Genomic DNA, 72,089 nt, shown 5'->3' on the forward strand with positions numbered 1-72,089 from the left:
TCACAGGTGCAAATAATTATTAATAAAAATGGGCAAATCAGCACGTTAGTAGGATTTTTGGCACAATTTTTTAAAAATTCGCCGCTAAGGGTTGAACATTTCAACTTGTGGCTAATAAATAATACGATTCTCAACACTCTAAACTCGCAATAATACCTTTAATTTTCTACGAGGTTTGCACTTCGAGCTCATGGACTTTTGTGCTCTCTACTCATCACAGTACCACATCCAGACCCAGTTCCTTTATCAAACTCAGGATAGAGCTGGGTTGTACTGAGCGTATTTGCCGTTCCACTGGTTGCAGTTGGCCGAGATGTCTCAATACAATAACACCTTAACTCAACAAGCCAGATCGTGAATATCTATAACTTATGCCATGCAGATATTTCATATCTTCTGAAAACATACTTGCCTTTTCAACCACATACATATTTTTTAAAATTAAATATATATTAATTGTTTGCCCATTATCATGAAAAACTGCATTTATTTACTCAAATTAAAAGTTAATTTTTTTTCTTTGAAGTTTGGCTCTTAATTCCAAAGAAAGAAAGCAACTAAGGCAGATGGTTGTGCATATTTTTACGAGTTGAATTTTTCATTAGTTATAATGATCAAGATTTACCCACGGCCATGTCCACTCACCCCTGCTGGATTTTACAAAAATAAATAGGGAATGTTTAAAGCTGTTACAACAGCGCACAAAACTGCAAACCTTTGAAATTAAATATAGGGGATCTTTTTCTTTTTAAGTGTTTATTTTATTCTCTGAGTTTTACTACTTTTTCATAAATAAATTCCCGATTTTATTGAATTCAAAAGTAGCATACGCGCTTAGACCGAGTATACGTCAATTTCCTCATTTACTAGTGCACAAGCAGTTGCGGTGTTTGTTTAAGTGATACTCCGCAAGAGCAGTATTGTATTATATTAATACTGCAAGATCGATAAAATCATTACATTAATTAAAACAGGCTCACTCTGCATCAACTTTACTTGAATGATCTAAGTCCGTGCAAAATTTCTGCAACTGCCCAGTATTTTTACATTAAATGAAGCTCACCCAGAATGGGTGTTGTGTTGTCTACAAACAGTACTGGAACACACACTTCAAAAACCAAACGCACATGATTAAATAAAAAATGAATACAAAAAATTTCGAGTCTGCAAGAAGAAAATTATTCCGTAGAATTTTCATAAAATAAATACTATAACCCTACCATGAACATATATGTTTCTTAGAACAATGCGAATATTTTTTTCTTTTTTTTGTTTTTGTTGGAGTTGATATCTATCATTTTCATATTTCACATAATAATTATTTTCGAATTGCCCTAGTATGGTAAAAACTTGTTGTCTTTTGGTTATAAAATTATACGTCACAACAGAACTCTTTCGTCCTATAGGTACATATTGCATACGCCTTTGAGGGCACACTCCTACTGAGCATGTTTGCTTCAACAAATAAACATTTTATTATGAAATAAGTATTTTATCGCAAGTTCAATTTATGTTTCAATTATTTTATGTTAAGTTAGATTCCAAAAGTGGTTGAGTTTTTGGTCATGGAATTTACCATCCTGCAAGAAAACCAAATTTCGCACACTTGAATTATATTCAAAAATTAGCTTCATATACTTTGTGTATAAATACATACCAACAAGCGGCTTATGTTCCTAGTGCATATAGAGTGCTTTAGAAAATTAATGTTGGCCTTGGCCATACATGTTATAGTTCATATGTTGCTGTTGGCCCGGCTGCTGCTGCTGCTGTTGGCCCATGAAGTTCTGCATGCCATATTGCTGCGTATCACCACCCATACCCCAAGACTGATAGCCCGGGTACCCGACTCCATTATTGTTATTGTAGCCCATTGCATTGTAATATGTCTGGTTGTTCATGCCAGCCATTTGGTTGTTGTACCCACCGCCAGGATAGGCCTGCGCCGCAGGTTGCTGACCCTGCTGATAGTACGGCATATTAGGCGGTTGCAATGCCTGATGTTGCTGCTGTTGTTGTGTTTGCGACAGGCCCTTTTGAATTTTGGGCTGTACCGGTACATTAGATCTGGTAGGTATCTGTTGAATTTGTCCATCTTTTGACTGTGCAGAATTGGCATTTGGTTTTTGATTGGAATTACTTTGCTGCAATGAACCCATCAGATTGGCAATTAAGTTCTGCGTATCGCTTAGTGATAGACCTGCGCGATTGAATGTCAATGCATTTGGTGAGGATGAAACAGGGACAATGGGTTCTGGTAGTGGCTTAATTTGTGGCCGCGATGAGTGGCCCTCATTTAACAGTTTGGATTCCGATTTCGATTGGCGTGAGTTGTCACTCACCTTGCGGAATGCAGCCTTGAATACATCGTCTACGTTGTAATCATCATCTTCATCTTCATCATCTAGGCTAAATTTATTTGGATTCGAAACGCTAACACCACGATGACTATCTTCAATATCATCATCCGAATCGTGGCCAGGAGCTCTGCTATTGTTTACAGCAGGCGAATCATCAAACCGACTGTCGCGTGTATTCGATCTCTCACGTGGATTGGACTTACTTGTGCTGGCTACTGGTGATGACGAAGCAGCTCTAGCCAGGTCCGTCAAATTAACGAATTTCCTTAATTTTTCAACTCGCAAAGGATCAGCTGTCTCCAGCTTTTTTAGATGTGCTATCAAATGATGTTGTTCCTCACTGGACAAGTGCTTAAAGTTTTGCAGCAACGTTTGCAAATCGGAGTCTGTCAACGATTCTAGCATATTACCGCTAGTGTCATTCTTGGTATCCTTATCGGGTGTCTCATTCGAAGCGTCATCATCAATGTGCTGCAAACGGGTAGATGCACCGTTAGCTTCGCTTTCCATCAACTCTCCTACAAGAGCTGGTAAAGCAGCTAATGCAGACGAGGTGGTTAAACTTGGCACATATATACCCAGCTGAGACAACACATTTCCAAGTTGTATAGCTGTGCCATCCAAATCTCTTTTTTCTTTAGATATCTTTACCAATAAAACAAACAAGAAAATCAACTTATCCATATCTTCGGTAGATACGTCTTCACGTCCTTGAAATACCAATGCGGCAGCTAATTTTGTGGATACAACTTGACGGTCGAAGGGTAAATCTTTAACACTCAATTTCTCGGGTTTCTTTGCTTTCTTTGCAACTTCGCCGCTATCGTTATTATTTGCGGAATCATTGCTTATCTTATTTGTTGAGTTACCTATGTGGGCGTATAAAATCGAAAATTCAATCAATATTTACATGCTAAAATGGAGGAAAATATATATAATTAAAAAATTAGATTTTACTCGTTTTTACTTTGACATAGGCCCATATACATTTGGCTTCGTTTCAGCACAATATAGTATTTTCACTCACACTTAGAACTTTGGTACGAATACACGAAGTTGGTGCAAAGGAAGCGGATTTGAGTACGAAAAAGAGTTATAAGTACAATGTTTCTGTAAAGCCCCGATTGCTTACACCAAAAACGTAACGGTACAAATAATATTCACCGCTTTCACATCACATTAGTATACAAATACAATAGTATACATATATGCGCATACGTTTAATATTTAGATATGTCATATCAAATGAGCAATAAAGAAGTTTGCATTTTAGCAACAATGAAAAACTAGTTAGTTTTAAGATGTACCACCCCACCCATCCATACAATTTAAAGTATTCCCTAACTTCCCCACTCCTGGTTGGCAAAATTTAAGTACAAACGATAATAAATTGAAATATTTCGTTCGATTTTGAAATGTAATATCCCAACACAACGATCGACGTAGGTCGGATTCACGATTTTCACTTTATAAAAAAGTAGCATATTTATAAGATTATAAATATATATTTGGCACAATTAGCGAAACTTTTTGTTCACTCCGATTTTCTTAACACTTTATCTTACGGTTTACCGCCCACTGGGTATTTTTCTCACAAACTTTTTATTTTAATTTTTCTTATGAAGATTTTTGAAATATTCTAACTTAAATATTCTACAATACAACTACATAATGCTACGTAATGTTGAAAGCATATTTAATAACTATACATATTTTAAACTTATTTATAAGGAAAGTATTTGTACTTACTCTTTTAGAATATGGGTACCTACCTTTTGTCGTAACTTGATGAATAACAGCGGCAATATTTTTAATAGCTTTTTTAACGGCGCGAACTTTTTGATGATCATCGAGAACGTCAGCAATTAAAATACCTTTCAATTTCTCTTTTATGGTCTCAAAGAAAACCACGTGGTCATCGTTGAACAACAAATCATCTGCCGAGTTGGCCTTTACCTTCTCCAATGCTAAAGCTTTGCCAAGTAAATCAACTACTTTAGGGCCAAGGCTACCTAAGTGTTCCTCAAGTGCTGTAAGCAAACGTAGTACAGACACTACGGTCAGCGGTCCGTCATCTTCCGGTTCCTGTTCTTCTTTTGCTGTTGCAGATTTTGATGGCGATGGCGAGCGTTCGTATTTTGGATATTGGTGAGGTTCAAGTACGCGATAATGTGGAGTTGCACTATAATGGGACGACGATGGAGGGGCGGCAAATCGACCGCGTGGTGGATACGCTGAGCTAAAATAATCACTTTCTGCAGGCGGCACGTAACTGCGGACATGATGACGATGACGATGTGAATGCGTCTGCACGGGATAAGGGTTATAATCATCAGATAGAGGACTTTTTGACAATGAAGTGGAACGGTCTCGAGATCGATTACAATCACGACCGCGTGATTTCGAACGTGAACGACGCGAACGGGAACGCGAATGTGAGTGAGAACGTGAGCGAGAACGCGTACGAGTACGACGACCTCGACGCCGTACCGGAGATTCGTCATCACTGATGTTTATAACGTCACCAGCATTTTTGGACCGCTTGGATGCCGTATCCATATTCCGTTCCAAAACTTTTGGTCCCAATACATGACCACCAGATGTAATGGCGCCCGCATTACGTCCAATTTGCACTTTATACTTTTCCTTTAGTTGATCCACCTTCTCCTCGGCATCTTCAGGCAAACCAAGTTTAACCTTAATTTCTTTTTTCTTCTTTTCTATCTCTGTATTAAACAAATCTTTCATACGTTTAGTCCAAAATGCAATCCACTCTGGCTTGTAATCGTATTTATTGGGATCAGTCTTCTTTTCAACTTGCAATTCCTTATAACGTCGATTCCAGAATTTCTTCCACTCGTCGGGATACAAGGGGTGTTTTTCGGGGTTCTTATCGTAGTCTTGTTGAATTTTTTCCATTTGCTTAAGTTGTATTTCAAGCATGCACCTATATTTCTCCCATTTGTATTTTTCCTGTGCAATATGTGAAGCTTGTAACGATAGTTCCCTTGGCGTTGGTAGCTTCTTTTCAGCATTCTTTCTTTCTTCACTTCGTTCCTCTTCGAAGGGTGGAGAACGTCGAACTCTTGGTAGCACTCGGTAAGCGGGAGATTGCTCCCTTTTCTTTGACTTCTTTGCACTTGACGGGTTGTCTGAGTCGCTAGAAATTTCATCCAAGTCATCGCGATTAGATGATTTTGATGCGGTCTCTTCACTTATTATACGCGTCGGTGCTTTTATAGTTATCTGCAATGTCTGGTCCATATTTTTTATTGGATTTGGCTCCCAGAGAGAACGGTCAATCGTCTCCAGGAAGTTTGGCCCATTACGTTCATCGAAATGAAATTTATTATTAATTTCTCCAACGAATTTTGCTTTCATACGGCGGAAGTCATCGCTATTAGCTACAGCCAACTTCAAACGTCCATGATGATCTTCAATTGCTTTTGTCAATTTTTGTACGACGCTTAAAAGAATCTGATGCGAATTCGGCTTGTACTTAACCGGATTGAATTCGCGCACCGCCGTTGGAAAATGTTTCTCTAGGTACTTCAATCGGTGGTTGTAAGATGTCCAATGCTGCATAATAGTACGAGGATCACCACGCTTGTCACAAAGAACACAAAAGTAGCCCGGCTCACGACGGTCATCCTCGTGTAGCTCAAGTGCATACTCAAGTCCGACAAGAGCATTGCCCTTATACTGATTAATGGCCTTTTGAATTTCTGGCTCACGATTGACTTCATCTTCGAAACCAGGCGGCACTGGTTCACCCGCCGTGATATTCATTTTTTAGTCACAAAATAACAGAAATTGTTACTCACTTGTCAATTCCTTTTTACGCTTGACGGTCTCAAGAAAATGTAAAAAATATGGAAATTGGAAAGTACCACTTTGAATAAAGTATAATAACCCAAGTACGTGAAATAAGTCACAATAATAATTATATTTAAATAATTTTTGACCAATTTTATTTTAGAATAGATTTACTCTTAAATAATAATTCTTTATCGATTGATCCCAAGACGCCAGCGAAACGAAAATTTTCAGCTTTGTATGCAAAAAACCATAAAAACAGGGTTGCAATCCGTTGTTCACGTTTACCAATCTACTACAATTGCCTTACCATGAACCATTTACTAAATTTATTATTTCATTCGTGCCATCCCTCCACGTATTCGCTGTACGACGACCGCACACATTGAATAAATATAACGAATCTTGTCGTAAACTAAAAATCTTTAGGGAATGCTGTTGGAGTGACAGTTCTAGGCATGATATGAATCCGGTATTCCGGTAAGGTAGAGCTAGCTGTGGTGCAATTTTTAACGGCATTTGTATAGCCTCATATATGCAATTTTTAAAAAAATTTTGCTTCTCAGTTTTATACAGCTCGATAAATACTCTTCCCGAAGAGTAATCCTTATTTCCTACCATATTAAATAAATTAAGGAAAAAAATGAATGTTGCACACATATGTTTGAAGGTTTATTGAATTAAAACACAAATGATTGTAAGGTAACATAATTCTCTCACCGCCCTCAATTTACTTAATTTACGTAACTGAAGAATCAAGAATCAACTTACGGTTATTTGGCAAGATGAAAATAAACACGCCACGAAGTGAAAAAGCCAGTCTAGCCAGAACCACGTTCCTAATGGAGGGTTAAAGATTTTATTTGCAGTATCTACATAGATAAAATAAATTGGAATTGAATGAATTGTTTAATTGAATTTATTCAAAGATATCACATAATATAATGACATGCCTGGATTTTATTCACATAGAGAAAATTTTTAGCAGAAATAGTTTTTGCCCTCTAAAAAAACAAAACTGATCGGAAAACTGTCTTGGATTTCAGAAAGCTGTATAAACTAAAAATAAAATAGTAAGGAAATATAGTAAGGACACGAGAAAATTGCAAATTCATAAAAATTATATATGTAGTTACTTGCATTATAAAGTTTTTGTAATAGAATGAACTATATTTTTGTATAAAGGAAAGCGAGGTGAAAAATTTTGTATCTGATTTGAATGATGATATTTATAACTGATTTTGTTGTCTATGATAGTGTCCTAGACTTGCGAATATATGGTGAACACTTCCTTTACTACCCACCATTACGGTAAATCACTTTTTTTAGATCAACAAATTCGGTGCGCATCTGAACTACTGAAGACTTATCAAAAAAATTATGTTAAAAAAGCTCTGTTAAAACAGCAATAGGTAGAGATCGCGAATTTCACTTTCAAAACATGTCTGTTTTACCGAATTTCTGTTCAGCAATGTCTTCGCAACAGCTGCCAGTTCGAAGTTGATTTATTTTAAATTCAAAACATTATACAAACTCAGATTATTTAGTTTTAGTTTCTTTTTTTCGGTAATATTCAAAAATGTTTATGAATTTCCTTTAATAAAGGAACAAAGATATAAATATGTATACAATTTAAATACTCAAAGACAGTCAGTCAATTTTATTGTTTAAAGAAGCCGAAAACCGTGATATTAGCATACAATTCTGTTAAAATTATCTGTTCTGTTAATACGATTGTCAGGAGAGGCGCTTTATATGTCCGCGAACTGTTCCTATCAAATAATAAGGAACGTCACGGGACTGCTGCTTCTCTATTTCAAACTTCTCTATTAGAGCGCTCATTTTATTATTTTTAACAAAATTTTCAAATTACAAATTGGTGTACTGAGCGCGCTGTCAGCTGTTTGATATTCATTTTGAGAGTGAATAAATCCGAGTATAAAAATGAACAAAATTACCGTTTTGCAGAACACCAATTTGAAATTCACTCGTTTTTAGATTAATTTTCATATTCACTTTCACTCAAATGCCAGAACCTGCCAGATATTCAAATAGCATAAAATGGAAAATTTAACAACAAAAAACGGCAATTTATAATAATTATATAATATATGGTAATTTCATTGGGCAACACAAAATTTTTTAAACAATCTTAGCTAATATGATTTCAATTAATGACAAATTTTCCATTTCTTTTTCTTCTCTTTGGGAAGATATTTAGCTTAAGCTCTTGATTTGGATTGATCCGCATCGTTCTCTTTGGAATGGAACCGAGCTGGATAACCCAAGAAAACACGCTAGGTGTGTTCCACTGACTTTTATACAATGAGGATATATTCAAGGTGGCGCAAAATTAATCACTCTATCTGAGGATTTACAATTACGTAGCACACAGTATCAGTTTTTTTTAACCCTGACTGTGTTAGCCCATCGGCTGATTCCCACGGTGTACAGAAGGCAGAGCTGTGGCCAACATTGGACCGTTAACCGGCCCTCAGCGATAGCTCGCATCACGAAAATTGAAGGGAGCACACTTATTCCTCTCAAATGTAGTAGTATCCAAGATATGCAAAACAAAATATTTGGGGAAATGTTGACTATCGGAAAGTCGCACTCAAAGATATTAAATATTATATATGTATATAATTGGCGCTCATACCCTTTTTTAGGTGTTTGGCCGAGCTCCTCCTCCAATTTGTGACTTGTGTCTTGATGTTGTTCCACTAATGGAGGGACCTGCAGCTGTAAGCCAACGCTGAACGGAAAATATATTTATGAGGAACTTTTTTCACGCAGATATACCTTTGGAAGTTTATCATTGCCTGCCGAGGCACGAAAAAACTATTTCTATCCCTTTGGTGTTTCATGCACGGAGATTCGAACCTACGTACTTCCAAATGGTAGTTACTCACCAATCCCATTCGGCTACGGCAGCCACCAAAATATTAGATATTAATTTTTCGTAGAGCGAAAAGCGTCTAAGTAATTTATCTTATGCTAATTTGTGTATTGTCTTTATTTTATACAGTTGCTTACTAATACCTGTCCTAATGTACGTACTAGTAAAACAAATTAAATAAAGCGATGATTAATAAAAATTGATGCCAAAATGGTTTCTAGACAAATTTAAAACAAATTTTTTAAAAATTTATGAAGTACAATTATAAATTCTTGTGATTTGAGATTTCGGAGCTTCACTTATTTAGATACAAATAACTACATTTGTGTGCTTTTCTGAGTTAGCCATTATACAGCAATTTTTGAAGGAATCTTACACCTTCTCCAATTTTTGAACTGAAATGATATTTCAAGCACTTTGAGAAGCTCCACCAAAGCATGCTCATGCTCATGTACGTTTGTATGCGTAAACTAGATTCTAATAGTTTCAATTCCCTTAAACTTACTTATAACTATGTTCAAGTGTGTATTGGTATGTCCTTGCATCGACCGACTTATGAGCGTATCTTGGACCTTAATCGGGCATATCGATGCTGATGATTGGCACAACCGGCTTCATGCTATCGTTCTTTGCCCCTTTTTTGCTTTTTTTGTTGCCCGTATGCGCAGTGCTGGTAGACGCGTCCAACGGAACAGATTGTGCGGCAGTGGACCGATTTGCATGATACGCTATATTGGCATACTCTTGAAGGCAAGGCATAGACGAGAGGAGAAACTGACTGAACGATTTGCGTATCCCGAACCACCACTTGTTCCCACCTTTTGCACTAAAACTCAACACAATCAATGTGCAGAGAGATAGCATCAACGGACCGAATACAAAAAGATAGGTATACTTTTCTTCTCCTTCTAGCTTATCACAAATCACCACCTGTAATTGAAGGGATACGTAAGCGTTTTTGAGTATAAATATGAAAGATAACTTTTTATAAACATCATACTTGAAAACAGAGCAACGGTACCACAGTACAAAAGTTTCCCAAGGCCGCATGAATGGCATTCTTCTTTTGTATGAATGATATTTCAGGTGTACGTAACATAATACAGCAAAAGATTATATTGTAGAGAACACCTAAAATTTTACTAATTGCTGACTGTGCGTTACAAAATTTTCAATTTGTTACACTTACTAACTAAGCTCAGACAGATAACTATCCACATGGGAACAAACACGACTTCCCAGTTCCAGTACACGAATTGATCTAATTTCAATGGCAATGAAACGAACTGAAGTGCGTTAACTGCCAAAAATAGTTCTAGTTCGAAAGAACGGTCATGTTTAACTGCCCACACACAAGCGCCAACGCTTGCCACTGAGCCAAAAATCAACGGTATGAACACCAACACCCATAGGTGGCGACCGGAGCTAAGTTTGTCGCAGGCGAGTAGTTCAAACATTAACAATATGAGATGTAGCGAGAGGGAAATCAGCATAGCCTTGAATTGAGTATAGGAATCCCCCTCAAGTCTAAAATAAAAGAAATGCAAGTGATGTTTAATAAAGTATGGAACTGCACACATTTGAGTATTACCGGTAATGCGGGTACCGACACCAAACCACAGCACCGACCGCGGCACCCAATACAGCAATTCCCTTCCATATCCACAGAGGTGTGAAGATGGCCCAATATGGCCAATCTAAAGAAAAATAATCGTTTATCAGGGTGCGTTAATTTTGATTTCTTTCCGATCTTACCAATATAACCATCCAAACGAAGAGCGAACAATCCTACAAAAGCTAATAAGCTGCAGTGCACCACAAACTTGCTGCACGCGTGAAATTGAAAGAGGTAAATAATTCCGATTAGAATCCAAACATGTACGTACATAAATACACACAAGTTTGTTTACGAAGGTCGACTATTATACTACAAAAAAGTTTGCGTCCGTCAAATTGGGATCGAGCCCTCAAATTGACGTCTACGAAATTATGTGCTATACCTACAAAACCAGTCGGACAAAACCGCTTAACAAAACTTTGTTAGCGAAAACCTACTTACCTAGGATTAAAGTCCTTAAACATAGACTGAAAATCCATGTCGTAAGGAAATGCTGGCATTTCCGTACAGCACTTGCTAGCGACAGAAAGGAAGTGCCTTTTTACTAGGACGTTAAGGTCCTTTAATAATTAGCTCTTTCTTTGATTTGATTTATCATTTCAGTTGGTAAATTTTCAACAAGTTTTCCTCGATTCAAAATATTAAAAAGATATGATCTGTTAGTGTGGCGTTATTCGCACTATTTTAAAATTCCATTAAAATTTAAGAGAAAATATTATGTTTAACTTTTCAACTTCAATGCCACTAGTATACAAAGTTGTCAACACACAACATTTACGTATGTCAAGTAAAGAGAAAAGTTAGGTAATACCAAAACAAGGGTTACCTTCGCAAAGACAAAACAAACAGTAGGGGATTTCACATTCACTTAGTTGAAATTGTATCCGTTATTCGGTAAACTTTTCTCCACTTGCAGAGATTAAATATTTAAACAAAAGGTGAAGCTTAAATTTTAATCTTTGTAACATAAAAAATGTGTAAGAAAAAATGGCACATACACTTCTGTTAGATGTTTGGCCGGGCTCCTGCTCATATTTGTGGCGTGTGTCTTGATGTTGTTCCATAAATAGAGGGACCTATAATTTTAAGCCGATTCCCAACGGCAAATGATGTTTTTTTATGAGGAGCTTTTTTTTGGCAGAAGTACACTCGGGTCTTCGCCATTGCTTGCCGAGGGGTAACCGCTATAAGAAACAAACTTTCTATCACTTTGCTGTTTCATGAATGGAGATTCGAACCTAGGCACTTCCGATTGGTAGTCACGCACTAATGCATTTGGCGACGGCGGCCGTCTACATAGAAAACATGTTGTTGAACTTAAATTTGACACCAAGCTAACTGACTCGAGTATCGTAGGGATATTTCTGGCTTGAGTTGGCATCGCTGACCTGAAGCTATGCAAGTAAATCCAATTGCTGTTATTACAAAAATTTTATTATGACGGGATTTAGCACTGCGACCTGAAGATCTCTGTGTACCTTCCATTGATTAAGACTATTTCTCTTAGACCTTCTCTCTCAATAAATTTTAGTATTTACTCTATTTTATGGAGCTTTTATTTCCTCATCTAATAAAACAATTTAATCCAAGCGGTTTCATCTTCTAGTAAGATTCATGAGATTATATTCCCAGATTAATGAGATGATGAGTCAATCTACAATGCTCTGTCAGAATTCCTGTGATGATTCTTCTGCCATTCCATACAACCTTAAATCGGTTAAGGTTACAGCTACTTATTATTTTAATTGTGATAAATCCGCAGATTGTCCCAGTTTAATCTTTTTTGCCTTTCTCTACTTCCTAAATAAGACAGGAGAAGTTACCTTTTCCTAGACTACTAAACGGCTTTGGACGTATAAATAGGGAGGCCGCTCCTTTCCTGACTAATTTATCTGCCCTTTCGTTTTCAGTAACGATTATGTGTCCAGGAACCCATATCCGGCCAAGGACTGTCACTCCAGCAGCATTCACCGTATGTAAGTATGGGGTATGTTTATGCTGCTCAACAACAGGATGCGTATCTGATTGTTCTAGCCTAAGATATTCAGCCTATCAAGACGTCACAGCACCAGTTTTGATGTAACCTGGAAGGAATTGAAAGCATTAATAGTTGTCTGACTATCAGTACGGATAGCCATGCTCTGTTGTTATAGCTCCGTTCAAGATTAAAGTGAGCGTATGTTTCTATTGCGTAGACTCCCACTTGAAATATTCCTGTGTTATTGCCTAGCGCTTCCGAGTATCCGTTTTCCGGTCCAAATTAAATTATGGTAAGTAAGGAATTAAAAGGCAATTAATGCTGTATAATTATTAAATGGTATGGTTTATTTCCCCAATGATTTAGGGTAAATGTGACCAAGGGCCCAAACTTTAATCTAAAACTTAATTTTCAAATTCCAGTTCACTAATTTATTAATAAAGTTGTTTTGAAATATTCTTTGGTAAAATACTGTAAGCTTACAGTAATTACTCTTACTCTACATCTCGATGGAATCCAGAAGCCTACTTTTTCCTATGAACTGCATGCGGAGCATTCTTTTTTCTTATCACTGACAGATCATTTTATTTATTTTTAATTATGTTTATATGGCATTTGATTGATTTTCGCAGAAAGTCTTTTTCGCGCTACAAAAGACATAGAAATTCAAGTACACATGTAATTTTTACTTAATATGACATTCTTTTAGGAACTATGTTTTGTTTAGAAAAACATTATTTTTTAGATTCGTGCAAGAACTAAGAAAATTGCACGGGAAACTTGACCTTATCGCGATACTATGTTTGTACGCCCATCGGTATAAGGAAATCTTGACAATTAATTAGATTGATATTTGTTGACTTGAAGTGTGCATAATTTTATTAATAATAGAGAGGCAAAGAAGCGCAATAGCTCATGTAGTGACATAATTTTCTGGTGACAATAATCTTTTTACAGAAATATTATTTGATATAAATTTTCATATTAACATTTTGCCCCTTGCCGGCGTCTATTTACACTATTAACGTGACTTTTCAGTGCTAGTTTAAATATGCTTTTCAGTTAAACTAAGTTTAAATGCCATATCTTGTAGTCTTAAACACAGTTTAAAAAATTCATAGCAGTGTAGTCCGTACTGAAAAATTGGCTCTTGAAGGATTAAATGAAAACCACAAATTCGCCTTGATAAACACCAATGGAAAACTGGTCATCAAACTTTATAAGCATTTCACCACATATGAAATCATAAAATTGGCTCACTTTTCCTCTAGGTACTACTAAATTTTATAATAAAAAATGGAAAAGTTCTGAAAACTAAAAATTAGGTTAGATTAATTGGTTGCTCAAGGAGTGGGTACAATGAACAAAGAAAACGAATTCATCTTTTGTGATACCATTGTGAAGGAAATAAGGTGGAGGAAGACCGATGGGATGAAATAAGAGAGCGGACAGAGGTGGGGGTGGGTTGGTTAGGAGGATGGGTTTTAAACTAAAAATTAACTAAGAGAACCCAAAGAAACTATTTAAGGTTGTAAACCTTTGGGAATAATTTTGTGAGATACATATCCAATTTTGTTGTAGCATATCCAATAGTTATTTTTTGTTATTGAAGTTGTAGCTTTTTAACATTACTATTTCTGATTTTATCGCGCTTTGTGCCTTATTCTCAACTAACTGGGTTAAATTTTCGCACAAGTTTCTGGTAAATGGCAACGTTTGTGTGTTATCTGCAATAGTCCACCACGCACGTGGTGGAAATTCACCCAACTGTCAATTGTAAATGTCAATGCGCTTTTTCGTTCTTTTCATCGGAAAATTTGTGAACATTCCCTTTTTTTGTTTCGAAATTCAGGGAATATTTCATTAAAACCTGTATAAAAAGCCCTATAAATTGCAACGTAAAAGTGTTAAGGTTGCAAACCGCGTGTGTAAATAAAAATGGGGAATGTTTTGGCTGCATCGTCTAACTCCAGCTCCTCACTGGACGCTGCCAAGTTGGGGTTGCCAGAATTATCAAGTCCATCACCTAATCAGCCCTCGTCTTCAGCGACAGCTTTGACGCCGCCTAGCACTGCTGGAGCTGAATTAAAGGAACAAGCCCTTGAAAATCCCGGCACTGTTGAAGAACTGCATAAGAAATGTAAAGGTGAGAAAATACGCCAGTACAAATCGCCGGCCTTAGAAATTACAAGTGATGACATAACCCGAACTCATGTGAAAGAATGGTGTTTTGATAATGTTGGTGGTAGTGGTGATAAAAGTGCTTAGCTGCTTAGTCGCTGCATACCACTTAACATTGTGTACAAACAAATGACTGTTATTTTTGCTTAATAATTGTGAACATTTGAAATTATTGTATGTACTTTGAAATGATAAGCATAACTTTTGTTACTGCATAGACATTCAGGCAATGACCTTTGAAGGTGCGAAAATAATGCTGAATAAGGGCTTAAGTAATCACTTCCAAGTCTCGCACACTCTGAACCTCAGTACACAATCAAGCGGGTATCGCTTTGGCGCTACTTATGTAGGAACTAAACAGTTTGGCCCTTCGGAGGCTTTTCCAGTATTGCTGGGAGACATAGATCCCTCCGGAAACCTGAACGCCAACGTCATACATCAATTTACACCACGCATACGTTGCAAGTTCGCCTCGCAAGTAAGTGCAAGTCTAATTTTGGGTTTTTGGTTTTTAAAATAATCAAAAATACTTTTCTCAATTAGATCCAAGATTCCAAGCTCACAGCTGCCCAATTAACTACCGATTACCGTGGTGATGACTACACAGCTTCCTTAACCATTGGCAACCCAAACATCTTTAACAATTCAGGCGTCTTTGTCAGCCACTATCTACAGTCAGTGACTGAGAACATCGCGCTCGGTGCAGAACTAGCCTACCAATATGGTCCCAATGTGCCCGGTGGCCAAATCGCTGTGGTGTCCGCCGTTGGTCGTTACACGCAAGGTGATTCTGTGTGGTCGGGCACTTTGGGGCCTGGCGGCGTGCATGTGTGTTACTACCAAAAGGCCAGTGAACAATTGCAAATTGGTGTAGAAGTGGAAACTAGTCTAAGAATGCAGGAGTCTGTTGCAACTATTGGCTACCAAGTGGATTTGCCGAAGGCCGATCTCATTTTCAAAGGTAAATTTGTGGTTTCGTCCAAAATTTTTTTTGAAACTTTATTGCATATGTGCACTTTCTTGCAGGTTCCTTCGACTCCAATTGGAATGTTTGCGGTGTTTTGGAGAAGCGATTGCAACCATTGCCATTTTCGTTCGCTCTAAGCGGACGTTTGAATCATACTAAAAATCAGTTTAGACTTGGTTGCGGTTTGATAATTGGATAATTAGCTTTTCGGTTAATAGGTGTAAAGGAAGCGAAAGCTGCAATGGCAGTAATAGTAGCGGTAAAAAGGGCGGAGAATGGAACAACAACTATTACAGTAGTATCAAGCAACACAAACAGCAGAAGAACTAGCCGAAGAAGATATAACAGCAAAAGCAACAAATTTCAATGATTACAATTTTTATTTATTATAATAACGATTCTTTACAGTACATTTAAAATTGTTCTTCCTCAAGATTTGCACACGAATTTGTGAAAACCGAGCAATGTCAGCGCATTTATTTGTCAACTTCGAGCTCTATTTAAAAATGCATTCGTGATGATTAAAATTAAATAGAAGTTCTTTTTGCCAAATGAATTGATGGCAAATCAAAAGGAGTTACTTTGCCTTAGAATATCATTACATTAACAGTAAAATGAACGACAGGGCAAAGAAAAGGCGAACAATTTTATTTGAGCAACAGTATGAGGAGTCACGTAAAGGAAAAAATGCAGCGCATTACAGCACTTACGAACATCCATGTCGTCACAGTTAATTAAATTTGTTTCACAGATTCACTTCTGTAGTTCAACGATTTGCTTGAACCAGACATAAAATTTGCCTTTAATTATTTGAGAACAAAACTTATATTTAAAAAAAAAACCAAATTTAAATTAAAGAAATTTAAATTTATTGTTAAGAAAAATAATAAATGAAATTTAGAATTGTATATTTGTAATTACGTGCGCGTTGCGACTAGGCTGGTTTCATAAGCCGTCTAAAAATAGACAACTAGTGAAAACTTGAAGTGGAGATTTTACAAATTAGCTCACAACTTTAAATGCAGATCACAGTTAGACACAACTTAGAGCCAAACAAATTTCTTGCCTATTTGCTATTTGCTACATTATCACTTTCTTTGACTTCTTTTGTTTTTGTTGTTTGAGAGCTTCAAACCAAAAATTAGTACAAATGATTTGCATTTGTTTGATTGCTTAACTCCTGAGGAAAATAGACAAAACAAGTTCATTTAATAAATAAATTTGTGCAAATGATTGCATTTTATTAATGCTTTTAAATATTAACTTAATTTACTGTATATGCGTAAGCATACAAAACTTTTTGTATTTTGCTTTTTATTGGTTGCCTTGCTGGGAATGGAAATTGCTGGCCAATGGTAACGAGAAGTAGTGATACAATAAATTAGATAAAAAAAAAAAACAAACTATAATTGAATGAACGATTGTAGAAATAAAAACACATAATATTTGAATGTCTTCAAGTAACAAGCGCCAGGTAAATGAGAACTCACGTATTTTCACGCATTCATAAATAAAGTTGAAAGTGTTATGTTGAACTAAAAACAAAAAAAAACGTTAACGGTCTTTAAATGATAGAAGCTAAATATTGAAAAAAATGTACGACATACTTACACACATACATATGCACATGCAATGCATATGAATTTAGTAGTCGCCTTCACAAGAATCACAAATAATTTTAATGGAAAGTTTTGCGTAGATTTTGAGTGTTTGAATTGTGTCATTTGATTGTCTTTGCTGATAAATGAATCGGAAGCCTCAGCCAGACATCTCAGAGCAGTGATAATTACTGCAGTTAAGGTAGTAGTCCGGTCTAACGACCGAAATTTCGACGTTTTTTCATGATTCTTTTTTTAAAAAGAAAATAAAATGCGATCGTTTTAAAGTTCTTACATGTTTTTATTGGTGTTTTGAAGTGTATAAAAAAAAGTTAATTTTATATTAATTTGTTTAAAATTTTTGACGTCAAAGTGGAGTCCTTAAAAAAACGATGAGTTGGTTCGGGGAAACACACAGCCTTCCAAAGTCATCTGAAATAAAAAATTCAAAGAGATTATTATTCTGTAGACTTTATTTTAGGTCCCGAACCTAAAATATGCATAAAAATAAAAAAACAAAAACAAAATGGTGGACTTGCGAAAAAAGTTCTCAAAATCTAATTTTTTTTCTTCATAAATTGTTTAAATTAAATAGTTTATTATTAAAAAATTATATGTTTTAAAGGTCCGCGATCTAGATACGTGTTTCTAGAAAAACGGGTTAAATTTTTAGCCAAATCGGTTGAATAGTTTTGAGTCAGTGATTCCCCAAAATTTCGAAAACATGGTTTTGAGAAAAACGCGTTTAAAGTTTCGACAACAGAGCAGAGCAGCTGCTGCTGGCGTGTCACACGCTTTCATACACACTACGGCGCGCTCTCTTATTTTAGCTAAAGGGTTTTTCAATAAGGGCGGGTAGATGTTGAAATGGAATAAAATGGCGTTTGCTGTGTGGCACGTAGTGCCGTCCTGCTGGAACCACATGTCGTCTAGGTCCATATGGTTCAATATGGGCCATAAGAAATTGGAAGGGACACCACGTCTACCGAAAAATGGGCGCAATGCGCGCAACGTTTGCGTTAATAAACACACATTTTGATAATAAAGTTTTATCATTTGAACGTGCTGTTCAATCGTGTAACTTGCCATGATGATTTGGCATAAATAACTGAATAATAAACAAAAGATTTGACAGATGTCACCAAAACAAAATGGCTGCCATAGGGCGCCAAAATCGACCCGCGCCAATTGAAAAACCCTATATAACTTTAAAAATAATTAAAATTTCTGTCTGAAATTTGTATAGTATATTTTTAAGATGTTTTTCTTCCGAAAATTAAAAAAAAATCGAGTTTTGAACCCGTCACACCGGACTACTACCTTAATATACTCAGCAATGTGCTAATGTTGTTGTTTTTGTTGTTGTTGTTTTAGCAGCAAAAACATTCCCCATACATATACGGGGAGTGTTGCTGGAGCGACAGTCCTTGGTCGGCTATAAATGCGGATCTTTCCGCTTACGTAGAACTTGGCAGTCCTCAGGAATGCCATATACGAGTTTCGATGATAAGCAACCGCGAGTTAATGGTGCCGCAAAATGCAGAGAGAGAACCCTACGGAAAAAATCTGAATTATTGAAACAAGCGCGAGTGGTTCAGAAAGAGTACGATGGCGGCTATTGTGGACTACTTTGCGGCCAGAACAAATTCGCAGAAAAAGGGTCCGTTATTTTTGCTTTTGTTGTTGTTGTTGTTGTTGTAACAGTAACTTTGCTCTGTCAGTGTAGTCGTTTTCGTCTAGCTCATTTACTGGTAGGCCCAGGAAACTAGCTGTTTCGACAGGTTGTGTCCAGAGGGAGAGGGGTGTTAGATGAGTGGGTTTGATGGGGCATGTGAAAAGGTGGTAAGTGTCGTGCGGGGTGTCTTCACATGCCGGACATACGTTTAGTATATCGGGATCGATTTTCGATAAGTAGGAGGTTAACCTACTCTAATATCCAGAACGTAATTGTGCTAAGTTTACGCGGGAAGTTGGAGCTCTTCGTCTGCGATTGGTGGTGGTTGGACTCCGACAACGGCATTCGGGGGCCGGGAGCTTTAGAAGGTGGTAATGGTCTCCCGATGAATGTCGTTTATGGCCTGCCTGTACACTGGCATTCCCATGGCAGCCGATTCTACGTTACCGGAATGATTCGTATTTTTCCCGACCAAGGGCTGCCGCCCCTGTAAACTAGCCCTGTCTAGTGTACCGTATCCCACTCCCAATCTTTTGCTTTTGTTCGTATGCATTGCTTACTCATAAATTATACTAAGTTTCGTGGCAAATTTCGCTTGTTGACAATGGAGTGGGCAGCTAAGGAAATCGCATTGCACTGATTGCATTACAAAAGTGGGGTAAAAGTCCAAGTGAGATTTGCGAATTGCTGAAAAGAACTTTTTTTATGTTTTTGTCAGGACAACTAACAAGTACAGCACTCAAATACAATTAAGTCGATTGTACTTCACTCGAATTCCCTTTTATATTTTCTTTAAATCTACTCAACCTCCGAAGATATCTGAGTAGAGCTTGTGGTGCCAAGGAGCCGCGGTGGTCGCTTCTTAATACATCAGTGCCAAAGACTTCAAACCGGATTCGAGCGAAGGCGGGGCAGACGCACAGGAAGTGGACTGCCGTCTTATCTTCCTCTTCACAAGAAACTTAATATTCGGAGAATGTTTGTTTACCGCACGATCAACCGTTTTTCCCAAACGTCTGAAGTGGCACAGAAAAAAAGAAGTAGCCATCCTCGCGTGGTTCGAACCAGTGAAGCCATAAAAGCCGTTCGAGAGAGAATTCGTAGAAATCCTCTTAGAAAGCAGAAAATCATATCCAGGGAAATTATCTTCACATGAAAGCCTTCCGCCGCTCAATTGGTCATCTTTTTACAGCGCGCTTGAAGAAAATTAGACTCGACAGATGCAAGCAGCTTCTTCGGTGGCACGCGGTCAACGGCCATGAAAATATTATTTTCACAGATGAGGAAATTTTCACTGTTGAAGAAGTTTTTAATAAGCAAAACGACAAAATCTATGCTATAACTTAGATCTTAATCTTAAAAGGACATAACTTGTAACAGAACTTTTGGTAGGATTAAGTATGTCGCGAGTAGTGACATGTTGTTGTTGTTGAAACATAAACATTCCCCATTACAAATACGAGTTACAGTCCTTGGCTGGATATATAGTAAATCCAGGCCCTTCCGGTAACGTAGAACTGACTGTCGTGGGAACGTGTTGTGACATCTGCCTTCACTCTGTAACAGTGTTAGAGCCGAAAAGTAGGCTTCCTCGCGCTTAACGACCGTTGTTGTTGTAGCAGTTTACTAAGCCCTGTCAGTTCGAAGTAGTCACCGATCGGCATCGTTTAACGTGCCGTTTCAACAGGTTGGGTCCAGAGGGGGAAGGGTGTCAAGTGAGTGGGTTTGCGTGGGCTTGTGAAGCTCGAGGCACCTGAAGCTCTTCGTCTGCAATAGGTGGTGTAAATTTTTTTGCAGAGCCTTTTGCTGTGTTGAGGGTGTTGTAGGTGGGACATCAGGAGGCAGTAAAGGGTGATTTTTTAAGAGCTATAGGAAGTTTTTCCAACAAATCTCTCGTAAAATTCAGAAAAATGCATGACATTTTTATTTAAATCGATAGTACAGTCCATATAATTTAATGTTTGAAGATTATTTCATGCAAATGTTGACCGCGACTGCGCTTCAAATGGTCCATCCGCTTAGTCAAATTTACGCACACTCTTTTCAATGTTTCGGCCGGTATCTCACATATAAATGCTTTAATGTTGTCTTCCAATGCGGTAATTGAAGCAAACTTGTCTGAATAGACATGAGCTTTAACATAGCCCCACAAACAATAATCTAAAGGCGTTATATCGCACGATCTGGGTGGCCAATTGACAGGTCCCGAACTCGCCTCTCAACAAGTCCATTGTTACGCGTGCTGTGTGGCATGTGGCACCGTCTTGCTGAAACCACATGTCATGCAAGTCAAGCTCTTGCATTTTGGGCAAAAAAAAGTTGGATATCATTTCACGGTAGCGCTCACCATTCACAGTTACGTTACGATTCGCAGCATCTTTGAAGAAGTACGGTCCAATGATACCTCACCTCCAGCCCATAAACCGCACCAAACTGTTACCCTTTCTGGATACATTGGTAGCTCTTGCAATTCTTCTGGCTGATCTTCGCTCCAAAATCGACAATTCTGCTTATTTACGTACCCATTGATCCAAAAATGAGCTTCGTCGCTGAACACAATTTTTCGATAAAAAGTGGATCTTCGGCCAACTTTCCAAGAGTCCATTCACCAAAAATTCTGCGTTGCGGTAGGTCTTTCGGCTTAATTCTTGCACCAGCTGTATTTTGAAAGGCTTCACACCTAAATCCTTTAGCAAAATTTTCCACGTTGTTGAGTAACAGAGACCCAATTGCTGTGAACGGCGACGAATCGATAATTGATGGTCATCATTAACACTGGCCGATACAGCTGCGGTATTTTCTTCAGTTCGCACTCTACGTAAGCGTGTTCGTGGTTTGATGTCCAATAATGTAAATTTGGTTCTAAATTTAGTCACAATAGCGCGAATAGCCGCTTCAGTGGGTAGATTAAACTGACCTTAAAACGGAAGAAGCGCGCGATAAACTTTCTTAACAGACACGCATTTTTATAATAAAATGCAATGATTTGCAAGCGTTGTTCGTTTGTCAGACGATTCATGGTTAAATTATAGACCAAACTGAAGATGTTTGACAGTGAAACAAAACACGAAACGTGCGGCAACTGTTTAAACCAACTGTTTAGAAAGATAATAGAAATAAATTGTTGAACTTTTTGCTGTGCTCCTTAACCGAGACTATGGACGCCTTGTTGTGAAGGTGTTGGAGGTGGGATATTAGGAGGCATTCCGTGGCAGTCCTGATTGCACTATTTTGACAGGTCTGAAGATCTGTCCACTGCGTAGAAACGCAGAAAGTGGCGGTGGATAGGTCACACATTGAGAAAACCACCAGATAGCGTTACGAGAATGGCACTTGACTGGAGCCCGCAAGGGAGCAGAGGTCACGGTCGACCAAAAAACACTTGGAGACGGTCGGTGCTGCGCGAACTAGCAGATGCCGACATCTCATGGGACGGTGCAAACACAACAGCACAGAACCGTGTAAGACGGAAGAGTCTTGCCGAGGCCCTATGCTCCTGAGTGGAGTGAACAAGGAAAAACAAAAAAAGGTGGGTATTGGTGTGTCATTGACTTTCACCTCTAGCTCTTTTTTGACCTTCTTCGTCCAGCTGACAAAGATGATCGTGGTGGATTTGGTGGAAGATGACTAGGGTTTTGTGTGCAGTGGATTGCTGGCTTCAGTCAGACAGGTGGAACATGACGTGTTATATCTGCAAGGTAGTGCAAAATTAATCATCCAATTTGGTTTCTGATTAACTTTTTAACAAAAGAAATACAATTATTTTGGGTGATGGAAAATCTTTATTTTGACCTTTGCGCACTCAATTGCTTGTCTGTTTGTTTGCTGCAATTGCCCAGTTCACAACTTCCAATAGGGTGATTAATTTTGCGCCACCTTGCACTAAATCCGTGTTATTACAACAAAGCGAACTGGATATGCTCCCCTCTTGATAAGAAGCTCATGGAGAATGTACTATGAGTACATTAATATTAAGGGATCGGGAATCTGCGGTCTCAGGATAAGATTACTTTGTCTTGCTGTACAACTCTCCAAACATCTTTCACAGATATTAGCTTAAAGAGAAACTAATGCCACCAAAAAAAAAAAAAAAAAAATATCAGTTTCACACAGTCAGGACATGGTCGAGCGACTTATGTCGCTTTTTCTTCTTGTACCCAGAGACATTAACGCTCTTGCACCATCACATTCGATGCTATCGCTATAACAAAAGAAAATCACCTTCGTTCAGTAAGGCTAAAGTAAGGTCATATACCACCTTGATCAAACAGTTACCGGAATATAATCAGAAAATTCAAAATACAAGTTTATTCCTCAAAAGTGATATTCTCGCCCTCAAAGTACTCCCCAACAACTGCATCTAACTTATGCCAGCGTTTGATGCAGCCCTCGAAACATTTCTAGAACTCTTTTTTCGGTATAGCCATCAGAATCGTCTTCGATTTTTCCATTACTTCCTTTCGGCTGTTAAAACGAGTTTCCCGCAGTGGTTCTTTGACTCGATCAAACAAAAAAAAATTGCAGGAATCCATATCAGGTGAATTCGCTTTATAGACACGTCTAATAGAGCCCAAATAAGAGTCCTTATTAACTGTCTGATCTTCTGGGAAAAATTCGTGGTGTGCAATTCAGTTGTCCATAAAAACCGTGAGCATCGCTTTCTTTTTTGACTGAAAACGACGTGGTTTTTGTGTCTTGGTTCATTCGGAGCTCTCCGCTAACTCGGCTGATGTTTGGATTGCGTGTGGTACTCATAATACATAGATGTCACGCCTCGCCTCCAGTAATGATGCGTTTGCTGAATGTTGGGTTGGTTTCAGCCTTGAAAAACTTGTCTTTGGCGATATTAACGCGGCCCCTTTTTAGGCATGAAATTCAGGCCCTTTGGGACCAACTGTGCAGCAACATTAACTACAATGTCCTGAACAGATCTACGAGTATAAGCAATGTTCAAGTCCTCTGCCAGCTCAAAGCTCTCTGATGGTGAATGCGCGATTATTGATCAACTTTTCTTTCACTTTATTGATATTTTCATCAGTTTGCGATGTCGACGCCTGCCACTACGTTCGTCATCCTCGATGGACTCACGGTCTCTTATGAAGGGTTCGTGACACTCGTAAATGGCTGATTACTATAGAGTATCATTACCGAAACAGTTTCCCAATATTTCTGAGGTTTTTGCATCGTTGAATCCATTTTTAATCAAAATTTAATAGAAACTCGTTGTTGCAACTTCAAGTTCATTTTTAAAACTTAAAAAAATCGAAAAGACGTGCAGCGGTAGATTTACTTAAGACGGCATAACTTTTACAAATGTCAAGCAATGATGATTAAATTTTGGTAGGAATGTTAATCACAGATGCGGCAATCTAACAAAAAAACTAGAACTCAAATCAGTTGAGCGTCACTTGGCGGCTGTTCCGAGAACTTTTTGATTAAGATGATTTGTACGTTCACTGCAATCTAAAACCTTCTTGGAGTTTAAGAGCGCTTTCGGTCTGAATGAAGCACTATGAAGAGCAGAGGTCACAATTGATCTGAAGGTCGAATTGTATACCTCTTACTAATGCCTACCTGAATTTCCCAGTTGATTACATGGATTAGAGAAAAAACAGGAAGCAGTCGCACTTGAAATTCACTCGAATCCTAGCAGTTCGGTGCTGGTGGGCTTCCTTAAAGATAAGAAACTTAATATGTAAGCGAGTGTAAATATCCAGTTGTATTTATGCAAATGTGTGGTGCATCATGCCTCGTTGTGTGTGTGTGCCCATCAATAGACAACCGGTCTGAGCTAACAGTTGGGAAGCGGCTCAAGTGATGCTATTTTAATTACGCAATTCATGTCTAGTAATTTGTTGCTGTACGAGTACAAACGCACAAGCTCGTCTACACGAGTGCAATTGTGTGTTGTACACTTGAGCATCAATGTAATGGTGCAACTAATTGCTGCATCATCGATTTACTGCCGAACATCATCGACACAACAACACATCAGCAGCAGCAGCAGCTTCATCATAGATAGAAGGATAGCAGTAAAGCAGGAAGCAGCAATGCAACAAGCGCCAACAACAAGTGCAACCAAACACACACACTCAAACGCACACATACACACGCAGTGTTGACAATAATAATAACAGTGATGGGCGTATGTGTTGCAAAAAGGCAACATTCATTTTCAATTAAGCAAATAAACTTTGGTTGTTATCCTCTTTATTTCATTGCTGCGTCACAGTTGAGGTTTTCCCTCAACAATGGGAGAATGAGGCAGCTCATAAACTTACAAAGTGTGAAATTTTTTTAAATAATTTGTCGGCAAGTCAATGGTTTGGTTATTTCCGATTCTATTTAGTAGAAAATTTCAAAACTCCAGTCTGTTGCTCCAATTAAACTTTGTTCCCAGCAGAAAATTGGTTCAGTATTTATTGTTTTAAAAGAAAAAAATCAAAAACTCTTATAATAATAATATAATAATAAATACATACATACTTATTAGGCCGGGTCGATTTGTGGGGAGGCAAAAAAATCGCCCATTGCTCTGTGAAAATCATATTCTAGGGATCAAAATAAGAAACTTTGCCGAAGGAACCATACCTAAACACCTAAAACGAATTCTGATGCCCCCCAATTTGGGTCGAACTTTTTAGTTTCTTTTCTCATGTGGCCAAAAATGGGGATATTTTGAAATGATTGTAAGGGGGACCCCCCAGGGGAGTTCCAGGGGGTGTGCCACTGGCATGGGTGGATCGGCCGTCCAAAGTTAGTAGTTGGATTCGATTGGAGCACTCTAAATGGGTCAAAGTGGGATTTTTCGTTCGACCCAAATTGGGGGACATCAGAATTCGTTTTAGAGGTGTGGTTCCTTCGGCAATGAGCGATTTTTAAATCGACCCGCCCTAATACTTATATATAAGTAGTTTTGTTAAAAGTCCACGGGAATGTTGCTTCGGGCGCAACGAAAAGGGAGATTGGCTTGGACCAGGGTTTGCGCCACCGGAATGCACGGGCATCAGCTGTCTGTTAGTTGACTGAATGACAGTCCGAAGTATTGTTTACAAGCGCGCGGAAGAATTTTGCCGAGAGTAAACGCGAAAAAGAAAATCTGTGATGGATTTTAAACGTAATAGTGCGATTGCATTATATTTGGCTGCAAAATCACAACCAGCGATTGTTCGTGAGCTTGAGCGCCTTCAAGTAAATAAAGTTTCTCTTTATCGCACCATCACTCATTACAATGATACTGGTAGCATCGCGAAACGTCATGGAGGTGGTCATCAAAGGACTGCAACGTCACGTGAAATGGCTCAAAAAGTGAAGAAGTGACTTGAGCGAAATCCCTGACGAAGTGTCAATCAAATTGCGAAAGAACTGAAAATATTTGACCGTAGCATCCGCTGCATACCGAAAAATGATCTCACAGTCAAGCCTTACAAGATCCGAAAGACGTATGATCTCACACCAAAGCAGCAACAAGTCAGACTTGAGAGAGCGAAGGAGTTGCTTCGCTTAACCGTTCATACGAGAATTTGAGTTATCGATTGGCCACCAGGAGTCACCACCCACCGCAAGTAATGGTTTGGGCCGCTATAACCGCAGATGGGCACACTCCAATCGTTTTTATCGAGCCTGGCGTCAAGTTAAATGCGAAATATTATAGGGAAAGTATTCTGCAGGTTGCTTTGAAGTCGTGGGCAGACAAAAATTTCGGTGGCAGACCATGGACGTTTCAAAAGGACTCGGTACGGTCTCACAAAGCTCGAGTGAATCAAGAATGGCTAAAAAACAACGTTTCGAGCTTCATAACGTCCACACAATGGCTTTGAAATTCACCAGATGCGAATCCGATGGATTATTCTCTTTGAGCCATTTTGGAGGGCAGAGTCCGAACTAAAAGATTCAACAGTCTGGAGGCGCTGAAAAAATCCATTGGCCGCAAGTAGGCCAAAATACCTGGGAGTCACATTCGGGCAGCTTGCGATTCGTTTTTGGACCGTCTCAAGGCCATAGTCAAGGCAAAAGGTGGTCATATCGAGGAAAAGTAAATTGATTCTTAATTTTGTATTATTTTCACACATTTTTTACTTTGAATGGAATAAAAGTCAGTTTCCAAACTAAATTTATGACCTTTTCAATTGGTTAAACTTCGAGTGCTGCAATGATCGATATCTCGGAAAGTATCGAACAAACAATTTCAACTTTATGTTCGTTGTCAATGTTATGTTAATCGGTACCATATTCTGTAACAGCTAATTACGTGCTATTATGCTTTCGTCGAACCTTCAGAATGGTGGCCGAGCCGCCTCCCAAATACGCCAGGAGTCATTTCTTTGTTATTGCAGAAATACATTTGACAAACAAAGAATCCGACTGTATATCGACGGTATTTACCGATGGGCCTTTTCTTCCTCCGCTAACTCTCCTGCTCCAGTACGATTATCGTAAACTATTCACTATCTGGTAAGTTGGCTGATTTAGAGAAAACCGCTGTCCCGACTCCCGATTCCATCTTGGAGCCGTCAGTGAAAATAGTGCTAGCTACGGTGCAGATTTTCCCATTGTTCCAATCCTGCCTACTTGGAAAGATTGCCCTGGCTCGACTTTCCAACTCTTTTAACCCTTTGAGAGATTGCCTCCAGAGGCCAACCTTCTTTAACCTGATTGCTTTGAGCAGCAATGGAAATAACGTAAAAATCTATGGGAAGTAAGTGCAAAGCGACATTACGGGCAGCACTGGCACAAGTTCTACAAGCTTCGGTGACGCCAATACATGCAGTCCTTTGCACCCTTCGCGGTTTCGTGATATTATAGCCCTTCCGAAGAGATTCCCACCAAACCAGGCAACCGTAGGTTAGTCTCAAAAGAAAGTGTCAGAAAGGATACACTTAGCGCCAGTGTGTCTGTGAACACTTCTGCTCCAACCGTCCTTGTAAATGTGTGGGCACCACGCGAACTTTAAAAATTCTTTGTCCCAATCAGATCTTGACTGAAAAAGAACCTGCGAAAGTTTTGGAGTTTCAGGCCCTATGTGATCAGTGTTCTGTATCTATCTGATAGTGGCGGTAGAGGGTGTAAAGTCGCATCATACTTTTTCTTCCACAAGCGCAATTCGCAGAGCAGTATCGAAGCGGAAGGAATTCATAGGACAAGACCTTTGTGTACCATTGCACCACAGCTGTCTGTCTTGTGACCTACATTACAACCGATTTTGAGTTGTGATGCTTTAGAGATTTACAGAAGATATACAGAAGTATACAAAAAGCAAAGATAATTGTTAGATTTGGGAATAAACTTTAACATTTTGTTGTCACAGTTCAATTTAGCACAATTTCAATTGTCGGTTGTTACGTATACGCCATGGTGAGCGGCCCATTGATATGTATCGATGTACCGCATATATGTAGATATGTATTTACTTAGATACCGTAGTTGAATTGCAGCGTAGCAATTCAAATTCTAGATTTGGGCTGAAAGTTCAATTAAAAATTGTCGAGAGAAATCCAAAGAAAATATTTAGCCATTTTTGATTGTTTTGCAATTTCCAATTACTTTTATAGAGCAATTGGATTTTACCGCATCAGTTTGGGAATACCCAAAATAGCAGAGGGTGAACGAATGCAAGTGCAAAACACAGTAAAGTGTTGAACAAGTACATGATTTTTCAATTATAATGGCGAGTTCAATTACGGTCATCCCTTTTTTGAAAGCTTACGCCGCAGCGATTGGCACAAGACGGCAAGAATATCTTGTAAAATGACTTTTCAACTATTGTTATCTATCCTATATGTATGTGTGGGTATGTGCGGGTATGTATGTATTTAGTTTTGAACCTCTTAATATTACAAATTTGTATCCGCATGGTTCCCGTACATATTTCGGTTCAGTGTTTCAATGCTGTCTGCACTTTCGGATTTAGGCAACTCACTTCCGTTTCCGCTCGAAAAGCACTGAGCGTAAATACGAGTATTTATATTCATATGGATTTCAAATGACAATGGTACAACAATTTAAAATAACAATAACGCAAGAAATCAGCATTATTTACTTAGTATTTCGTATTTATATGTAAATAATGGAACTTCTAATTTGCAAAACAGGTGTACGGACTTACGCATTTATATACGTAAATAAATACACATTTGCATAAATGAACAAGTCTCACCGGCACATACGCCCGTATACACGTAAAAAACATTTGCGCTTACGATGAAAGTTAGATTTTCGTTTCTAGTTTCCGTCTACCGCCGTTCCCTTGGCTGCTTCACCATAATTTTTGCCACTTCTTTGTTTCGTTGCGGGTATAATTTCGCTAAATTATAAAGAATGAATACGAGTTATAATTCTTCACCCAAAATATTAAGTTAGCAAAGGTTAAGGTTTTATATAAATTTAAAATTGATTTCGCATCTTAGTTTTTTTTTTCCAACTGGTTAAGGTACCAAAAACTGCTTGACTTGGAAACCAACCTCGCCACTCCTGCTAACAAAGTTGCACTAATGAGTTTTTGCAAAACCCTTGCATATTCCTTCATCTTCATCTACAATTTTTCTTAAAAATCATATAAAAAAAAGTCAAAACTAAAACAACAAAACTTTGTATGCCAGCCATTGCCGCTCATCGTGTTTCTTTTTTACCCACATCACTAAGTGGCCACTAAGCGTTCTAATGAGTTTTTTTCTTTGTTCAGCGCGCACACTTCAATGCAGCCAAGAAGCGAATACACTGCGGTGAACTCATTTAAATGTTACTGTAATTACTTTACTGCTATTTGAGCCAGCTGCTATGCTGTTGAGAATAGATGCTTAACATGTTAATTAGCAGGGCTTTTGTAGTGAGAAAATCGTGAAAGAAGAGCGCCTTAGCTGTGCTCGCATTTTTGAAGGGAAGTGATTTGGTTTTTATGGCAGCAGATCAACAAGGATTTGGTGGTTTTTATTGAATTTTAGTGCAGTAAATTAGGATTTTAAAACTGAGGGTTAAGGTAATCACTAAAGAGTTTCAACATAGTATGGTTTTTGTAATGTAATTGTTTTTTAATTTCTGCACTCGCCTTAATTTTTTCGTTTGTTTGATAGCACATTCGTATTCCTGTGAAATCGGAATTTACACCTTTGCATATGTACTTAAGTAATTATCCAATTTTGTTTCTGAATAACATGTATACTAAATACAAAAATGATTTTGAGTGATGGAAACCTTTATTAGCGCGTCCCATTACTTGTCTAATTCACAAGTGTCAAATATGATTGACGCACGACATTACTTGCAGAAATCATCTTCTGATAGGGTGATCCATTTTTCGCCACTTTATATAAGGTTCAATAGGACCAGCAGAGTTCAATAGGAAAGGTTTCGTGCTTCAAACTACAATGTGTGACAAAATTTTATTTTTTCTTTAATTTTGCTTTTTTTATTTTAAATTTACATTGCGACTAGTTACAAAGAAAAATATTATTGTACTAACTAACGAGCAATTTATTTTGAATTTATAATATGAGCTACATACAACACTTAAGGTGTGATTCTATAAAGTCCATTAAGTCTTTGGGTTTTTTGCCTTTCAATTTTCTTCTCCAATTAGCTCTCTCAGGATTAACACGAACAGAGGTCTCCATACTGACGTGGTTTTTTAATCCTTCATCGTTGGCTTTTGCTGCCTTTTTTATTGTGTTTGCTACCAAGTTAAAATTTAGGTCGCGCTCAAAATCGGAGCTACGGATAAACCAAAGAGCAGCAACTGCACATTAAATAATTTTATTCTAGAACCTTTGCGCCGTAAGACAAAATGGTAACAAAAAAAAAAAAAAAACAAGAATGCGCCATTGCAATTAAGAAGCGGAACAGCTGTAAAATTGCTATGCCAGTTAACGTCAAGATTTGTTTACAGTGTAGATATTGAAGTATTCTTAATTTAGTTTCAAGTTGCTCTAAATTTTTGGAAAAAAAACTTGTATAAGACGACCCTTACCATTAATAATGTCTTTAAGTGCTTACAATAAAATTTAGTTCTAGAAATTTAATTGCACTTTAATCCAATATCTTTTACCTCTGTGAACCCTTATTTTAAAATAGGGCCGATGGAGGGTATAAATATGCCATGAAATGCGCCGGAAAATTTCTGTAGCTGTATTCTCAGTGAGATCCTATGTCCCACCGGGTATGACAGGAATTAAGAAGAAGAAGAAGGTCTTCTCAGTTGGACAAAAGTATGTAAATGGTGATCAGATTGGAAGTACTTTGCCCAATAGGGGGTTTTTGACAGATCACGCGTGACTACTGTTACACTAAATACATCCTTTTTTCATTTCATCATGGAAAGAATTATGTCTCAACAAAGCTTACAAATCGTACGAAATCGTATAACGAAAGTCGTCGTACTGTGAGAAATGTTTATCGCGCTCTCAGGCACATTTCCGGCGTAATGACTACATCAATAAGCAAAATTGCTATAATTATGCTGAAGCCATAACATCCATTGAAAAGAACCGTCTGGTGCTACCTATGGGCTGGAGGAATCATCGGCCAACATTTCTTCAAAGACGAGACTAGCACCAATGTAACAGTGAATGGCGAACGCTATCGCGTTATGATACATGACTTTTTGATGCCGAAAATTGAAGCTCGTGATCTCCATAACATTTGGTTACAACAAGATGGCACTACTTGCCATTCAGCCCGTGAAACAATGGATTTACTGCTCGTCAGCAATTTATCTCTCGACTCAGGCTAGTGGATTGACCACCACTGCCACATCTTTGGCCTTTTATTTGTGGGGTATGTAAAGTCTAAATGCTCCGTGGGTAAACCAGCTTCGATTGGGGCATTGGAAGCCAACAAATCTAAAGTTATTCATGAGATACCGACCGAAGTCTTCCAGCGAGTCATTCAAAATTGGTGTTTACGGATGGCGGATTAACGGGACAGTTTCGACCAATATTGGAAAACGATTATCTTTAAAAAATAAAATTTATGAATGGTTCTACACAAAAATAAGAAAGATTGCCCTACAATTAATAAATAAAAATAGTAATAATAAAAGAAATCGTTGTTTTATTTAAATTTAAAATCCGATGCCTCTAAATTGATCACCCGTTTTTTATAATAAATATTATTAATTGGCAACGAGAGGATTGGGGCTCCCTTGAGAACCTGTAGTCTCCTTCTGGAAAGATGGGCCTAGCGTCAATTAAGCGAGCACTGGGCTAGTGCGCAAATGTGCAAAATCGCGAGATCTTTCTTGCCCCGCTTAAACCGGGAGCACTCGCGGGACCTTCTAAGGCTAACAAAGTCGCATCCTCACCATCTTAGCACCTTTTTTTCAGCTGCCCTGCTCTCGTCAGGCATTTGGGCTCTCATTTTTCCCCATACCGGTTAATACAAACGTAATTAGCCACTGCTGGATGTTTTCTCTAATCCAAGCCCCCTCCTTCCTTTTTCCACCTTCTTGAATTTTGATTATATGCCCATGTGTAGCCATTTATCCTATCCGATTCCTGCAAAAGCTTACAAAATTTACAAGTTAGTCCCGCCTCGTGTCGATGCGAAAACTAAGAGAGGTTAACTTTTTCTTCTTCCTAATTTATATATTGCAGCTCTGACTCGGCACAAGTTCAGCATAAATTTAGCAAATTCGTGTCAGCTGTTTTCACAGTTTCCACAGTAGTCCACACACACACAGTTTTTAGAGGTGTACTCTTTAACATACCGTTATTCGGCTCTGAGCGATTTTCACAGAATCAGCTGATAGGCAGACGTCACTTGGGATGTGTTTACAAAAAAAAAAAACTGAGATTGTGTTGGTAATAAACGAAAAAATTACCCAATGAAACTTCTTTGCCGCCTGTGTGAGTTCGGCATTTGTGCAGAATTCGGCTGCCGAATCTCCCTTGTGACGTTGCAGCCCGTCACGATTTCCATTTTCGCCATAGTTAAAGCGCAAACCTTGTCTTGGGAATGTTTGTCGTTCTCGAAGGTGAATTCGGCCAAGGACTGTCACTTTAGCAACATTATCCGTAAATGTATGAGAAATGTTTATGCCGTTACAACAACAATAGAAATCCTTGTAAATGTATTATCCTTGAGTTGGAGTTATATTTCAGTTTTTATATTTATTGATGGGCACGAAAGGGGCAACTAACATACAATTGAACATGATCGGCATAAATACGAATACACATTTTGAAGAAAAGTAACGTATATTATAAACAAAAGTTGGACAAGTATCGAGTCTTGGGAAACACCCTTAGTTATAAGCCAATGAATGGTACATACAGCTTTCGTGCGATCACTGAAGTATGATTTTATTAGACTTGTTGCTGGCGCTCAAAAGTTGAATAATTTTTTAATGTTCAAGTTAAGTAGTCCGTGAACAACAGTTTCGAATGGTCTAGAACCGTTAAAAGGGTGATATAATCTGAAACCTTAATAAACTCTGTGGCCCATCGAAAACGGAGTGTTGCGCATCAGAAAAGGGTTTGTCTCCATTGGATTTCTTAATTGGAATAACCTCAACCACCTTCCAACAATGTGGTACGTGGTATATGTTAAGTGGCCCATTAGAAGTTGATATACAAGTACTCGATACCACTTTATCGACAAAAAGAGTGGTCAGGACCCAGCAACTAGACTCACAATTAACTTACTGAGCGTACATAAATTATGCTGCCATACAAGTTGCCAAAGTAAGCGGCATGTTAAGTAAGCTGAGGAGTGTCGGAACAATGCTGCGCCGAAATTAGAATTCAAACGCATTAATAAATAAATAAATGTTAGAGGTAGTCCCGAGCAAACAGCTCTGAAATAAATAAAAATAAGCGAAGAGAAATGGAATGCCCACGCAAATTTCGCTGAGGATATTTCTCAAAAAAAAAAGAGGCGCGAAATTGAAATTTATGCTTAAGAGCATTAAGCATATGTTTTTCAACGCAGGCGACCCTGGACACGGTGTGAGTAAATGTAGCCTTCTTGGGACACCGTCTTCGACCTTCACCTCTAAGCAATGCGGAAGCAGTCCAGGGGTTGAGAAAAAGATCCAAGAGAAGGGGAGGGATGTTTTTAGTGGAACCCCAACACATAAAAAAAGACCTATAGCATTGGATTTGACACTAAGTACGGACTTAACAACTTCACAATCATCGAAATTTTTAAAATAAAAATCACACAGGGTTGCCCATATTCGACGGACCCATGTGCTTTTTGGGCCCATTCCAATCGACGAGGCTTGTCCGCAAGCAAAAATCTGTGCGTTAATTGAATCTTAATGGGAATAAATGCAAATCAATGCGGATAATTCGTTGTAAAGTGGTCCGAGCAATGCCCAACAGCTGAGAACGGCGATTTTGGGATGTCCTTGGCGACGTCTCAACACTGGCCCGTACAAGAGCAATTTGGCCTCTTTGGATTAGAAAGAGCATCACCAGTCGAAAACCTTTCGTACAAACGTTTAATGGTGTTCTTGGAAGGCGCATTTTCCCCATTATTTAATTTTTTATACGCACGTTGAGTTCTCACAATTGACTTCTTTTGTTGAATGTAAATTTCAACAATTTGGGAGTGCTCGCGTGGCGTGTACTGTTCCATAGTAAAAATCAGCTTGGACTGACGCTTCCAACGCGGTATGTCATTAAGCGATCTGACGTCTCTGTTAAAAGATACAGGGTTGTCAGATGGGTTCGTCGAAAATTGGCAGCCCTGTACATACACGCACCTAACCTTTCACGACATGTGTTATAATCGGGCACAAAATTCTCATCCATTAACATTTTTATGCTCAGGACATAATGGCATTTATTGCCAATCCCAATCTCTCGAATACATTTCCAAGCTTTTTTGGAACCTATCGCCGTGCTAAATTGATACTCATACATAGTATTTAAGCTTTTGCAATGACTGCAGTGGCTTCTCTTCTATGAGGGTATTTAATCTCTTCTTTTAATTTCACTAACGCCCAGAAAGTTATACCAAAAATAAAAGAAAACCTAATAAGTATTTTGGCTTTCTTAATTTCTAATTTATTTTTTTAATTTTGAGGTATTCTCAGGGTCCATATACTAATTAAATAGTAATATTTCTTTAATAAAGCGTAGGGTAGAGGTTGCCAAGCTGAGATCTACGCTCGCTTTTGTAAAGACTTTGCCTTTGATAGTTGTTTGGCTTGCGCAGCAGACGAAAACAAACAAAGGGGACTCCTACGTAGTCCTGCGTAGATTGGCCAGAAAACACAACCAACCAGTAGATGATATACATGAGTAAGTAGGTAAATATGTATGTTTGCAATTGAGTGTGCGTTCGCATATTTTAATAAAGCCGGTTGGGAGCTCCTTCGGCCATTCACATCCTGTGCCATAAAATAAATGAGAGTTCAGGACACGTTTTATATTATGTCTAAATACTTAACGAGCGTATTTTACACAAGATAGTTTTTTTGTTTTTGTTTTTTTTGTGTGTGTGTGGAGTTTCAAACAAATATAGGTAAGCGCATGACGTGCGCCGGATGCTTGAGTGCAACAACAACAAATTGTGTCATGTAACAATTCTTACACATTCTTGTAGATGTTCTTCTTTTTTCAACTAACAAATTTGTAAAATTTTTTTCGGGACACATGCTTACACACATACATACACATATACTTACACATATACATACACATACACTTATACCCTTACTGCAGGCATTATTTGGCTCGAGTTCATAGGACTTGCTAGCGCAGACTGCGTCGAGTCATGCTATCTTGTGTATGTATGTGTGTATGTGTGGATGTATATGTAACTAGTTGCATAAGCAGGCATAAGTGTATGTGTGTTCATACTCTGCTGTACATACATCCCCACTTGTGCAGTATGGGCCCAGAGTAGAGTCGCAGTTTATGAGCACAAAAATGTGTAGAGGAATTTTTGATTTATGCACTCGCCGGTAACGTCCTTGTCACTGCCTTTGTTGTTGGTTTACAATAACTTTCATTGCATCATGAACCAGATTACCATTATTGCTCTTGTTGTTGTTGTTGTTGGCATTATTCACTGCCTGGACGCTTGCATTGCTCGTGTCCTTGCTTGCTGCCACCGGAGATGGAGACAATTTGTTGAATGCTAAAACTTCGGAGCGCCGGCAGAGCCACCTGGCAGTAGGGGTATAAAGTCTTGACTACTTGACTACAGCCGCTTTTGCCTATGCCATCGTCGCCAGCGCACTGAGTTTGTTTAAGTGAAAAGTTTATGTTGGAAATTTAATCCATTTAAACACTCGTCTCGAATGGTTAACTGCCGGCAGCCAATGACCGTAAAATTGTGTGGACAATGGTTGCCTTAAGTACACAAAGTGCCTGGACTCCTCTTAATTGACGGTTTTATTGGCATTTTTTAGGTTTTCAAGTCGATTTACGCTTCTCACTCGCCAACAAAGCAATTACCAATCTAAGCAGGCCGCTGATTAGTCAAGAGGCGAAGGCAAGTGTTGGAGGCAAGAAGCCAAGAAGCAACAGCATGCAACGTCAAAACAAACCAAACATAGCCAGTACTGACGATGATGATGATGAGTAGGTTTGGAGGATGAAAGGATAAGCAAAAAAGTTAAAGACTCGAAGGAGAAGATGGGTGGCTGCAAAAGCTGAGGAAGTGTTTGCTGTGATGTAAATATTTACAATTCAATTAGTCCAATTATCTGTAATCTTGGTCAAATTAACGGTATAATTAGCGAGTAGAAAATTGCTGAATAATTCAAATATAAAGAGTGATCAATTTAGAGGTATCGCATTTTAAATTGAAATAGAACAACGAAAGTCAAAGTTGATTGGGCAATCTTTATTATTTTTGTCTAGAGCCGTTCATGACATTTATTATTTAAGGGTAATCCTATTCAAATATTGGCAGCAACTTCGCCGCAATTCGCCCAGCCGTAAACACCAATTTTGACTCGTTGGAGGACTTTGGTCGGTATCTCGTGAATAACTTTAGTAATGCTGGCTTCCAATACCTCAAACGAAGCTGGTTTATCCATATAGCATTTGGGCTTTACATACTCCACGAATAAAAGTCCAAAGGTATGATATCATACGATTATGGTGGCCAATCCATTGGTCCGAGACGAGAGATAAGTTGCTTACTAACTTATTGTTTTACGGGTTGTATTGTAAGTAGAGCCATCTTGTTGTAACCAAGGTGCAGATCACGGGCGTTAATTTCAGTCATCAAAAAGTCGTCTATCATGTCGCGATAGCGTGCGCCACTTAGTGTTGCATTGGCGCCAGCCTCGTCTTTGAAGAAATATGGACCGATGACTAGCTCATAGGCCGCACCAAACGATTGCTTTTAATGGATGTAATGGCTGTTCTTGAATGGTTTCGGGTTGCTCTGCAGCCCAATTATGGTAATTTTGCTTATTGACGTAGCCATTAAGCCAAGAATGAGCCACATCGCTGAACAAAATTCGGGTCCCAAAATGCGGATCTTCAGCGAGTTTTTCAAGAGCCCAATGACTGAAATTATGACGCTTTGGAAGATTTCAAATTTTTGAGCAGTGATGATAAATAAATAAAAAAATTCAAAACGATTTTGAGTTATGGGGTTTTGAATTTAAATTTGAATTGGTCGAGCCAAGGAGCACCAACAGCTTTGGCGATTACTAAAACACTCAGGATAAAAAGCCCATTGTATTTAGAGCTATGGAAATCGTAGATATTCAAGGGGGCAAGAAGAAAAGTATCAGAGAAAGAGATAGGAAAGAATAGAGACAGGGGTGTTTGGTCCTGTGAGAATTTTCCAGATTCTTTGGAAAATCTGTAAATATCCTCCATGTCTTGTAATAATACCGACCCTCAACCGATACTTATTACTATCGTTTAAGTACCATCCGGCTTCAGACCCTATTTCATTCTTGGACCCATCGGTAAAGAAAATATCCGTCAAACCTCCCTGAATGCATTCTAGATTGCTCCATTGCTCACGCAGTGGAAATCTGACATCAAATTTCTTTCCAAATGAAACTATGGGTATCAGGTCGTCTTTAGGTGCCAAAACAGAGGATACTGCTCAGATAGCAACTTAAAGATTTCTCTGTGTCCCGAAGTTCCACCTTCGTGCCAGCAACCATATTTATTGAGTCTACACATTGCTTGTATTGAGTCCTGTTGTATATTAAGATCCAGGGGCAGTAAATCAAGCATAGCATTTAGAGTATCGCCGGAGATTGTACTCATGGCACCCATAACACTGAACCCTACACTTCTTTGCAGCCTGTATAGTGCCCGGAGTGTGGACTTAACTAAGCTCCGTCGCCACCAGACCACAGAGGCGTAAGTGATGATTGGTCTGATAAGTGCTGTGAATATCCATAGCACCCTAGCAGGTTTCAGACCCAGGCTTTACCAAAGGCTCTGCGGTATTGCTGAAGAATCCTTAATGCGCAATTTACCTTCAGTGAAACGTGTGCCTCCCAAGTCAGCTTCTTAGCTAAGATTACTTCTAGATATTTAACTTCATTGGAAAGACCAAGTGTCACACCCTTCAGTATTGGAAGTCTAAATCCATCCAATTTCCATTTTCCCGTGAACAAGACTATGCTGGTTTTGTTCGGATTGACGGAAAGACCTTGTCTCATGCACCAGTCGTCGATTTTGTAAAGAATCTTCGGCACTTTCGTGCAAAGCCTCCTTAGGAATTTATCCGATGTTAGCGCACAGACATCGTCCGTCCATATGCTTGGACATGAAAACCGAGTCCTGCGTCTCCGCCAGTAAAGAGTCTACGACCAAGCACCACAGCAGGGGGGAAAGAACACCCCCTTGGGAACATCCTTGATTGGCCCTGACGGTGATTAGTTCCTCACTGTTCCCACCAGCGGTTAACAGGCTCTCAGAGAGAATGGAATATATCCAATTTACAGTGGTTTGATTAACTCCATGTCGGCAGAAGAACATATTGAGCCAAATGTGACATTATCAAAAGCCCCCTCAAAATGCACCAGTCGTCGATTTTGTAAAGAATCTTCGGCACTTTCGTGCAAAGCCTCCTTAGGAATTTATCCGATGTTAGCGCACAGACATCGTCCGTCCATATGCTTGGACATGAAAACCGAGTCCTGCGTCTCGCCAGTAAAGAGTCTACGACCAAGCACCACAGCAGGGGGGAAAGAACACCCCCTTGGGAACATCCTTGATTGGCCCTGACGGTGATTAGTTCCTCACTGTTCCCACCAGCGGTTAACAGGCTCTCAGAGAGAATGGAATATATCCAATTTACAGTGGTTTGATTAACTCCATGTCGGCAGAAGAACATATTGAGCCAAATGTGACATTATCAAAAGCTCCCTCAATGTCCACGAAAACGCCCCTTGTGTACTCGTCAGCTCCCAGCCCGGCTTCAATCTCGCTAATAAGATCTGGTAAGGCTGATTCACATCATGTTCCACTCTGATAAGCGTGTTGATTTCTACTAAGTGGACTTCTCGGCAATACCCTCACTCGAATATGTTTTTTCACCACTCATTCCAGACTTTTCAACACGAACGATATCAAACTGATTGGGCTAAAACTTTTTTCTAGGGAATAGTCGTCTTTTCCTGGTTTCGGAATAAATACTACTCTTACGCGTCGCCATTGGGACGGTATATGACCAAATGCAAGACGGGCTGTGAAGATCCTTTTTAGGGTCTACATAAGCCTGTCTCCTCCTTTCTTAGGCACTACTGAATATATTCGTTCAGGTCCAGGGGCCTTAAAGTTCTCAAAGGAAGATAAGAAAAAGCTTATTTGGTCACTATCCGACTAGCAATATACCAGCTGTACCTAGAGGTTTCATTGTCACTATCGTTGTTGTTCATGCCACTCTCTACTTCAGAGAGAGTTCTACTACCCGGAAAATGAGTTTCGAGTAGAGCATTAAATTTTTCCTATTTGGAAATGGTGTATGAATCATCAGGTTTTCGGATGGAATCCAGCCTTACTGAGCGGTCTGGATGAAAGTCAAAGTCAAAGTTACAAAATCTCGCTGTTCCCTTCATTTCTTCGACGTTACTGAAGTACATGGACATCGAAAATATAAAGATTTCAAGAAGTCGAGTGGGCATAGAAATTCGAAATGCTCATAATTTCGTCAATTTCGCTCCGATCCATTTGACAATTTTACACAATATTTTTGACTTATTCTGCATTCATTAAGAGAAAAATTAGAAGAAAAGGTTTAAATACCTTTCCGCCCTCGCCCAGCGTTTGTTCGTTCGTTTGTCTAGTTGAATTTGAGAAAAAAAAAATAAATTTAAAATTTAAACTCGCGTTGCTAATTGCTTTAAATTCTAAAGCCTAGCCTTTCATTCAATAAAATAAAAACCATTAACTTTTCGTTACCCAGCGATAATCATCCATATCAGACAAATTTCTGCGTTAATTGTCGCTTTTTGCTCATTTCGCATTCATAAAAAAGCGAAAATTAAATAAAAAATTGCGAGACTGAAAAGCCAAAACAACTCATTTAACTTTTTAAATAATGTCCCTCACATCACTAAAAAGCAGGTAATGCAATGAAAAAATTAAATTAAAATATTGACCGTAGTAGGGAATTTTAAAGCTCAGCGAGTAGTAAAAAAAAATTAAGTAATACAATAAACGTTAAAGTTATGTGAAAAGTCAAACAAGCAATTTGATTGTATGCACTTTTACTCACACATATGAAGCTTCCACACACCTACATGTGCATGCCGCATAACCAAGTGAGCGCATAAAAAAATGCATGCGTTCAAAATTCAGAACTCAAAGCTTTGCTGATTTCTGGTTTTATGCCTGGTTTTGAGGAATTGCATTTTTCATTGCCACAAAGCAGCGCACGCAACACACACACACACACGCAAACGCATGCCACATTCACATGCACACCACAGTGCCACAACCGAGTGCATTGCTGTGAGGCAGCCGAGTGTGGCGCGATGTTGCACAATTGCTCATATTCATGCATACTTCACACAACTGTTAACGACTTTTATGAGCAATTTCAATTTCCGACACCAGTTGAAAAATGTGGCGCCCCATTCAAAGGCGTGTGCGTGCATGCGTGCGTGCGTCCGCGGGTGGCAAGATGACCGGCCGACAACATACACAACAGCAATGAATGACCACAATTGGCCAGGCGCCGCACTTTGTGCGCTGATGCGTGGCTGAGCAAACGATGGCACAAAGCATAGAATCAAGGAAATCAGCAAAATGGCTACGTTTTTTATGTTGCTTTGCATTCTTTTTATTTTGAGGAAATTGCTTATTGTGGAAAAAATGTGATTTGCAAGTGCAAGCGCGATAACGACACATACGAAACCGATGGTGGCATGAGGAAAAATTCGAAATGTGCGAATCATACTGAGCCATGGAAATAATTTAAGAGTCACTAGTGGTTTCTTTTGCATATTTTAGGTCACTTTCAATTTTTTAGGTGCAGATTTTTTTCAATTTCTGCTCATCGCGACGCTCTTTCAGTGCTTTCTATACATTTTTCTTTAGTGGAATCCAAATACCGTATATTCATCTTTTATTGCGAGATTCAATTTGTATCGTACGTACAAAATGCCAAATATTGCTTTACAGTGATAAACGAGGATCCACTTGGTCTAACCGCTACTATTTCGTACCTCTACAGTTTGTTCTCTTATACACTGCATTGAGAAGTTATAAACATACTAACACTTTTTTTTTATAAAAAACTAGCTGACCCGGCGAACTTTGTTCCGCCCTAGAGACAATAAAAAAGCAGATTTTTGATTTTATTAAGTTAATTTTTTTATTAATCAAGTTTTTCAATGAAGCTTTAATAGATTGCACTCTTCAATTAAGCACCTTCTGATACACGACATTTTTTGTTTTATTATCAGGTGCAAGAACAAACAACGCAGATGGTTTTCCGACCCGTGAACATGCCACATATAATTGACCATGTGAGAAACATTGATTTTCTAGATTCAGACCACAAACTTTCAAGGATTTGCTTTGTGATTTGTTAATGGTCATGGCGAATGCAAGACGGATCGGAAATTGAAGTCTATTAAACTCAAACGGAAGATCGGTTGGGATCATCGGGATCCTCGGAATGAGAACTTCTTCACCTTCGAATTTTCCGAATAAGGCGGCCGCCGTAGCCGAATGGGTTGGTGCGTGATTACCATTCGGAATTCACAGAGAGGTCGTTGGTTCGAATCTCGGTGAAAGCAAAATTAATAAAAACATTTTTCTAATAGCGGTAGCCCCTCGGCAGGCAATGGCAAACCTCCGAGTGTATTTCTGCCATGAAAAAGCTCCTCATAAAAATATCTGCCGTTCGGAGTCGGCTTGAAACTGTAGGTCCCTCCATTTGTGGAACAATATCAAGACGCCCACCACAAATAGGAGGAGGAGCTCGGCCAAACACCTAACAGAAGTGTACGCGCCAATTATTTATTTTTTTTTTATCGTCGCGTAAATCACGTCGTCCATCAATTTATTTACCACCAAACGCGTACCGCTGTAAAGTTTTTTTGGGCTTATGTTTCGAAGTATGATTACTACGGAGCCAACTTTTAGGAGTAAATTGTGCGGTGGTAAGCCAGGTACATCCAAGGAGTTTAAAAATTCAATTGGATAGTTGGTGGGTTCATCTTCATTTGGCTTGATATGACAAGTTACAGAAATTCTGAGGAAATGAAATCAATCCGCTTGATTCGTCGACAGGTACTCGACCATTACCGATAGTCAGTAATTGCTCAGAAAAATATTCAGTAGATGTATCATTAAGTAATGCAACTCTCATGCTTGTTGTCAGCTGAAGTTTCTCCACATAGCGCCATAGATTCGATGATTTGAGACAAGCGTTTATTTCGTCAGCAGCCGTTGATCTTGGAATTACTGACAGTGTTTGGCGCAAGTCGCCAGATAGTAAAATTATTGCGCCTCCAAAAAAGTCAATAATGGCAATTCAACTCTTCCACTAAGGCAGCACAATCCGGGCATTTATCCGGAAAACTTCAATGCGCCAAACTACTCGCAAGCAACGTTCATTGGCCCAATGCAAACGCTAGGATGCAAGCAGTAATCAGTGTTGCAATCATATCGAAACGCTGCTCGATTCAAATCAGCACTTGATAATTCTCTTCTTGTGCGTCGAAAATGATCTACTTGTTTATCACTGTTATTCGCTCGACAATTTCGCATTACTAACCGAGCCGTTTCACGGGTTGCCTCGCTTTGCTCTTGTGATTGAGAAGCACGAAGTCGAGCCATACTAACGCGGCGCTCTTCACGGGCAATTCCTTGTGCTTCTCCGGTCATTTCATTCGCAAGTTTTCGTATCCTTCTTGCATTACGGCTTTGTCGGGAAAGATTCGATTGTTTTGATCGCGGCATTGATAATGATGATTCAAAGAGAATACAAATTACTGTGATTATATATTTCTGACAAAATTTATATTATCAAATTTACTTCCCGGAAACGCGTTCGAATGGGATAAAAAGTATCCTATGACCGTCTCCTAGTACTAAGCTACCACTCCACCAATTTTCAGCCAAATCGGTTCAGCCGTTCTCGAGTTATAAATAGTGTAACTAACATGACTTTTTTTTATATATATAGATATAGCTCCTACTACAACACAAATCATATAAAGCAAAGTTTCACACTTTGTACAAAATTTATCAAAATTGCATCAAAACATTATCTGGAAATGCAGTTTTATAGCCAATAATATATATTTCTTCTTCCTCTTCTTCTTCATTTTCATTTCATAAGGTGAATACCTTCATTTCCATCTTCATTTTCTTCTTCCTCTTTACATTGATCTTCTTTATCTCCATGCTTCTTCTGTTCATGCAAAAAAAAAGTTCTCGCTGTTTGTCAATAGATGCCGCCAGCAGTGTGTTGTACACGATTCTAACATAACCTAAGCATCATAAACCAAGCTTAGACATATGGTAAACAAACTGCTGCGACACTTTAGTGATTTTGTTTTGGTATCAAATACTTTTGGTTTTGTGAAAATGTCTGATTTTGTGCCGAATAATCGTCATTTGCGCGAAGTGTTGATTTTCCTCTTTCATTTGAAAAAAAGGCGGCTGAAGCGCATCGAGAGCTACAAAAAGTTTATGGAGATGCTGCTTTAAGCGAAATAGGTTCCGTCGCTTCAAAGATGGTGATTTCAATGTTGACGACCGTACGCGTGAAGAAAGGCCAAAAACCTACGAACACGCTGAATTGGAGGCATTGCTCAATGAGGATCGGTGTCAAACGCAAGAAAAGCTTGCTTCAGTATTAGGAGCTACCCGCCAATTCATTTCTAAGCGATTGCATGCCTTGGGAATGATTCAGATGAGTTCCTTATGAGTTAAAACCAAGGGATGTTCGCCTGTGAACAACTGCTCCAGTGCCAAAAAAGGAAGGGGTTTCTTCACCGCATCGTGACAGGTGATGAAAAATAGATTCATTACAGCAATCCAAAGAAAATAAAGTCATGGGGACTGCCTGGTCATGCTTCTACGTCGTCGCCTCGGCCGAATATTCACTCTGCGAAGGTTATGCTATGTATTTGGTGGGACAAAGTTGGTGTTATTTATTATGAACTGTTGAAACCAAGCAAAACCATCACTGGGGAAGGGTATCGACTTCAATTGCTGCGATTGAGCCGAGCACTGCGCGAGAAGCGGCCGCAATACGCGGAGAGGCATGAAAAAGTGATTCTACAGCATGACAACGCTCGGCCTCACTTGGCCAAACCCATTAAAACCTACCTGGAAACACTGAAATGGGAAATCGTACCCCACCCGCCATATTTTTCAGATATTGCGTCGTCCGCTTATCACCTGTTCCGATCGATGGCACATGGTCTAGCTGACCAGCAGTTCCATTCATATGAAAACATCAAAAAATGGCTTGATCCGTGGATAGCCTCAAAAGATGAACAGTTTTACCGCGACGGTGTACGAGATCTATCAGAAAGATGGGAAAAAGTAGTAGCCAGCGATGGGAAATACTCTTAATTATTCACTTGTAACCATTTTTTCAGAATAAAGTTGTATTTTCATAAAAAAAAAACAGCGAGAACTTAGTTGCACACCTAATAAAAAACGAAATTAATTTTTTGTTTGCAAAACAGTAGTCTATTTTCATTTACTATAAATATTTTATGACACTAGACGCCAAGCTAAGATGGAACGCCCATGTAAAGAAAAAGAAAGAAGAAAAGAAATTAAAATACAGAAATATGTATTGGCTTATGGGAAAGGAATCAGCACTATCCACCAATAATAAAATGATTGTATACAAACAAATTCTGAAGCCTGTATGGTCCTCGGGCGCACAGTTATGGGGCTGTTCCAGCCAAAGTAACATTCAATCTATACAAAGGCTCCAAAATAAAATTATTAAATGTGCAGTCGGTGCTCCGCGGTATATCCGTAGCTCCGATCTTGAACGCGACCTAAATATTGATTCGGTGGCAGACACAACACAAAAGATAGCAAAAGCCCACGATGAAAGATTAAAAAACCACGTTAATACGGAGGCCTCTACTCTTGTTAATCCAGCTAATTGGAGAAGAAGACTGAAACGCAAAAAGCCCAAAGACTTAATGTACTAACCACACCTTAGCGTTAATTGTTGTATATACCTTATTTTCTAAATTCTAAACAAATTGCTCGTTAGTTAATTAAATTTTCCTTTGTAACTAGTCGTAATGTCAAATAAAAAAAAAAAAAAAAATATTTTGTTAAAAAAAATTGCACTGACAACTTTTAACTCCTTTTAGTTTCACAAAACTTGGTTCTTCTTCTTCTATCGTCTGCCACAGCCTACAGGTTTACTTTTTATTTAAGCTTAGCAGAAATTGGAAATAAAATCCCCTCACATATTAAATGACAGCAAAAACTTTAACTCGCAAACGTTCGGTTAGTCTACTGAATTCGTAACGTTTCTTGCAACACTTTTTATTGCTTTAATCAATTGCACTACATTCCATTTTAAGTTCGATGACTTTCGGAATAATTGTGGCTACCATTCAAGGGTTCATTCAAATCGTTGTTATTTCAAGAGTCGAACTCATCTTTGCGGCTCATTGATTTTTGGCCACAAAATTCCCAACCAAAAAGAAACATAAATCTAGTAAATAGGTTCACTTGTAATGGTGTGCGAAATTCTTCAAATTAACCCCCCACCCTACAAAGGTTTTCCATTCATTTTCAGAAATTATATGTATGCGAACTTTTCCGTGTTGCCTATTGATGAGGCTATGTTTGCATTTCACTTGTATTGCTGGCGGCTCACACGCACTTGTAATATGTATGCAGGTGTGTATGTGACTATGTACATTCTTACATTTTTAACTTGTCAGTTGATTTTTTTGCTGTTCCTTTCTTCCTATTCGACTAGATGTTGGCCTGTGGCTGCAACCGTAGCACTTTATCATTCCTGACCGTCTATCCTTCTTCGTTGTTGCCGCTGGTAGGAAGGCTCGCAAACAGACTTGTACTAAATTCTGAACTGAGTATGTGAATGTGTTCCTATATATATATGTATATAGACATGCACATGTATGTGTGTGTGCACATATTTCGATGATTCATCAATTTGGTTTGAAATTTAACATTTTACCTTAAGCTTTTCGAGTCCATTCGATTAAGTGAATAACTTCTGTGTGCACTCAACGGTAAGAGGCTTAAATGCGGAAGCGAGAGTAATACTTACTAAATAGTTGTAAATCAATAAAGGATAAATAAAAAGTTCAAGTTAAGTTAACTTACCTAATTGCTGATATATAAATAAAAAATACTGCTTTAGAGTTCATTAAATTTGTGGGTTAAAAAAATGTGTGCATACAAAAAATTAAACGAGTGCAAAAAAGAAAACTCAACTATCACAAATTTTTAATCCCAATGCGGAAAATTCAATTGACACTTTACAAGTTTTGTTGTTGTTATTTTCAATTTCATTGATAACACTTTAAAATAAAAAATAGTGGCGCTTACCAAAATCGCGAGTTTAGTAGTGTTTGCTCAACTCTCGCTGCGTTTTTCGCAAATTATTTGATAGTATTTTTAGAGAAGTGACAGAGAGAAAGAGATAGAATAGAATAGAATAGAATAGAATAGAATAGAATAGAATAGAATAGAATAGAATAGAATAGAATAGAATAGAATAGAATAGAATAGAATAGAATAGAATAGAATAGAATAGAATAGAATAGAATAGAATAGAATTTTCCAGATCCTCTGGCAAATCTGAAAATATCCCCAGTTTGAGAGAACGAATTTGACTCATTCCCATGACATCGGAACCCAAAATTCGTAGCCTGGCTCTAGTAAAGGTCACATGTAAAATACTTCAGGCTTTCCGGTTCCTCTAAGCAAGACAGGCAAATCGGAACCTCACTGATTCCAATGGTGGCCATATGTTGACTCTATGAGTTGTGCCCTGTAGTATTACAGACCATCAACCGAACATCTTTTCTACCAAGTTTCAGTTTAGAAGAAAGTCCGTGCTTGCCACTAAGCACTTTGCAGCTCTGCAACCTTCAAAAGTGGACCATCGTTTTTTATGTAAATTGCATACATAATATATATACTTATATATATATGCGATCTTTTAACTCCTATTTTGAGCTTAGGGCGTTTAAAATCCCATATCATGATTCCTGTAGAACTGATTCCGATTATTGGCTCTGGTCCCTGTGGGATATTGTGGGGTAACCGCTGATCTACAGTTGGCCAATTCATCGGCAATTTCATTTCCTGGAACACCGCAGTGTCCTGGAAGCCATATAAGTACGAGCTTATTCCGTTTTGCAACAGATTTACATTCTTGAACATTCTTTGAGGTTTGTTTTCTGTTCTCCAGAGCCTTTAGTTCAGCCTGACTGTTACTAAAGACTCTAATCTGTTTCCCCCAATTCAGAGAGTTTAGGGATTATCAATGAAGCGTTTGCTTCTTGCTGAAAAGAAGACGTATCTGTAACTATGTAGTGAGTGCGGGACATTCAATAATCAGGTGGCAAGTTGATAATAGAACCGCACAGCAGAATTGACTGAAGGATTGTTTCCTAAGAGAATGCGTGAGTGTCCTAGTCGGTGTGTGGGTATCCCAGTGAAAAATTTATTCATATAGAAAGAGGTATTGATTAAAAATTAAAAGAAGAATTTCCCCTGTGAAATAGAAAGGTTTAAATGGGTTATGCGGGTACTGCTCACTCGTATAGCGTAGCACTATTTTTAGAGAAAAGTTTGTGACTACTCTGAACAAATTGGCAGAGGGAATCTAAAGACGGAGATCGGCTTATTCATGATGGGATAAGGCATGCAGACCTCAGATCTCTCGATTAAGGGTGCTCCGTTTGTCTTTCCAACATGGTAACGTACTTGATGGTACGTAATGATGGTACGGGTTAGGCTATGACCTCTAAGCACTGCGACCAGATTGATCTTTTGTAAGCTTCTAAGTGCTTGATTTTAATGATTTAGTATTGCGAGGAATCGAACCATCTCCTTAAGAAGGAGAATTTGTAAGCCTTCATTCTCTAGTAGGTACGAGCCCAGGATTCTTTGTATCCTGTGATCTAATGCTTCACAATTGATGATTAAATGTTCCATGGACTCTTCTTCATCACAGCAGAGGTTGCATAAACTAGTGGTAGATAGTCCTATTGTATTGAAATGTTTATTCCAGACAAAGTGGACTGTAAGTGCTTCATAGAGTACCCGAAGGCCCTTTTATCTATGGTTAGAACAGATTTTGCTCTGTTGGTATTTAAGTTTAGGAACTTTTTAGTTTTTATTAAGATCCATTTCCTGTTTCCTGTTTTAGGTTGTATATGTTAAAGCCAAACAATTTGGCTAAATGGTCCTTCCGCCCCTTTTTTAGCATACAAATCTGCCTTTCCGTTGCTTTCATGTCCTCCGTGTCCCTCATGTCTTGGTACTTTGATCAGGAAAACCTGGTTAAGAGACACCAGTTTGCATTGTTACACTCTATAAGAACTTTTGAATATATAGAAACAAATTTTGTTGCATGCAGTCCTCGTCTGATAGAATTCATTCGAGAGCACGACGTTCTTTAAGCAGCTGAATAGCGTCTAAAGATCTGTTCGAATTGGAATATGTGATATGTTACGGCCCACTCTTACTCTACTGTCTAACTTAAGACTAACTAATCTTTCCAGCTCATGCGAGTATTTCCATATTAAGCTGATATGGGTACCTGTCCACAGGTATATGGCCAGAAACTGCTGGGCCGATGAACTAGCTGGACAGTGAACCCGCGAGAGGATGATGTGGAATTATCTCAGCAATTTCTCCTCAAATACCTTGCGCTTGAAGGGTTAAGATTTAATCACCTTGGATCTTTCTTCTTTTGTCACACCTGAGAAATGATGCTTGGATATCATTTGACTCATAAATTTAGTAGTGCTAGAAATGTTGGAAAAATGATTTGTTCCAGTTTCTTTCGCTTGGCTTACCTTTTCTTTTGTGGGTCGATAAATATTTTATTTGCCCTTTCCGGAACTTATGCAAATGGGTTCTGCGCTTCAAAGGGAAGCTATTCAATTTTAACAAGGCGAAGGTGATAAGTCTGGCAAATAAGATGGGCGGGTGTGTGGAGATTGCGGGTAACCCTATCTAAACAGTGAGGGAATTTACTTACCTCGACGGTGGTACAGATGTAGACATACACTCCCGAAGCGAAAAAGCCAGAAGGGAATCGGGATGTTGTACTCTGTATGGCGAAATAAGAACCTGAATTCTACTTTAAAGGTTAGGCTCGTCAAGCCGAATGTGTTCTCGGTACTGCTGTACAAAAGCTCTACCTGGAAAATCAATTCCGCTAAAACTAGTCACTTACAAATTTTTGTCAACCGCTGTCTAAGGATTTCAAGCAAAACATGGAGCCGCAAGACATTTGGATTAAAAGACAGAAATGGAAGAGGGCAGAAGCAAAGAAGGCAATGAAATGGAACCCACTCACAGCGAGAGGAAGAGTGTCTGGTAGGTCAAGGGAAATCTGAGACGGCTCCGTTCGGGTTAAGTTGGAAGCAATCGGACGAGATAGCGCGTAGGTGTTGCTGGTGACCTATGTCCCGTAAGGGATTTAAGGAAACAATGATGATGATGATATTGGCCGTTTGACTTGAACTGAGTTCAGAAAATATTGCCTCAACAAATCGTGACTTCAACTCACAAAACAGATCCGGAGGCATGTGGTTTTTAGCGTAAGCTTGCAATTCAACTCAAGTAATGGAATGCAGCTTTTCAAACAAATTTACACAACTTAAATCATTTAATGCATGAAAAATCTAGCTTAAGCGCGGAATTGAGAAACCGAGTTTAAGGTCTCCTAAATCCGTTTTATTCTAAAGAGAGAAAGAAAATTAAAAAAAATTCATATTCACTTATTTCTTATCCAAAGCTCAACGTATGTTTATTTCGAAACTTAATTGGAATGCGAGAATTTAACAACTTAAATATGCATAGTAAAATATCAACCGTTACAATTTGAATGCAAGCTGTGATAAGCGCAAAAATATCCCACTATTTAGTAAACTCTTATAATCGACCAATGCGCATACTCGGATTCAGCGAGAGCCACAGCACAGCGAGCTGCCGATTTTATTTGTCTTGCCGGCATCGTGGAGTGCTGGAACGAACATCAAAAACAGTTGGTTATTGAGTGTTGTAGGTGTCAGAGGTGTTGCTGATTGTGTTTCTCTTAGCAGATGACGCCTTCACAAATGGGTGACAAAATGAATTGAAGGGACCCAATTTTTTTTAAAAAATCATAAGATACTCATACGACTAGATATTCGCTATTATTGGAAGAAAGGGACAATGTTGAAGGTGGTTGTTCATTGATATACTTTTCTTAATTCTTAATACCCAAAGAACCTGCAGCCTCCTAATGAAGACTAAGATACCCTTCCTGACTTCTTCATTATCTCGGCAAGACCGAACGTAAATTTAATTTACACTTATTTATTTGTTAAATTTTTTTAAACATTTTGTAAGGTTTTCAAGAAGTATTTGTTAAACAATATTTTCTTACAACTGAAAGATTTTTTGAGAGATGTAGTTGGCATTATATGTCAGTAAATTGGCTCATCGATGACGTGCTGAGTCTTAGCAACGAAAATCAAGAGAGAGGCATCCAGTGGAAGCTAAATAATACCTTTCTCAGCTACTACAAATACTTGCTTGCAAACAAGCTTTGCGAGCTGAAGTTACTAACTCAAGCCATGCAGGAGAAGTCAAAAACAGCCGGCCTCAAAGTAAATGTTAAGAAAACAAAAGCACTTAATTACACTGCTTCGGAGCCGGTGATAGTGGGCTTGTAGCAGTTTGAAAACATTGACAGATTTTTCTACCTTGGCTGCATTGTCACTGCAGACGATGGCTCTGAAATTGATGTTGAACGCAGAATTAGCAAAGTAAAGTCGGCCTTCGGCATCTTCGATCCAATATGGCAATACGGCAACATCGGTTTTGGCGCATATTCAACGCCAGTGTTAAGTCAGTGATCCTGTATAGCTGCATCACCTGGAAAGTAACTGTGACGATCACGAAACGACTACAAACATTTATTAACCGAATAAAAATGTCGATTTGTTGAAGCAAGCGTCACAGGTGGATGTAGGGAAATGGCATTTGATCGGCCACACAGCGACAAGGTTGCTTAACCGGCCCTGCGCTGGAACCCTTCTAAGCAAGCCGGCTGAGGAAATGGAAGACCGTTTACCACCTGGCGATACTCTACAGATGCAGAAATGAAATCTCTCGTCCTGATATGGAACGAATTCAGATCCCTAGTACATAACCGTGTTCGTAGGCGAAAAGAGTAGTTGAAACTCTAAGCTTCAGATAGGCGTATATAAAGTATATAGATAGGCTCATCTGGTGCTGATGCGTACGTACTCTATTATAACCAATAAGATAGGCGATCGGCTAGCAATCACAAAGTGGTTCCGCTCAACCGGTATACGTCACTGCTATTTAAGGAGTTGGTGGCTTGCAGCTTCCACGAAATCCAGTACTTATACTTTTTGCATATTGCCTATTTGCTGAAAGGGTGTCATAATCCAAAACATCGAAATGTCGTGAAAAATGGTTTTAATTTAAATTTAAATTTACTATGATTTCCTAAGTAAAAGTAAGGACATATTTTCATCTAATGAAATACTGCTAATCGATACCGCCATGACTTTTTTCATCATCGTTTTCATTAGCACTACAGTCTTGTGCAGACCATTGCTTCCGCAACTACAGTTCTCCACTCCCACCGATCCTCTACCACGCCTTTCTAGTTTCTTATCCTCATTTTCCGCAGGTTAGCTGTGATCTCATCAACCTAGCGTTTATTTGGGCTCCCTCGACCTCTCCCGCCAACTGGTTGTCTATGGAACAGCAGCTCTGATTTGGTGACTCTTTATAAAGCTTATTACATTTCCACTATGTATCAATGCGTCTAGCTCGTAATTGTGCCTTATCTGATATGTTCCGTCATCTCGCCAGAAGGGACCATATATTGTTCCCGGTATCTTTCTTTCAAACCTCAGTATTTGGTCAATGTCTGTTATTTTAAGTACAGTAAGTTTTACAGTCGGTACAGGTCATTGCATTGTAGTAAATGCCCTTAAAATGGGAAATTAAAACGGCTCGAATAAGTGAAAATGGAAAATATGTACAGTAACTTAATACATTGGCTAAACAGTGCCGTGTCTAACACATAGGTGGCACTAGTTTTATTGTATTGCTCTCTTTTTCAGTTAGTACTAACCTTAAAAAGACAGCTGTTAAAATTCATTATATTCTATTCATTAGTTTGCGAGTTATTGCGCTAAGAGTGACACTACTTTTGTTATTTTCAAAGAATGGATGAAAAACAATCTCGTGTTTCAGTATTACACTGCTTCTCGATAGGAAAAAGAATCGTTCAAGCGAAGCAATGGCTTGAAAAGCATTATAGGGACTCCACTCCATCAGAAACAACAATAAAACGAAGGTTTGCTGACTTCAAACGTGGTCGTAGAGACACCGATAATGCTGTAAGTTGCTCCATTTGTGTAAAACCATCAAGACGGACATCATAAACAGGGTGGAGGTTTATATTTTCTGGTAAATAGCATCAGCTACGTTTTGTCAGAGTTGATTCAGAGGCCGAAAGTGGTAGCCCAGAGACAGATAGGTCTTTCCATCTCTAGTCTATCTAACGCAGTGATAATTGATTGCGCCATGATGTTATTAAAAACACCTTCTATATCTATGAAGGCCGCCAAAGTGAATTGTTTGCCTTCCAGAGATTTTTCCACAGTCCCTACGACCTCGTGTAGGGCTGATTCCGTAGATTTCCCTTTCAGGTAAGCGTGTTGCGCTGGAGATAATTTGGATTCTATGTGCTCTCGGATATGATAATCAATCAATCTTTCAAACACTTTCAGGATAAATGAGGTAAGACTTATAGGCCTAAAGCCCTTGGCCGAGTCGTGACCCCTGCCGTGGGTATGAAAACAACCCTCGTTTTCTTCCAGATGGCAGGAACGTGATTAAGAGCCATACACGCCAAGTAGATTTCTTGCAGGACAGGAACCACCGAGGTACTTGTTTTATGAAGCATCACAGGCAAGGTATCGTCAGAACCAGTAGATTTAGAAGGGGAAAACTATTTATTGCCCACGTGATTCTGCCAACTGACATTCCTTGGTACTTTGTAACCTTTTAAAACCTATGAGGTTTATTACCTGCTCGACCTGGAGAACATCTGTGGTATCTTATAACTTAAAAATAAGATAACAATAGCCAAAGCAAGTCGCAGCCGCAAAACGTCAGTACAGATTTGTTTTTTGTTTTTTGGTATTGCTTCACCTTCGCTGTGACAGCTTCAATTCTCACTGCCAAAGTATTGCCCATGAATAAAAACCGGGCGGCAATTTCAAATGATGATATGGAGGCATGAAAAGCGGCTCAGGTGTTAACAGATGTTAACTTGAATGATGTCTCTCTTGTTTTTAATAATCCTCATTCCAGAACTTAATGAACTCTTACTCAATATTAATTTTCATTCAAATCCAAAACACCATCTCAGATATTTTTGATAATATTCATATCTAATACAAATATTCTTTCATTTTTATTTACCCGTCCCACTCCTCTTCGTTTGCACGTAATTTGCATTTAAAACAAGGAGCGCAAACGTTCCATAGCCACTATGAAGAAGAGGAAAATAGGTAGGTAAACAATTTCAAAGAAAATAGCCAAAAAAAAAAAGAGAAGTAGAGAACGTTCAGCTGCTGCCAACTGTCAGTGTTTGAGTAACGTGACTTCAAAAGACAAGGCGCCGAAAGCGTTGCAAGCATATGAGGGTGTAAGAAGGGAAATCAAATACCTATGAGCACATGTACTGCACACTGTTTGCCGATATAGTGTGTGCCATAAGTATGTGTACTTACAAAATTCACGTTTCGATAGGTAGTAAAAAAACGGTAGTGTTAGGGGTAACAAATAGAGATAATATGTACCTTCAAAATTTAAGCCCATAGCTGGAGATGCATTCATAAAAATTTTCATATGCTGAATTAAGTTAGAAGGAAAACTCTTGTGAAAGTAATTTATAGATGCATTTTACTCCGAAGGAGTAAAAAATGCTATTGGATCGTGCTTTCGCTTCAGCTTCCCTTTCCTGATGCCGAAAACAGGTCGATCACTGTGAAAAAATGATAAAGGACTCTCGTACTAGATTTCATTTTGTTCTCGTAATCGAGAAAATGAAAACTTAATATATTCACCGAGTAATTCCTTATAAGATATTACATATATATACAATAGTTCCTTATATTATCTAATCTTAATAAAATAGAATAAACAGCTTTGACGGAAATCTTACACAAATTAGTTTGATACAGCCGTAAATGTTTGTTCTCTATTCTTAACATTTTTTTATTTTTGTAGATGCCTTCGCTCTTACTGCATTGAGTGGTATGGCCACTAAAACAATCCCTCCTCTCCTTCTGAGGAGACACCCTTCCCGGGACTACTTTCTGCATTACTTTGGGAGGGCCCAGAAAGGCATCCACAAAGGATCGATTCTATTCACCCACGTCTAGGTTCACCATATTTGTAGCCAGCTTTCATGCTATAGGCTCGCCTTCTTGTGTTGCTGTCTGTGAAGCTTCGCTTTGTTGTACTCTGTCGAGCTCTATCGATGTATCTCTCTACCGGATCACTACGAAGTGTTGCCTATTTACATGCTGACCTTGAGTGGCATGTGATCTCGTGTCATCAGGTTAACTTAGGTCTTATGTTTGGCGAGTTCCATGCCAAAGGACTTTAAAGTTTCAAAGGACAAGTTTTCAGAAAGAGTAGCATTTACACTGACTCTACGACATTTATACCTTCTACTCAAATATGAACGAGACGTTATCAATAAAACGATCCGCGGATGACATATGGCAAAAATACATTTTTTGTTTTTTGGTAGGACTGTTATAAGCTTACATGGCAAATTTCAGCGTGATATGTCACATAGTTTGTTTTCTGTGCTACTGTAAACAAGTCAAGCTCGAGTGTGTTCTTCGAATTCTCTTTTATGACTTCAATTGTCTCAAAATGTTTTCCACGGAGCGGCAACTTGAGCTTGGAAAACAGGAAAAAGTCACATGGAGCCATATCAGGCGAATACGGTGCTTGCGGAACGATATTAACATTATTTTTGTTCAAATAATCGCGAACAAGACGTGATGTGAGAGCTGGTGCATTATCGTGATGCAAGAACCATGACTTGTTGTCCCACAATTCCTTCCTTTTAAGACGAATGTTCTCGCGCAAACGCCTTAAAACGTCTAAATAATATTCACCGTTAACCGATTTTGCGATTTGTGTGGTTTTCAAGCACAATTTCCTTTACTTTTCCGATCTTTTCGTCGTTCACTGATGTTGCTGGACGACGTTCATGAGGCAAGTTTTCAACCGATGTACGGCCCTCTTTGAACGATTTGTACCACTGGAAAACACGTGCACGCGATAGAGCAGAGTCCCCATAGGTTGTCTGCAACATTTTTAAGGCGTCTGAAGCCGAAATTTTGTTGGAATAACAAAATTTCAAACAAATTCTTTGTTCAACTTGAATTTCCATCGTTAAATTCGAAAAACATACTCGAGCTTGACTTGTTTACAGTAGCAAAGAAAACAAACTATGTGACATATCACGCTGAAATTTGCCATGTAAGCTTGTAATAGTCCCACCATCTAACAAAAAATTTATTTTCGCCATATGTCATCCGCGGACCGTTTTATTGATAACGTCTCGTTCATATTTAAGCAGAAGGTATACATAAAAATGGCGGCCGCCGTAGCCGAATGGGTTGGTGCGTGACTACCATCCGGAATTCACAGAGAGAACGTCGATTCGAATATAGGTGAAGCACCAAAACTAAGAAAAATATTTTTCTAATAGCGGTTGCCATGAAGAAGCTCCTCATAAAAATATCTGCCGTTCGGAGTCGGCTTAAAACTGTAGGTCCCTCCAATTGTGGAACAACATCAAGACGCACGCCACAAATAAGAGGAGGAGCTCGGCCAAACACCCAAAAAGGGTGTACGCGCCAATTATATATGTATATATATATATATATATATATATATAGAAATGTACAAAAAATAGTTATTATATAACAACAATTAGAAAATAAAGTATATACTACCTCTCTTACATTTCCCCTTTGATACTGTGAACTAAAAACTCCCCTTAAACAATCTAAATTGATGAGAAAAGAAAAAACTGAGTATGCAGAGTTATTATATGAAATCTATAGTTTCACGTGTTGTAAAAATTTTCCGACGCACGGTGGAATGCGTTCATAGTTCGATACTAAGACAAAAATGAAAAGTCAAAGCAGGCGGTAAAAAATTAATATGCTGTTTATGGCCTCAGTAGAATATCGAATGCAATGGCAAAGCGATGACCTCAACGATCCCGTTATGATACACTAATTGTCGAAAATGTGATGAAATCACGATTTAAATTCGATGTAAATTTACTTATAAACAAAAAATTTGTCTAGTAGTAAATTAGAAATAATTTGTGGCATCAGTTCAATTGCCCTTTGTGATGATTGGGGCCTCTAACAAACATGAAGACCACTGGAGTATTACTATCAATCGGTATTTCTATCGTTGCATTTTAACCCAACGGTGCCAAGACGATGGGACATTCGGTGAGTTCGCTTCTTATTCCATTTCTTTTCACTGCTTCATTATTTACTTTGTCGGAAGCTTACGTGAGTGACTGACTTTAGGTTTAGTTGCTGAAACGTGCATTTATCGCAATGCACAAGTATGCGTTTAACACGTTGAGTGCCATGTGCACTGCCGAAATGTTTTTTTTTTTTTCTATTTCCTTGATAACTAATAAATTACAATTGGGCGTAGTAAACTTAACTTTTGCTGATATTGGGGCATAGGCCGGTAATTTGTTTTCGTTTCTCGGGTAAAGACGATCTTATCCGGTTAATTTACCGCTTCAACGCGCAACGTATTTTGGTAGATTTCTGACTAAATCATTGACACTGCCGTTTATTTACGCTAAGGCTCCTCCGCCACCGCCAAATGCCACTAGATCTCTTTAGCCACCTACCATACCTTCCACTGGGGTTCGTTAAGTAAGTTTGCTAGGTTTAGCAGTGTGGCTCATTTTAGTGTTTCACGGTGATTCGAACCTACGTCTTCCGAATGGTAGTCACGCTCCAACCCATTCGGCTACGGCGCCGGCGGAAGAGCTTAAAACCACTAAATGAGAGAAAGACTGCCTATATTGACATCACTGGGGCGTGTAGAACATGCGCCACTGCCGCCCCTAACGTTATTATACACTTACTTCCCGTTCTTCAAGTGTAATCCATTGCTGCTCACAGCGCTATTAGGTTGAAGGAAGTTGGTAGCATTTTGAGACAGATTTCTTCTTCCTTCTCTGTACTTCGCAAAGATCTTTCCCGCCGCAAACTGGGTTTTGGGGTGGTGTTAGGGCTGTCTTTCCAAGCCTAGCAAGCTGGCTAGGTATCTCTGGTAGCTGGAGTTCAAGTGGGGGTTTGCTCTAAGTCAGCCAATATTTCGGTCTCCTTTAAACTGCCGAAAACTAGTAATGTTTTTCAAGCATGCGGTATTCGTGATCCTGCAGTGATCCTGCAGGCATGCAAAATGCTTAGGAATCGCTGTTGGGAGGGAGACTATCTTTTCCGACAGTAAAACTGCCCCGTAAGGCTCTGTCGTCGCCATTTCGCAGCTCTCTTCTGGTCAGCTCTTGTAATGAGGAGAACAAACGTTCTTTTATCTGGTTTCCAACGCATAGGAACGTAGAGGGAAATGAAATTATAGATGAATTTACCAGGCATGGGTCGACAGAACCGGTCAATTGTCCGCATCTCAGATATCGGTGTCGCCTTGACCTTTGCTAAAGGGAAACTGCACAATTTCTGTCTTAAAAAAAGCGCATGACAAATGGAGGTCTGTCTCATCGTCTGCTATCTCAAAAATACTTTGGCCTCAATACGACAGAAGCAGCATGCATAAAGTGCTGGGGATCCCACGTCACTCAATTCTCAAACTCATAGCGGTAGTCACCTGCCATTGGGTGATCGGAACTCATGCGGAGAAGCTTGGACTTCCGTACAACCCTCATTGCAGAAACTGTACTGCAGAGAAAGAGACTGTTGAAGACTTTCTTGCAAATGTCCGGGTCTGGCGGCTAAGCGATTCCTTAGTGTGCCTTTTGGGGATAACTTGAGCGAGTTCTCTCACCTAGATCCCGTTTCTCTATTTCACTACATCAGCAGCACTGAACTTTTTTTTACTTTAAGTTTAATAATTTTCCGCAGGTAGGCGTCTGCATTATGTTTGATACCTACGGAACTCTAGTGATATTTGTAGTGTAGCCATGGTACACTTGTCTAAGCGACCTATCTATCTAGAATAATGGGCCTGAATAATCTAAATTTGTTTATATGCGGCGACTCTCAACGCGTTAAGTATGCATGTAAGTGCATGGCTTTCTGTGTGCACCGAAAAGTTGCCGCCGGAAGCTGTCACGACAAGACTCTGTGCACTCTCTTAGAAGTTCAAAGCAGCCGCTGCACCTCCACATACGAATATTTTGCAAAATAAACACACATTATTACCGCGAGCGTGCATTTACTCATACATACACACCTACTCATACTTGCATACGTCGTACGTATTGACTGACGCACGTATTCGTACTTGTATTTGGTCTTGGGCTTAGCAGCCATTCGTACGTTTGTGACGTGCTTCGGAGATAATTTTATGAATAATTTCTAGTGGATATTGAATATTTTTGCAGAAGATGTAAAAATTTGTGCTTTCGAGAATGATGAATCGATAGAATATTTGTTCGGTACTTTTTCATATTATTTTTGCTTTTAGAGAAATATTCATATAAAAAAAAAATTTACAAAAAACAATAACAAAAATTGAAAGGATCTAACTCCAGTATGAAAGTAAGTAAGTGCTTCTTTAAATGCAGTACAGCAGAGTAGATGAGAAAAAAATGCAATGTAGTATAAGGGATACTCTTAACGGACTCTGCTATTTCTGGACTCTTTAAACACAAAATGCATTTAGTTGCTTCATACTTGGTAAGCTTAATATTTTAGGCTTGAAATTGAAATTTGAAAAGTTGAGCCAAGAAGCATCGAGAGATTTGGTTACTCCTAAAACTCTCAGGCTAAAGAAATTCATTGTATTTAGAGCTATGAAAAGCGAAAAGGTAGATAGTCAAGGGGAAGTAACAGAAGGAAAAGATAGGATAGGATAGAGATATAGAGATAGTTAGCAAATTTTCCCGATTCTAGCGCGTCGTTAAATATATGTGAGGCCTGACTTTGAATTTATGGAACACAACAGACTTCGTACTTGGTACAACACGAAATAAGTTTTCTTTTCTGGAGTTTCTTTCCAGTTAACCAACGAGAATTACCTCAGCATTCTATGTCGTAGAGCACCCAGACTTGCGCACTCACACAGATAGTAACTGTAGGACTGTTTCCTTAGAATCGTCTTGGTTGCAGCTACATCTGTTGTTGTATGGCCACTCCATCTTCTTAGCATGTCCCCCGACAGGCCAATGGCCGGTTATTGATGAAGTAATTCTAAGGCGATCTGTTCTTGGTTTTCTTAACAACTTGTCAGTTTGGGACTTGTTGTAATTGGGCCACGTTTCCATCGCTATTTTGCAGGTATTTGTGGTGATCCATCTGTCAACAACATGCTTCTGGGCTTGCAAAAAGATCTACCTTTAGCGGACTTTGCCTGCCCACTGTTACCAGTTCGGATACTATCGAGGAAGCCCTCCGTCTTCCCAGAACATCACCTTTCTCATTTCCTTCTATATTTCTATGGCCAGGTACCCAAATGAGAGTGAAGTCGCTAAGTCGCGTGCGCTAAAATATTAAGTTTTTTTTGCATTGTCTGACGATTTTTGAATTGGTTGTAGGTGACTTTAAAGCCAAGATGTCTGCTTGACTATCTGAAAAAATGCATAATTTCGATAGCTGATGCGGATAGTTTTTAATTATCCTGGAAGTTTCTCTTATTCCGAGAACTTCGGCATGAAAAATACGATTCAAATTCTCTAGGCGAACGGACTTGGAAGTGTCGAGGTCTTTCGAATAAATAAGTACACCAGGGCCTACGCCGCAACCCTTCTTGGATCCGTCGGTGTAAACTGTAGTTGTGTTCTCTTTGACTACTGAATTCGAATCCCATTCATTTCGTGTAGGGAATTTTACCTTAAACGCTATTCTGAAGTCTAGAGTAGCGGTAGTAAAAGCTGATGAGCTGCTAGTAAGACTTTGCCTGTCCAAAATAAAACTATGAACATTTGGTCGAACTTTTTAGTTTCTTTTCTATAACTCACTTAAATTAATTTTTTCATTTACATATGTTCTGACTAAATAAATTTCTTAAGAGAAAAAATAGATATTATTATATTGTAAATAAATAAAAATAAAGAAAAAACATAGCCATTTAGCTGATTTTTTCATGTAAAGGCCAAAAATGGTGATATTTTGAAATTGGGGGACATCAGAATTCGTTTTAGAGGTATGGTTCCTTCGGCAAAGTTTCTTATTTTGATCCCTAGAATATGATTTTCACAGAGCAATGAGCGATTTTTAAATCGACCCGCCCTAATGAACAAACATCCTAGCATTCCAAAAACTAGCCTCTATTATCCTGAACAGGTAGAGCATGACATTAAGTGTCTCTGCTGGGGGCATAGCTCCAGTTATTCCTGCGCAGGCTGCTCGTTTTATACTTGTTAACTGCCTAACGTTGTACTGTTTAATGTTTAATGCAGGCCACGGTACCCGCTTTCCTACATTGTGCCACTAGTTAAGCTTCGGATCTAGCACTATTCCCAGATGTGTCGCTCTGTCTGTAAGCGGAATTTTAACCCCATTGATTGATGGAAGTCTGAACTGAGGAATATTGCTATTAGTTGTAAACAGCATTAATTGCGTTTTACTTGAGTTAACATTTAGGTCACTGCTCCCAGCCCGTTTACATATTTTCTCCAGAGCTCCTTCTAGTATTTCGCTAATAGTAAAGGGTGATTTTTTAAGACTTATAGGAAAGTTTTTCGAACAAACACACGTAAAATTCAGAAAAATGCAGGAAATTTTTATTTAAATCAATAGTACAGTCCATCCTCATCATGTTGGTCTCCTTGCCGCGGGGATGAGGCTTAAGTGGTGATTTAACCCTCATAACATGAAGGCTAACTCACCACGAACTAAGAGGGAAGCTCCATATGGGGATTGGATTGCCAGTTCGGCACTGAATGGCTAGCCAATCCCTATGAGGAGATCACCGCGCCGACGTTCCCCCCATCGTCCCTAACCCTGGTATCCCATCTTATCCTTTCCCTACTCCCCCCCTAATCCAGGGTGTTATGCGTTACCGTGCCCACTGGATGGTTTGCAGCCAGGGGTATCCGGCTGTATTCTAACGGCGCCCTCCTGATACCGGGTCACCTCAGGAGGTAGAATGACCTTGCCATGGCAGAGGGGACTGCCATGGTCGACGTTTCCCCTTTCCCCCCCTAAAAAGCTTAGTCCGCCACGCTTGCCACGTCGAGCAGCGCGGACGATAATGAAAATGGAAAATGCACAAAAAAACCGTAGCCTCGGATAAAGGCACACACAAAACGAGACCCAACCCTACAGGAAGGTCAGGTCTTTCGTCAGGAAAGACCACGCATACGAGCGGTTCCAAGCCTATGGCTAAGCCAGGGCCTGGCTCTCACTCCGTCCCTTCAGGGATCGCCTCCACGGCAGCGAGGCCTATTACTGGTAGCCATCCCAACCCTGTCTCAACACAAGTTGGTGATGACATCCCATCTACATCTGGGGCCAGGAGCAGACCCCCCCTCGCAACAAAACCTTCGGGAAGCAAGGACGGCCCTGTCCCAAGACAAGCCGAGCTTGCTGTCTCCGTCACTCCAGGCGACACGGGAACTCCAGAAGGAGCGACACCCAAATCAACGTCGGTGGCACCAGACCACATGGCTCAGCCAATGGTTTCTGGAGCTCGCCCTTCTGACACAATCACTGCCCCGGGTAGTACCCACCCCCGGAAGCAAATTAGTGGTTCAGAAAGGTACTACCGTACCAAGCGTTCAGCCTTCAGGATCCTGGAGAGACTGAAGGATACTAAACTAGAGGATCTGACGGAGGAGCAGTCAGACTCCAAAGCGTGGGCTGAAGCCTTCATAGCCGAACACCGGGAGAAGGCTAAAATGGACTCTGCGCAAGGTAAGCGCAAAAGGTCGAGTGAGGGGACATCGGCAGAAGCCAAAAGATCCAAGGTGTCCGCCACTCAAACAACTAATGCTCTCAAAAAATCTTTTGCGGAAGTAGCGAAAGAAAGTCATATAAGGGCGGTGATTGATCGCAGTTCCCATGACGGTGCGATCACGCAAGCAAACTGGGATCTGATAAGCAGGAGTCTGTGGAAAGTCTATAGGGACATCCTGCAAGAAAATCCAGGACCCCCACCCAGCTGCTCAGACGCGGGTTGGTTCCAATCACGCGTCAAATTAACCAGGTGCGCTGATCAACGATCGGTCGATCTGTACACTCTGGCAATTAAACGCATAGGGGAGCCTTGGCCAGGGGCCCGTCTCGACGTGGTCCTCCGTGAAGACATCCCCAATCGGCCAAGATCAAGAGCCTGGATACCACAGTTCCACACCGACCCAGAGGAAGTGTTGGAACTGCTCAAACTAGGCAACCCCGAGCTACCTACCAGCGATTGGAAAGTAGCAAAGATTGGCGAAGTGGATGGCAAGAGGAGACTAGCGGTGATCATCCTAAATGAGGAATCACTGGATCCACTCGCTAACCTGAAATGGAAGGTGAACTACGGCTTCCAATCACTGACACTCCATGTCTACAGACAGGATGTAGCCAGTAAAGGCAGCTCCGCAGTTAACTTGACGTCATCCGCGGAGGAGACGACGGTTGCGTTAGACAACCTAACGGACGACGAGGTGGCATCCAATTCCGGTATGGTAGGCGAACTCTTCCGAAGGGTTACCCTAGAGGATATGGGGGAATATTCCGATCTCTCAGACGCTCTGGAGGACGAGGAATATATTCCCACTTCCTCTGACGAGGAGATCGCTGATCAAACCGTGGTTGGCTGTCATCTAACAACGCACACCAACGATGGTGGGGGTTGTACAGATCAACCTCCACCACAGTAAGGCGGCCTCAGCCGCACTCATCCTCCGTCTCGCTGAAAGAGAAGAGGAAATCGCTCACATCCAAGAACCATGGGTCATAAAAGATCGGGTTTGCGGGTTGAGTAACAAAGATTTTAAACTGGTCTATGTCACCGACAAAGGTAAACCCAGGTCGTGTATACTAGTGAAAAAACATATTAATGTATTCTTATTGATGCAATTTAGCGATGCGGACAACGCAGTAATATCAGTGGAGTCCTGCGGAAGGACAATATGGCTTGCCTCGTCCTATATGGCACATGACGCGGTACAACCACCACCATCTCCACTCCTAAGAGGTGCAACAGAGGAAGCCGCGAGACGTGGCATACCACTAATCCTGGGCGCAGATGCAAATGCTCACCATCATGTCTGGGGTAGTACAGACACTAACGAACGCGGTGAGTACATTTTTGAATTCATCATGTGTAACTATCTTCATATTAGCAATATAGGCGACTCCCCTACCTTCGTAACAGCTACTAGAAGGGAAGTTCTGGACATTACGTGTGTCAATGAACGGGGGTCACAAATTATAAGAGACTGGAGAGTGTCTAAAGACAACTCCTTCTCAGACCACAGGTACTTAACGTATAGCATTGAATTACCAATTAAACTGTGTAAACCGGTCGTGAACCGCAAACGCACAAACTGGGGTATGTTCGAAAACATTGTAGCCAACAACCTTACGGGCATGACATACCAAATTAACTCCGAGCTACAACTCGACTCTACTGTTGATAAACTGACTTCAGCATTTCAACAGGCTGCGAAAGCAGCCTGTCCTCCGAGGACGAAAAGAGGCAAACCGAAACCTCTATGGTGGTCCACAGACATAGCAGACCTAAGAAGAGAATGCAGAACCAAGTATAACGAAGCGAGAAGAACTAACTCGTGGGATGGATACAAAGACTGTCAACGCAGATTTAAGTATGCCATTAGGGCAGCTAAAACGGCGTCTTGGAGAGATTTCTGTCAAAAGATAGATAGTACCTCTGAGACAAGTAGACTCAGGAAAGTTATATCAATGAACCACAGCAACCCTAGTTACCTCATCAAAGAGGACGGCAATTGGACAACTAATAGTGAAGAAACACTAGAATTACTATTGCAGACACACTTCCCAGGTTGTCTATGCAATGAAGATGGTAGAACTCATCCTACAGTTCTCAATGGGGGTCCTCCAATAGATTTTATTACGGAGGACAACATAAAATCTGCCATTGGCAGTTTCAAACCTTATAAATCGCCGGGACCAGATGGAATCATCCCCGCCGACCTGCAACACACAATTAGTATGATTGCACCTAGACTCGTCTCAATTTTTGAGGCAGTAGTACGACTTAGTTATATCCCCAAGAAATGGGCGGAAGTAAAAGTGGTCTTCATTCCCAAAGCAGGAAAAACCACACATACGAGACCGAAGGACTACAGGCCGATCAGCCTATCATCCTTCCTGTTAAAAACTTTAGAGCGATTGCTAGATGGGCACATCAAGGGGAAGATTGGCAACAAGCTATCACCTTCCCAACATGCATACAGCAAAGGCAAATCAGTAGAGACGGCGCTTCACTCGCTGGTCGACACGATTGAGAAATCACTTCACTATAAGGAATACACCCTTGCTGTCTTTCTAGACATCGAGGGTGCTTTCAATAACATACACCCGGAAGCAATTACCAAATCGCTAACAGAAATGGGAGTAAACAGAGCGCTCGTCTCGCTCATAGAGCGAATGCTAGTCGGGCGGACGATTCGCGCAGATTTGGGTGAAACATCCATCAAGAAATTTCCGATCAGGGGCACACCGCAGGGTGGGGTAATCTCTCCACTTCTATGGAACCTGACCGTCAATAATCTCCTTCAGGAGCTAGAAAAAATGGGAGGTAAAGTAATCTCATACGCAGATGATATTGTAATAGCAATCTCTGGCAAACACCTTCCAATCATGTGTGATCTTCAACAAAGAGCTCTCAACAGACTATCACTATGGTGCAAGAGTCGAGGACTAGAAGTAAATCCGGGAAAAACGGAACTGATACTGTTTAGCAGGAAACACAAAACACCTGCTCTTCAACAAATTCTTTTGGGGGGAAAACCCCTTAAAGTAACAGAAAACGCTAAATACCTAGGACTTGTACTAGATAGGAAGCTAAATTGGGGACTCACAGTCGCAGACAGAGTACGCAAAGCTACGACGGCGCTATACTCCTGTGGAAGGCTCGTTGGGAAAAAATGGGGTTTGAAGCCCAGTATGACACACTGGCTGTACACAGCAGTAATTAGGCCAATTCTCTACTACGGTATTGCAATATGGTGGAATGCCCTGGAGAAGGGCGTGAACATCAAAAGGGTTGACAGGGTCCAAAGACTTGCATCTGTTCTTTTCACCGGTGCAATGTCAACCACACCGTCGAAAGCACTAAATGTGATACTAAACTTCCTTCCGGTAGACCTGCAGGCAAAGTACATGGCGCGCAGTGCAGCAATAAGGCTGAGTACTTTAAGTAAGTGGTCAAACACAATTTATGGCCACGGCAAAATCCTGGATGGCACGTTGGGACTTCCCAGACAGGTGGACTACACAATTCCGCCTATACTTGCCACTACAACGTTCGTGACCCTCCTACCCACGAGGGAAGAGTGGGCGAGTCCATCCATGTATACACAGATGGCTCAAAGCTCGATGGCAGGGTGGGCGGGGGTGTGTATTCCGAGCATCTGGGGATTTCCTTCAGTTTTCGGCTCCCCAACTACTGTAGTGTCTTTCAGGCTGAACTGATGGCAATAATGAAAGCCGTGACACTGGTACAGTGTGATGCGATATCTGGTGATGATATCTACATTTTCACTGATAGCCAGGCGGCGATAAAATCCCTCACTAAACAGTCGACAACCTCTAAGGTAGCCATGAAATGCCGCAAATCTCTTAACGAGATGGCTGAGTCATTTCACCTAACGATAGCATGGGTTCCTGGCCATTGCGACATAGAGGGGAACTGCAGAGCTGATGAACTCGCGAAAATCGGCACCAAACTGACTAATGAGCACATAGACACTGATATAGGTATACCCTTACAAACATGTAGACTACATATCCATGAGGAAATTGTAAGAATAGCGAATGAAAGATGGCGAAACGAAGCCACTTGCAATATAGCCCGACAGATGTGGCCGACTCTCAATGCTAAACGCACAGAACTTCTACTAAGGAGAGACAAACATAGTCTCAACATACTGACTTCAGTCATAACGGGGCACTGCCTAATTGGTAGGCACGCCCAGAGAATGGGTGTGCAAACACATGACTTCTGCAGAAGTTGTCTAGACGAGGAAGAGGAAGAGACGATTCCGCACCTTCTGTGCCATTGTCCTGCTCTATCCAGACGTAGACTCGCCAATTTGGGCAAACATTTCTTTAATGAATTAGAAGATCTCGGCTCTGTCGAAATTAAGGATCTAGCAAAATTTTTGAATAGTACACTGTGGTTTCAGGAGGGATAAGGGCTAGTTTCCCCATGCGGCATCACAATGGGCTACGAGCCTGAGTGTGTCCACAATGGACAACCGCTTCAACCTAACCTAACCTAGTACAGTCCATATAATTTAATGTTTGAAGATTATTTCATGTAAATTTTGACCGCGACTGCGCTTCAAATGGTCCATCCGCTTAGTCAAATTTTGGCATACTTTTCCAATGTTTCGGCCGGTATCTCACATATAAATGCTTTAATGTTGCCTTCCAATGCGTTAATTGAAGCAGGCTTGTCTGAATAGACATGAGCTTTAACATAGCTCCACTAAAAATAATCTAAAGGCGTTATATCGCACGATCTGGGTGGCCAATTGCCAGGTCCCGAACGTGAAATAAAATGTTCACCGAACTCACCTCTCAACAAGTACATTGTTACGCGTGCTGTGTGGCATGTGGCACCGTCTTGCTGAAACCACATGTCATGCAAGTCAAGCTCTTGCATTTTGGGCAAAAAAAAGTTGGATATCATTTCACGGTAGCGCTCACCATTCACAGTTACGTTACGATTCGCAGCATCTTTGAAGAAGTACGGTCCAATGATACCTCACCTCCAGCCCATAAACCGCACCAAACTGTGACCTTTTCTGGATACATTGGTAGCTCTTGCAATTCTTCTGGCTGATCTTCACTCCAAAATCGACAATTCTGCTTATTTACGTACCCATTGATCCAAAAATGATCTTCGTCGCGGAACACAATTTTTCGATAAAAAAGTGGATCTTCGGCCAACTTTCCAAGAGTCCATTCACCAAAAATTCTGCGTTACGGTAGGTCATTCGGCCTCAATTCTTCCACCAGCTGTATTTTGAAAGGCTTCACACCTAAATCCTTTAGTAAAATTTTCCCCGTTGTTGAGTAACAGAGGCCCAATTGCTGCGAACGGCGACGAATCGATAATTGATGGTCATACAGGCACTGGCCGATACAGCTGCGATATTTTCTTCAGTTCGCTCTCTACGTAAGCGTGTTGGTGGTTTGATGTCCAATAATGTAAATTTGGTTCTAAATTTAGTCACAATAGCTCGAATAGCCGCTTCAGTGGGTGGGCCGATTAAACTGACCATAAAATGGAAGAAGCGCGCGATGAACTTTCTTAACAGAACACGCATTTTTATAATAAAATTCAATGATTTGCAAGCGTTGTTCGCTTGTAAGACGATTCACGGTTAAATTATAGACCAAACTGAAGATGTTTGACAGTGAAACAAAACACGAAACGTGCGTCAGTTGTTTAAACCAACTGTTTAGAAAGATAATAGCTAAAAAATCACCCTTTAGAATTAAATAAACCTTTTGTTAGAATCACGACGTCATCTGCGTACGCGTGAAAGTCACTTCCCCTCTGTTGAGTCGCAGTTAAACCTTGTTCAGAGCTAGGACCCACAGAAATGGAGAAAAGACCCCACCCTGTGGATCCCTGCTTACTGATGCGTCTCCGCTTGATGCTAGAATAATTCTGTTCTGAAGCATACATCGGACCCAGTTACTCACATAGTCATTGACTCCGATAGTTGTGCAAATCTTACTTGGAAAAGATCTTCCTGAGTTTGCCCATACAAGTATCATAACAGAGATGACGGATCAAAATAAAGAAAAAGATCTCCGGTTGCACTACTGCAAGGAGCATTCAGTATTCCTTGCGAAAGAGATGACGGGCAAAAAGCCCACCGAATTTGGAACTTTACTACTAGTAAAATTCAAATGTGAAGCTAGGATGATGGAAAAACTGACTCATAGTAATACTCTGGTCACACCTACATTTGGGAACATTCTTTAAACTGGATTCTTGAGGTATCAACCATCACGAAAGGCACCTGCACTAATGCTAACACATATTTCCAATTCATTGCTGGATAGACATCTTTTTCTTTCATTGCGCATAAATTTAAGCCAAAATTGAAAATATTTAATTCGAAATCTAAAGCTTCCTATACGGGAAGCCGGCCGGATGGAGACTGACTGTCAGCAACAAGACTAAGACAAAGAGTGACAACTAGAAATTATGCAAGCAAGGAGGAAACAGAACTAAGCAAAATGAAATGAATTCATTACCATAAACAAATTTATTTAAACTGACAAATGCCGTGAGAGCGGCAGCAACAATCAACGACAGCTTCAGATAGCTAAAGCCGTAGCAGCTGAGCGTGACGTCGGCAACGTGAAGTTTATTTCAAGAAGTTGTCAAAAGTTCGTGAGCACAAAATACGGAAAGAGCAGGGTACAAAACAAAAAAAAACAAAACCAAAAAAAAACCAAAAAATTGCATAAATAAAAAAATTAACTAAAGAAACAGGAAAAAATTGCAGTGAAGAAGATGCATCATAAGCAGGCGCACACACACACCCAAACACATAAATAATACGAATATGTACGTATGTGTTGAATCACGTGCACACACATGCATACACATGCACGAAAATATACACTTAAACACACGTAAGTAACGAAGTCACCGGTAGTCACATAGACACAAAGAAAATAAAGAGGTGAAGAAAGAAAGCACAAAAAAACTGACTATATGAAGAAGGAGTAATGCAAAGGCAAATTGAAGCTGCAGGCCGAGAAGGAGTAACATGAAAAGAAGATGTAGCAGCATGACGACAGTGGCGCTTGAGTATAATCAAATTTCCGACAAACAACAAGAAGCTCATATGCGCTTGTATGTGTGTGCTGGTATGTTCATGTACTTTCGTATGCCTCGAGGTTGTACGCGAAGTGGGGAGAAGCGTAAAGCAAGCGGACTCAGGAAGACTACTCGTATGCTGTCAACTTGTCCGCCGACAGGCAACACAGTAAGGAGTTCTTTTTTTAATATTTATCTATATATTTCTCTGCAAACGTATAAGCCCCCACACGAAGACACGAATGCAGCTCACTGCGTACTGCTTTTTGTTTGTGGATTAGTGTGAGTATGTGAAATAATTTCAAAGTAGGAAATAATTTTTTTCGCTTGTGCAAAAATATTGTGTGCAATGAATTTCCAAGCAGTTCATTTGCTTTGCGAATTGTGCAACTGGTTTTTCTCTATTTTTCGCTACAAAGCACTCCTCGTAATAGGAACGGTGAACGCAAGGATCCACTATAGTAGCAGTAGTGTGATGTGTACTACACTTTCTTATGCATGACTAACTGGCAAACAAACGAAACCGATTACAAAGTCATTAATTGCGCTTGCTGCAGTTGTGACCTCCGAAATACCACACAAAACTACATATTTATGATCAACGAATACTGGACTGGGTAAAATGGCTGCAATTAGCAAATTCTACCGCATTTGATAAAAGCGATAAATATATATATATATTAGGCCGGGTCGATTTGTGGGGAGGCAAAAAAATCGCCCATTGCTCTGTGAAAATCATATTCTAGGGATCAAAATAAGAAACTTTGCCGAAGGAACCATACCTAAACACCTAAAACGAATTCTGATGTCCCCCAATTTGGGTCGAACTTTTTAGTTTCTTTTCTCATGTAAAGGCCAAAAATGGTGATATTTTGAAATGATTGTATGGGGAATCCCCCAGGTGGTGTGCCACTGTCATGGGTGGATCGGCCGTTAACAGTTAGTGGGGGTCGGTCATACATTTGGACTCGATTGAAGCACTCTAAATGGGTCAAAGTGGGATTTTTCGTTCGACCCAAATTGGGGGACATCAGAATTCATTTTAGAGGTATGGTTCCTCCGACAAAGTTTTTTCACAGAGCAATGAGCGATTTTTAAATCGACCCGCCTTAATATATATATATATATATAATTGGCGTGTACACCCTTTTTGGGTGTTTGGCCGAGCTCCTCCTCGTATTTGTGGTGTGCGTCTTGATGTTCTTCCACAAATGGAGGGACCTACAGTTTCAAGCCGACTCCGAACTGCAGATATTTTTATGAGGAGTTCTTTCATGACAGAAATACACTCGGAGGTTTGCCATTGCCTGCCGAGGGGCGACCGCTATTAGAAAAATGTTTTTCTTAATTTTGGTGCTTTCACCGAGATTCGAACCTACGTTCTCTCTGTGAATTCCGAATGGTAGTCGCGCACCAACCCATTCGGCTACGGCGGCCGCAAAACCGAAAAATACCTGAAATAAAATTACTTACTTACTTACTTATGTGACACTACAACGGCGTGTCGGTTTTCGCCGAATCCACAATAGCGTGCCAACTGTTTCTGTCCTGTGCTCGTTGGTGCCAGTTAGAAATCTCGAGTGAACACAGGTCTTGCAGCACTTGGTCTTTCCAACGGAGATGTGGTGTTCCTCTCCCACACCTTTCTTTTTGGGGTGCCGCGTCGTAAATTCGCCTTGCTGGAGCGTCTTTTTCATACGGGTGACATACCAAACCAGCGGAGCCGCTGTATTTTTACACGCTGAACTATGTTCATGTCCATATATAGCTCATACATTTTGCTGTTCCACTGTAAGCAGTACCCCTCACTAACGCAGAGGGCGCCAAAGATTTTACGTAGAATTCTTTTCTCGAAAGCTCCCAAAACTTTTTTATCCGCTATTGATATCGTCCATGCTTTTGCGCCATATATTAGGACGGTAATGAAGAAAGTTTTTAGAGTGCCAGTTTAGTCCTTCGACGAGAGAGAGAGCTCTACTTCTCAGTTGCCTACTGAGCCCAAAGTAATACCTGTTGGCAGGATAATAATCCGTTTGATATCCAGGCTGACGACATTTCTGTTATTAATACTGGTCCCAAAGT

At 39.7% G+C, this 72,089-nt stretch overlaps 3 protein-coding genes across 3 annotated transcripts; 1 reads left to right on the plus strand and 2 right to left on the minus strand.

Moving 5' to 3' along the window:
- Positions 1–456: 456 nt before the first annotated feature.
- On the minus strand, positions 457–6,418 carry LOC128856965 (uncharacterized protein CG7065). The gene is made up of 3 exons (XM_054092443.1): positions 4,133–6,418; positions 1,658–3,229; positions 457–1,580 (listed from the first exon to the last, which is right to left on the minus strand). The coding sequence occupies exons 1-2, from the start codon at positions 6,147–6,149 to the stop codon at positions 1,704–1,706; spliced, it is 3,543 nt and encodes a 1,180-aa protein (XP_053948418.1). The 5' UTR covers positions 6,150–6,418; the 3' UTR covers positions 457–1,580; positions 1,658–1,703.
- Positions 6,419–9,159: 2,741 nt separating this feature from the next.
- Positions 9,160–11,457, minus strand: LOC128856966 (transmembrane protein 185B). Its single transcript, XM_054092444.1, has 6 exons — positions 11,135–11,457; positions 10,831–10,901; positions 10,667–10,772; positions 10,265–10,602; positions 10,076–10,206; positions 9,160–10,005 (listed from the first exon to the last, which is right to left on the minus strand). The coding sequence occupies exons 1-6, from the start codon at positions 11,191–11,193 to the stop codon at positions 9,649–9,651; spliced, it is 1,062 nt and encodes a 353-aa protein (XP_053948419.1). The 5' UTR covers positions 11,194–11,457; the 3' UTR covers positions 9,160–9,648.
- Positions 11,458–14,448: 2,991 nt separating this feature from the next.
- On the plus strand, positions 14,449–17,238 carry LOC128856967 (mitochondrial import receptor subunit TOM40 homolog 1). Its single transcript, XM_054092445.1, has 4 exons — positions 14,449–14,817; positions 15,071–15,330; positions 15,396–15,813; positions 15,879–17,238. The coding sequence occupies exons 1-4, from the start codon at positions 14,610–14,612 to the stop codon at positions 16,016–16,018; spliced, it is 1,026 nt and encodes a 341-aa protein (XP_053948420.1). The 5' UTR covers positions 14,449–14,609; the 3' UTR covers positions 16,019–17,238.
- The last annotated feature ends 54,851 nt before the right edge of the window (positions 17,239–72,089 follow it).

The sequence above is a fragment of the Anastrepha ludens genome, chromosome 3, assembly GCF_028408465.1.
Source record: "Anastrepha ludens isolate Willacy chromosome 3, idAnaLude1.1, whole genome shotgun sequence".
Classification (NCBI taxonomy): domain Eukaryota; kingdom Metazoa; phylum Arthropoda; class Insecta; order Diptera; family Tephritidae; genus Anastrepha; species Anastrepha ludens.

Excerpts from the sequence above, each read along its gene's own strand:
- LOC128856967 (XM_054092445.1), top strand. The coding sequence starts at position 14,610 with ATGGGGAATGTTTTGGCTGCATCGTCTAACTCCAGCTCCTCACTGGAC. Across the intron at positions 15,331-15,395 it reads GTTGCAAGTTCGCCTCGCAA|ATCCAAGATTCCAAGCTCAC; the intron begins GTAAGTGCAAGT and ends TTTCTCAATTAG. Across the intron at positions 15,814-15,878 it reads GGCCGATCTCATTTTCAAAG|GTTCCTTCGACTCCAATTGG; the intron begins GTAAATTTGTGG and ends ACTTTCTTGCAG.
- LOC128856965 (XM_054092443.1), bottom strand. The coding sequence starts at position 6,149 with ATGAATATCACGGCGGGTGAACCAGTGCCGCCTGGTTTCGAAGATGAA. Across the intron at positions 3,230-4,132 it reads TCATCAAGTTACGACAAAAG|GTAACTCAACAAATAAGATA; the intron begins GTAGGTACCCAT and ends ACGCCCACATAG.
- LOC128856966 (XM_054092444.1), bottom strand. The coding sequence starts at position 11,193 with ATGCCAGCATTTCCTTACGACATGGATTTTCAGTCTATGTTTAAGGAC. Across the intron at positions 10,902-11,134 it reads TTTAAGGACTTTAATCCTAG|CAAGTTTGTGGTGCACTGCA; the intron begins GTAAGTAGGTTT and ends TCACGCGTGCAG. Across the intron at positions 10,207-10,264 it reads TATCTGTCTGAGCTTAGTTA|GTGTTCTCTACAATATAATC; the intron begins GTAAGTGTAACA and ends GTAAAATTTTAG.